Below are 57,914 nucleotides of genomic sequence, written 5' to 3' on the forward strand. Positions count from 1 at the left end.
ATGTAGCAGCCAAGTAGTCTTTTATCTCACTTAATTTTCGTGCCCTTTAGTGTAGAATTAGGAGTTAAGATCAGCTTTTAGAAGTCAAGTTCTTTGTCCATTAGTTGTAGGCTTTTATCCAATGGTTTTACACCTTGGGTAATAGAGTTTAGGAGACAACAAGTACATGCTTTCCTTTCACTTTTGGCAGCCATTTAGATTAGATAATTTGTGCACTCCACATGCTTTTCATTTAAGCTTTAAGTCACATTAGTTAGGGCTTTAAAGTTCACCTTTTGAACATGTCACAATCCTAGTTTCTAGATTTCTTTAGTAGCTAACACTTAGTTTATCTTCCTTAGCTTTTAACTTAGTTCCTTTTGCTTCTGAACTTAGTAAAATTCGTGCTAGATGCTGCTTTGTTTTCATTTCCGAAATGTTCTTATTTTCGCCACTGCTAAGTTGCCCAGTTTACCAACTTGCCCAGTCTACTTTCCAGTTTAAATGCTTTATTTTAATTGCATGTTATTTGCATGTTTAGTTCCCAATCTTAGCTTAAGTGTTGTTTATATTTTGTAGTTCAGTTCCCACCCCTAATTTAGAGCGTGGCGGCATCGCCAAAACCTTTCTAAGTGTGGAAATGCATAACGGATGCTACCGTTCCTCGTGGGTTCGACACCCTAACTTATCATATACTAATTAATAGTATTTTGGAAAGTGGGAACTTATAAATCTTGTTGAATAGGAAGGGACACGCGCCTACGACACGCGTGCGAAATCCCGACCTCTCAAGCATATTGAAGAGCTCCCACTGTGCTCCTATACAATTTCTCATCAGAAACAGGAACACCAACTGTCTTGCTTAATTCACTGTTGGAAATCATGGGGGTAGGACACCCTTTTGCTCCTGTCATTTTCACTTTCTGAAGAAGATCCTTAATATAAGAAGCTTGACAAAGGTGCAAACCAGTAGAAGATTTGCAGATTTCAACTCCAAGAAACAGATTGGCCTCTCCCAAATCTTTTAGAGAAAAATGAGTATTCAGCTGAGAGATAACCTGAGATATGGAAGCCGATGAGTTCCCTGTAATCAACATATCATCAACATATATAAGAATATAGACCACCTCAGAATCCTTATGCCTAAAGAACAATGAAGCATCTGATTTGGATTGATGAAAGCCAAGATCAAGAAGGACAGAAAAGATAGTAAGGAACCAAGCTCGAGATGCTTGTTTTAATCCATAGATAGCTTTGTTGAGCTTGCAAACTAAATTTGGTGAACCTTGCTCAAAGCCTACTGGTTGCTTCATGTAGATGTCCTCTTTAAGATGTCCATGAAGAAAAGCATTATTAACATCTAAATGAGTAATTGACCAGCCTTGAGATACAGCCAAGCTTAATATAAGTCTGACTGTAGTGGGTTTAACAACTGGGCTGAATGTCTCATTGAAGTCAAAACCTGCTAACTGAGAAAAGCCTTGCGCCACAAGCCTGGCTTTATACCTTGCTATGCTTCCATCAATAAACTTCTTGAGTTTGAACACCCAAGTACATCCAATTAGATTTTTACCAGGTGGTAAAGTAGTAAGAATCCATGTTTTGTTTTTAAGAAGAGCCAAAAATTCAGCCAGCATAGCTGCCTTCCAGATAGGTATCAAAAGGGCTTCAAGGGCAGATCTTGGTAGAGTGTAAGGAGTGAGTTCAAGAGTGAGGGCCTTAGGTTTAAAAATGCCAGCTTTGGCCCTGGTTACCATGTGATGAGAATGAACAACAACTGAGTTAGGTGTGGGAATTGAAGCAATAGAGCCAGCATGTGTAGCAGTAGATTCAGGAGTTGGAATTGAAGATATGGGAGCAGAAGTGCAAGGCACTGGATCAGATGATGAAGGTGGGAAAGAAGAGGTAGAATTAGAATCATCATGGTTATGGGTGGAGAGACTTTGTGAAATAGAATGTGTTGGAGTAACACTAGAGAGAGTAGGAATTGGAGTAGTAACAGAGGGAACGATGGGAGAACAAGAGGGAAAGGATGGGGTGATAGTGGAAACAACTTGCTTATTTGTTTCTTTATAAGGAAAAACACACTCATCAAAAATGATGTCTCTTGTAACAATGACTTTTCCACTAGGTAGCAATGCTTTATAGCCCTTGTGTGAAGGACTATACCCAAGGAAAATGGAGGAAGAAGATCTAAATTCCAGTTTGTTTTTATTGTAAGGTCTGGTATATGGATAACAAAGACATCCAAAGGTTTTCAAAAATGTGTAGTCAGGCTTGGAGTTATGAAGTTTTTCATGAGGAGAAAGATTTTGGAGGGTTTTAGTAGGAAGAAGATTAATCAGAAAAACTGATGTGAGGAAAGCATCATCCCAGAATTTGGTTGGAAGACCAGATTGAGACAACAAAGTGAGACCTGTTTCAACTATGTGTCTGTGTTTTCTTTCAGCTAGCCCGTTCTGCTGTGGTGTATAAGGACAACTAAGTCTATGATGAATACCACTCTCCTTAAGAAAACCAGATAAAGCTTGATACTCACCCCCCCAATCAGTTTGCAAAACTTTAATCTTAGAAGATAGCATGTTTTCAACTAGGGACTTGAAGTTTTGAAAGACAGAACAAACATCACTCTTTCTCTTTAGGACATATATCCAGGTGTATCTGCTAAACTGGTCTATGAAGGATACATAGTAAGTGTATCCATTTCTTGAAGTAACTGGAGAAGGACCCCAGAGGTCACTATGGATGAGCTCAAGTGGAGCAGAAGAGACAGTATTCGAGTGAACATAAGGTAATCGATGTGCTTTTGACACACAACAAGAATGACATAAAGACTTGGTTTTCATTGATTGAAAAGGAATATTACAACTATGAAGAGCTTCTTTAACTACATCAAAAGTTGGATGCCTAAGTCTTTGATGCCATAAGGCAAGACTAGAAGTGGAATGTGAAGGCTGAACTGATGTTGAGTTCACAGAGGGTGGACTTCGAGCTTGATTGAATGAGAAGGTGGATGGAGACTTTGGCTTGACAACAGACTGCTTGGCATTGAATTGATAGAGACCATTTTCAAGATTGCCCTGGAGCACGACCTGCTTGGTTGCCTGATCTTTCACAAGGCAGAAAGTGGGGTGAAACTCAAAAAAGACATGATTGTCAGAGGCAAATTGAGATACACTAAGCAAGTTCTTAGTAATATCAGGAACGTGAAGCAAATTTTTAAGTATGAGTTTTCTGGAAGACAAAGAAGTATTAGCATATTGAATATGACTATGACCAATATGAGCAATTTGAACCCCAGAACCATCTCCTAAAAGAAGTCTTTTACCTCCTGTATATTCTGATGAAATTGCAAAATTGTTGAGGTCATTGGAAATGTGGTTCGTTGCACCAGAATCAGGGAACCATGATGTGGAACTGCTGCTGTCAAAGTTGTATTCTGAGGTAGGTGGAGGTGTAGGAATTTGAGCATATGAGTGAGGTCTAGCCTGAACCAGATGAGCTGAAGGACTTGGAGAGAGATTTTGGTGTTGCTTTCTTGGCTGCAAACTTTGTGGAGCAAAAGTATGCTCAAAACGATACCAACATTTACTGGCTGTGTGTCCTGGTTTCTCACATAACTGACAAATTAGTTTTCCAGAACTTCTACCACCTCTACTACTTCTACCTCCTCTGAATGATCCTCTAGCAGAAGAACCACCTCCGTTGTACTGAGAAGAATACTCCTTTCTTTGACCAGATTGTTGAACAAAATTAAGAGATGGTTGAGATCCCTCTGAACTTCCACCAGATCCATCTATACCCTCAAGCCTTGATTCAAAACTGAGTAAAAGTGCGCAGACTTCTTTCACTGTCCAAGGCTCTATCCTGGATGAGATTGATACCATTATTGGATTATAATCTGATCCAAGACCACCCAAAATATGGAGAATCTGATCATCTTCAGCAATAACACATCCTGCTGATCCCAATAAGTCACAAAACTTTTTCACCTTATTCAAGTATTCCATCATCGGCAGAGACTCCTTTCTCAAAGCTTGAAATTGCATCTTGTATTGCATAATCTTTGCCTTAGATTGGCTAGCAAAATTCGTTTCCAAGGCATCCCAAATATCTTTAGTTGTTTTCAAACCAACAACAATAACCATTGCACTCTCTGAGAGTGATGATAGAATCAAGGCCGATAGCCTCTGATCTTGTCTTTTCCAGGCTATATATTCTGGGTTATTCACCAGAACTTCACCAACCTTTACTTTCATTGGAGGTGCAGGTTCATCACCTGTAATATAGGACTCAAGTCCATGGCCCCAAATGGTAGCTTCCATTTGTTGCCGTCACATTAAATAATTTGCCTCCAATAGCTTAACAGAGACTTGAAAATTTTGTGGCAAAGATGGTATTCTGGCGGAAGAAGTGGCATTTGACTCACTTGAATTGCCATTGAAAGTACGAAGAGATAGCAACAAGTCAACAAGCAGAGAAAAAAAAAACAGAATCAGGATCCTGCTCTAATACCATAAAAGAAAAGCTTGGGAACCATTGGAAGAGAAATATGAATATGTAAACTGCTGAATACAGTGTATTGATTCAATTTTGTCAAGAAGCTGATATAGCTTAAATACACATCTGCTGATCGATCTAGGATCACAAAAGACACAAGTAACTATATCAAATTAACAACAAAAGGAATTGCAAAAGACACCATAATTATTTCTTTCACTTCTCATCTTCTTGTGCAGGCAACTTATAATCTTCTTCACACGACTCATTAACATCATGCACTGCTTTGATTTGAAGGGTAGCATTTACAACATCTTGAACATGTTCTCTAATACTTTTCACCACTTCCTCTGACGTCGTCATTTTCATCATCTCAACTGAAGTAATCAATCTATGAATGTCAATGATGTTGTAATCTCTCCTTTTCCTACTCAAATGCGAAGTTGAAATACGTGGTTTAGAAATCGGTCCTATCAGAAAAATATTTTGGCTATTCAAGACTCCACCAATTTATTGCTGTAGGTGTGTTACTTGACAAAAATCATCACTGCACTTTGCAATGTGTCCAAATTATTTTTGCACGAATTAATAAATAAATAATGGTCATTATTAGCATATTTGACAGGTCATTCTGAAACTAAACTTAGATATAAGTTGGTAATTTTTAAACAATTAGCCACTTGTATAGTTATTAAGTACTTAAAAAATAATCTTTTGTAAAATAAATACTCTGTGTGTCAGCGAGAAAGTTTTAAATCTTCAAAAGTGGATCTTGCGTGTAGATTCTACTGATATTGTGGGCTGGGCTTTGTAGGGTTTTTTAGGGCCGTACAATTTCATAAAACTGGGCTCCACTTCGAAAGCCCGTCACTGCAATAACTATTCTCCACGATATAAAAGAAATAGTAGTACTCCATAAAAAAAAAGTTTAATTAAGGCATTGCTTTATTTTTTATTTGTGCATAGTTAGTAGCTAAAAGACCTATTCATTTGAAAACAAGTTTGTAATTTTGTCTAATCATTCGTGATTTGGAATAATTACATGAAATTTTGGCTTTAAAATTAAGGTATACCTCAAATCTATTACTCCCCCGTCCGCAAAATGTTGTCCATGTTTGACTCGGCACGAGTTTTAAGAAATGTGAAGAAAAGTGAGTGGAAAAAGTTAGTAGCATGTAGGCCATACATTTATGCATTAGTTAATGTGAGTATGAGTTAATGGAAAGTGAGGTCAATTTACTAAAAAAGGTAAAAAAACAAAATGGACAATATTTTATGGACGGACCGAAATGACAAAACTGGACAACATTTTATGGACGGAGCAACTACTGCAATTTATATCACTCGATTTGGAGATACAAGTATCATTCATTCTTTTATTAGTTATAGGATTGGTAAATCCAACGTTATGGTATATATACTCCTACATTTCTTTAACTTCATTTTTTTTAAGAAATAGCAAAGTATGATTCATAATAGGCTGATAAATTTATTTGTAAGAAAATAATACTAAAATGATAAACAGTGCCATATATATTCCATCCTATAGTAGCTATTTAAGGGTATGCCTATTGCTTTTTATTACTAGAACTAGAATAAAAAAGATTTGTAATCTCGACTTAATTTATTATTCTATTTTCTTCTCCTCTTCATATTTTATTCTTTTATTTTTTCCAACTTGATGTTGAATTGATTAGAGAATAGAAGAATCAATAATCTCTAAAGGTACATCTCGAAGCTATAGCTTTAACCTGAAAACATTGAAATTTAGTCTTGGTTTATATATTGGCTTAATTAATGGAAAACCAGTCAAATTTACTACCTAGATTGAAAGGGAAAGAACAACTAACCTAGTGTGGACGGCACTAACCTTAATTACCCTTCAAATTTTAGCCTCAGAGGCAGTCTCCCTCCACCTAAAATAAGCATTATTCAGATTGACTTTGTCTTTGTGCACTTAATAATTAATAAAATTTTGTGTATGAAATTCTATGAGGTCGGTCGTCAATGATTGATGTCTATCACAATTCACTACATTGGGCGGCTTCACGTAAAAGTAGTAGTCACAACAACTCCATTATTTGCTTTACCATTTTGCAGTTAAATTTACAAACCTATGTCAATAAATATTGATAAGTTGAATTATAATCAAATACTAATCCAATGAGATTACTAACATAATAATAATAATAATAATAATAATAATAATAATAATAATAATAATCCAATAAGATTACATACATACATATGATAATAATAATAATAATAATAATAGTGGTAGTAGTAATAATAATAATAGGAATAATAATAATGTTCGCTATATATTTCTTGTTTATTAATTTAATCAATACGCATTGAAATAAATACAATTAAGAAGTAGGAGTATTAATTGTTACAATTACATAAATCTCGTTAGTTTGCATGCCTAATTACCTCGTCCTAGATTATCTTTCATTCAAATTATTGGGCCCACTCCTTTCATTTTAAATATAGGTACTAGTAATATTCTCCACAAACTGAGGGAAAATAAAAAAGAAGAGCCCTACCCCAATGATATCAATGTTGGGCGTGATTGGTTAAAGAGAAGACCAAAAATTAGATATTTATAGATAATAAAATAGTATATTTATTTTTAATCATATCATTATCTTTAAGCATCCAATTGAATTCAGATTTCTTGACGTCGCAATTAAGAAATTAAGATGATCTCATGGGCCGGTTATTTGGCCCCACCCTCAGCACACCCATGACATTTTTAACACTAATTGATTGATTAATAAATAGATTAAATTTGGAACGCATGCCCATTATGTTTTGTATTTTTTGTAATTTACAATATTTATAAGTGATAGATGTGGCTATGTGGTTGTTAATTATGTTAGAACTAAGAAGTCTCGAACTCTCGATTATAATATAAAATCTGTACTGATTGAAGGTATGATTATGAGATTATCTGATAAAAAATACAATCTTTCGGACATTTTTCATTTAAGAGTTTATAACTATTTTAATTGTACTTGTTTTTAAATAAGCTGAAAAATTATGTGGGGGCAAGTGGTAAATTGGTGTAGTGTGTCTGTGTGTGGAAGTTGTGCTATTTGCGAGCATGATATTATACCGAGGAAACTAATAAAATATTTTGTATATAGTTGTAAATATTAAAAATAATCATTTAAATTCTAAAGTAGTTAAAAATAGCTATTTTTTTATATTTTCTCTTTTCATTTTTGTAATAATCAACATTCACAAAACTCTTTCGTTGTGACCATATTTTGCATAGAATTTGAGTATTTTAAAATCATAAGGGTTCTTAGCGTTCCATACTTTATTTGCTTAGTAGTAGTATAAATAAACAATCAAAATATCTTTTAGACGTGAACTGACCAAATTTTACCACAATTCACAAATCACAATCATTAACCTTCTTAATTACTAATAGTGAATCAACCATGCAACCACTATACTTACATTTTTTGTCGTGGTCTACATTTTGCTTACAGTATTATATTGCAACAGCGTGTTTTTAATCTTTTATGGACTATATTTTTTTTTATCTTCATAGCAAAATAGAAATTTTGGTTATTAAATATTTGTGTATTTCATAGAATCATGGTAAAAATGTAATTACATAATCATGTTTCACGTGAAAATGGATATAATCAGAACAGAACAAAATATGATTAACGTGATCCTATTTGTTGGGAAATGCGAAAAGACCAATAATGATTTTGTATTACTACTACGTGAAAGCAAAAAACAAGAAATCTTGAAATGCAACCATTACCATATTAAGTACTACTCCACTAAGTAGAATCTAGAATTAGCAACCAACAATCAAGCAACATTCTAAGCAAAAGTGGCATGCCATGAATTTTAAAACAATTAACTACTGATTAATTTCCACCTTCCTTAGATCATGGCAAAAACAGATCTAATGAAACAATGATGGATAAAACCACTAATAGTAATAGAGGAGATCACAAAAAATGTCTCCTGATTTTACAAACTTCAAATAAAACTAAAGCTAAAACTAAAACTAAAACTAAAACTAAATCACACACACTCACACATTCCCATGCAAATTGGCCTCTAATACACAGCCCTCTGCATCTGATGAGAGTTAGAATTGAAGAGGAGATGACTAAAAAGATGTTTCTCCTTTTCTAGAGAGAGAGAGAGTTATTTCCAGAAGAAGGGTCTGACAGCAGAAGAAGTAGAAGAAGATGATGAATCTCTGTTGTCTTGTTTGTGTGCATCACAATGATTTTCAGAGTCTTGTTTCTCAAATGGAACAAGATTTGGAGGAAGCATCAAATTATTATTCGAATCCAAATTGTCCCACACCGCGCTTCCCGGGCCCCACCCCGCCGGAATCGACTCGAACCACTCCTCTTCCTCCATGCCACCCCACACCAGCTCCGACGACTGCGATGCGCTGCCGGCATTGTCTCCGTCTTCCACTTCCTCAGCGGAAGGCGGGGGCTCCTCCTCCTCTTCATTTGTCAGTGTCAGTGCCAGTGCTGCAGCCGCTGGCACCGGCACTGACGGAGGAGCAGCGGAGGAAGAGGAATTCTCCTCTTCGTCCGCTGCTATCGGCTGAGGTACCGCCGTTTTCCCGATAAAAAGGTCGGGAAAGTTGAGCCTCGCGTTCTCGCCGCGGAGCTTGAACGCTTCGCGGTCGTAGGCGAGGGCGGCGTCCTCGGCCGTGTCGAACGTGCCGAGCCAGAGGCGCGTGCGGTTGCGGGGGAGGCGGATCTCGGCCACCCACTTCCCCCAGTGGCGCTGCCGCACGCCCCGGTAGAGCTTCGTCGCCGACAGGGGCATACCGGGAGGGCGGAACAGAGGCTGCCCGAGGCGGCTCATCATCATCATGCGCCCCCTCGGGCTCAAATTGAGGGAGTCGCTCCAGTACTGCAGCAGCATCTGCTGCTGCTGCATAGACGCCGCCTCCCCGGCAAAATATGGCGGGAACGCCGTATTTTGCTGGTGGTGCGGCGTGAATGAGATCATCTGCTGCTGCGGCCGGAACAATGGGGTCGGATTAGACCCCGAGTTCTCTGGCGGCAGCGAGAAGGGGAAATACGGAGGCGGAGACGTCATTGCCGGTAGAAGCGGCGGCGAAGTAGATGACGAGGAGTTGTGGCGGCGGTCGGGGCTACGGACTTTCTTGAAAGGGCGGTTTGAAAAGGAAGCAGGGCAATATTTTTGTCCTTCGTCTCTCTCCCAATCCATTCCAATCATCTTCTTTGATTTTCCTTTACTCTTAGATGAACATGAATCCATATATGGATGATTGCTCTGTTTTTGTTTGGCCGCTCGCTCTTGATTAAATCTCAAATCCCAGATGCTAAAACTCACTGGGAAATTGAATCAGTAAATAAACTGTTACAAGAACAAGGTGGAAAATGTGATGAGGAGGCTGTGTAATAACTAATAAGAGAGCGAGCGGCTTCACAGAAAAAAACAATGAATGACAAATCAGGGTGTTTTATATAGAGAGATGTGAATTGGGAGAGAGAGAAGAGAGATGATTGTATTTGTGGCTCTGTCTAATGTGAGGAAGAGAAGGATATGAGATTGCTGGGTTTATAAGCATACAGAAATACAGATATTTTATGGCGTGTGAGACGTATCGTGCTTGGTGCTGGGCCCACGCGGCTTTCATTTTTTTTTTCCCTATTGATTTACTACCACTTTGCTTTTACTCCACTCTTGGGATATATTTACTGTTGTAGAAAAAATAGTACTAGTACTTGTTATCATACTTTCCATATAGTATTTGTTAAATTGCACATAACAACGACTAAACCCAAATTGGAGGTCGAAAAAATAAAATTATTGGTCGGAAAAGTGTGTTAATGTAGCGGGTTGGATCAAAGGAAGAAAATCTTGAAGCTATATTCTATAATACTGGCCTTGTGACTCTCAACTTCTTTATGAGTCTGACTCTGTTCTTTTTATTTGTTGTGGTAGGGGATCCTTGCGTTGATTGATTTTAGTTTTGGGCTGTCTTTGATAAATTTGTTTTTCGACGTGATAGATTCGTTGATAGTTGTTTTTTTAATGTTTGTTTTGCTTGTTTTCAAGACTTTTTTTTATTCTCAATGTGTCTTTGTAGCTCAATTTGTCCTTTTAAGACGTGAGCATTTTGATTTATACAGAAAAAAAAGTTATGTATTTACAGTTGCAAATTTTTCTTATCATAAAAACAAAAGAGCTAGGATCATAGAAAGAAAAATATCTCATCTTTTTCGCTTATTTTTAATCTAACACAGGATAATTAAGAAACAAATTTTATGATGATAGATTTCATCTTCTATACTACTACTACTACTAGTTAATCAATTTGTAAGTGTTCAACTTGTAAACAATATTATCTCCAAAACTAAAGTATTTCAATCAGGACAAAATTGTAGACTAAAAAACGATCGTGGGTGGCATGACATATAAGTGTTAAGCGATAGAGACGAGTTTAAATTAGACATAAGCATCTAAGTCAAAACAATAAATTAAGCATAAACATGGTGGAATTTGTTGAGCTGAAATTGGAATCCAACTAGCTTTGAAACAGTGGCCAATCGGATCCCACCACCTCAGCCTTGCGGGCGGCGGCCGTGCCCATTACCGGCGATATTTTGTTCCGTACGAGACGGTGGCTAATTCTCATTGATCCTTTCTTTCTTTGTTTTTATATGCGTGTGTGCATATGATTTAAAAAATTCATTCCATTTAGATGAAGTCAAACACTAGCAAACCGAGTTTGGGAGAATAGATGTCCTCCATTATCATGTTTGAGAGTTACAGTTTATTTTCTTATTATAAATTGTTTTAGTACAAATAGAATAAGGATAGATACGTACAACCGAAGAGATGATCATTTCATTATTATTTTAATGAGAATTTTGAAAATGATCAGTTGGTACTATTAAATATTTTGTGCGTCCTATAATAGTTGTCACTCTTGCGGTCTTTTCCACAATAATTGTCACACTTTACTTTTATTATAAATGGTAAGTAGATCTCATATTCTACTAACTCACTTAACTTACATTTTATTATAAAACCAATATAAAAAAGTGGATCTCACATTCCACTAACTTTTCCAACCAACTTTTCTTTACATTTCTTAAAATCCATGACCACAATAAGAGTGACAATTATTGTAAGACAGAGGGCAATGACGGACGCAGGTGGGGTCGGGTGGAGTCGACCGACCCCACCGCCGTCAGATGAGGCTGTCGAGAAACTTCATTTTTTTGACCTCCGACCCAACGCAGCAGCATCTCCGACCCCATACAGCAGATCTCCGACCCATGGTTTGGCCTTCATCAGAGTCACGAGAGGACTAATCAGTTGGATTAATAAGGAGATATTGGGGATGGAGGAGAGAGACAGTAAAAAAATAGGAGTAGAATCGATATACATCAGTAATACTCCGTAGATTAAACGATTCCCCACTTATTTTATTTAAGGGATATTGGCATCTAATATCACGAAACTTTCAAAAAGTTGGGTTTTTCCCACGAACTTTAAATTGACAAATAGTATCACGAACTTTACCCCGTGTTTGTTTTTTCCTACGAATGAAAAAATTCATGTTATTTTAATAGATTGAAGAATAATTTTGGAGGGTGCGCTTCAAGAAAAACTATCTTCAAAAATTGAAAAACTTGAAACTTTCAAAATTGTTGTCGAGAAATTATGAAAAAAAATCGATATCATAATATTATTTGTGGGAATTTTTTCATTCGTGGGAAAAAAAAACACGGGGTAAAGTTCATGGTATTATTTGCCAATTTTAAAGTTCGTGAGAAAAATCTAACTTTTTTAAAGTTTCATGATATTAGATGTCAATATCCCTTTATTTAACAATAAATTAGATGAAAGGGCATCACGGCATATTAAAATATAAAATCAGTCGGTTTGTTTTTACATACATATTGATGGCTTAATTAGTTAAATTAGTTAGGTTATCACCATAATTATTACATAATATATATGTTATTAATCATAATTTCACTCTGTTTTTATTTCATTTATTAAGTTTTTAAAATTAGTTATAAATTACCAAGTGATTATTATTTTTATAATATTTTCTTAATTTTTTTTATATAAGCTGCAAAAATATGATGGTGGTGTATGATTGAAAAAAATCTTAATACATATATAAAGGGAAACATTTAATTACTAGTATTATAAATGAAAGAAATTTGTTAGTAGATTTTGTTGAATATAGATATTCCTAGGAAAAATATCATTCAGAAGATATGACTATATAATTTGAATTATTTTTAAATAATTATTTTTTTATATTTTTTATTAATTAAATTATGTTTTTAAAACAATTATTCAATAATATTATTATTATTATTATTATTAATTATGTATTATATCCGACCCCACGAGTAAGGTCCGTGATTGACAGAGGGAGTAGATGATAATACAATTGATATATTTTATATTGACAACTGTCAAGTGAAATGATTTGTCTGATCGTGTCGTCAACTTATTTTGTTGTGCTTTCAATTAATAAGTTTTAAAATTTTTATATAAAGATAGATTCCAATTGAATCACTCTTATAACTTAGTATACTACCATGTACATAATATCTCTATTTTTGAAATTGAACCAGGCTGATTTTATTTAAATCGCTTTTATTATTAATAATATTATTGTGTACGTGGTGATGAAAATGGACGATATGAATGATAAATTCATAGTACATGTATTTCCATTTTGATTTAGATATAATTGTTTTATATCCAATGGAAAAGTTAGCCTCTATTTTTTATTAAATTATTGCAAACAGATAAATCTGTAAAATGTGAATTCATATATAAATTCATTAATATTCATGAACAGGTTTTAAAGGTGAATTATGCAAAAGAGTCTAATTATATACTCCTAGTATGCACAAATTATGTAGTACTAGTATATTGTATACTTGTAAATAAGCTGAATTGAATACTAATATAACATATTGAAATTTGAACCTAAATAATAATGTTTTCGTCCCGCTGATATTCAAATACTGCTCAACATTTTTAGATCGAGTTAGACTTCTAAGTTATTATCTTGTTGTAAATAGTGAGATTCTAAACGAAACAACATGAATATATATCTTTCAATGTTATAGTAACTTTTACGGTTGACTTGAGGATCTTCATTTAATCAGGCCCCCACTAAGTTACGAGTTACAAACTGCTGCCTAAACAGATCTTGTATATCTAATTGTCCGTAGCGGAGAAATTTATGAGCTCATATTGGCATTGATTGCATCACATAATTGCTGGGAGGTTTAATGCTGTAGGTAAGAAAAAGTGAGAAATTTATGTCATTATATTGACTTTTTAATTGAACAGTCTTTCATTTTAAAATTTTGGCAAAATAGTATGGGTCTTATTTTTATCATTTCATATTTGAAGAAATCGTTAACCTTTATAAAAACATAAATTAAAAAAATAGTGGAATATGAATCCTACCTTCACATATTAATACTTCCGCGGTATTAAAAATGTGTATTAGGGCCTTTTGTATTCCCCTTAGGATACCGTCAAATTTTGAGGTGAGATTTCTTACTTTTATTAACGGTTTCATGCTTGCTGTGGAGTTTTCTACAACATGGTATTTCGGATGTGAGACACTCCATCAATAAGGTTCGCATTCGCAGTATGCTCTCACAGCGGCAGGTTCGCTTCTATGCATTCACATAAAAGAAATCGGGGCAATTGACTTTCTTACTATTAATGGCTATTATTCTACGCCTTGTTAACTTTTATTTTCGTCGCAGAGTTGGGTGAGGTTCTGAGAGTGATTTTATTGGTGATTTTTGTCATTGTTTTTATATCTCTTTAGATTTTGATTACTTGGTTGCACCTGACTTGTGGCTTCCTCTTTCATTCTCGTTTGGTTATTGGGTTCAAATAATTTTTGGACTTAAGCTTTGTTTGGAACTATTTCGGTTATATTTACATGTAGATGGTCCATTTAACCCTCACCTTCGAGTGTTTTGATTTAAAAAAGAGATGGAAAGTGGTAAGTAAGGCCATCAGTCTTTTCTTCCAAAAAAAAAAGGACCATCAGTCTTAGCTAATTCCAATGGTACTTCAGAATTAATCCCATTTTGTGTTTTAGAGCATAACTCATCCCATTTATTTTTAGGTTTACACTAACACAAATTTAAATTACTCTCTCTTTCTCGCAATAAGAATAACATTTTACAATTTCAGTTCGTTCCACAATAAGAGTCACATTTCACTTTTACTATAAATAGTAAGTAGGTTCACGTTTCACCAACTCACTTCACTCACATTTTATTATAAAACCAATATAAAAAATAGACTCTATATTCCACTAACTTTTACGGTCACTCTTTACATTTCTTAAAACGCATGCTCACACCAAATGTGGCTCTTATTGTGAAATGGAGAGAGTACTCTACTTTTTAAGTACATAACCGTATGACATTTGACGTTAATGTAAGTTGAAGTGACTCTAATCGAGTTTTAATTGTTAATTAATTACTTTATCCAATCTAACAAGAGCGCGGATCGAATAGATTTAGGGATGTCAATCGGGTTGGCCTATTGGGTTTCGGGTCAATCGAGTGCGGGCTAATCGAATTGTGATTTCTTTTGGGTTGTAAGTTTAACCCTAACCCTAGAAGCTCGGGTTTCGGGCTAGCACAACGGGTTAATCGGGTTGCTACTGATAAGAGTAACATGCGATCAATCCAATAAATAATGATGAAAATTAGTTATATTTATAAAATGTAAAAATATTTAATTATGATAAATTTGAGATATATGCTTAAACTCAATCATAAACACGATCAGATACTACTATTTGAGATATTTCATAAAATTTTAATGCATGTTTTAGAAATTTAAACATATTTTAGTGAATTTGAAGTTTTTAATTTATTTATTAATTACTATATTAATAAAAATTCAATATATAATTTGTACTATATTTAATATAAAATTGAAAGTTAAGTATTTTTTAGGTATTTATATTTTAAAATTAATCAATGAAGTGTCGTATTAGGAATAAAAAAAATTGAATAATAGAAATTTTATCGGATTTTCAGGCCATCCCATCGCGTTTTTGGATCTGTCCTAAAAGGTTGCGATTAATCCGGGCTAATTGAGTTTTAATTTTTATGAGGATAGAAAATTTCAGTTTAACCCTATCAATGTGGCGGGCTATTGGCTAGCCTAAATGTTGCTGGCTAAATTGATATCGCTAGACCCTAGGCGAAGTCATTCCGACCCGGTCCAACCCGTCTCAGAGTTTCTGAAACAAAAACCCCTGCTAAACCCTAATCCGCGTCGACACCTTTCTCTCCAATACTCCCAGCTTCAATGGTGAAAAGAAATCGCCAACCACAGAGCGCAAATGATCAAGAAATTGCAGAAGATAAACCGGTTGTTGCAGGAGAAGTAGTAGAAGAAGAACATGTTGCTGCAGGAGAAGTAATAGAAGAAGAACAGGATGACGACGAGCGGAGCTTCGAAGAATTAGGGCTCGAAGCCCGACTAGTTCGTGCCTTATCGAAGAAATCAATCGAGAAGCCCACTCCAATCCAGCGCGTTGCTATCCCTCTCATCCTCGTATGTATTCTTCATAAATTTGCCATTACTTATTTCAATTGTTTGTTTATTAAGCTTAGTTTGTATTTTCTGTAACCGCAGGAGGGTAAAGATGTGGTGGCTCGGGCAAAAACCGGCTCCGGTAAAACATTAGCTTATCTTCTCCCGGTGCTTCACAATCTGTTCGCTGATTCGCCATCCAAATCGAATCTTGCTCCCGCCGTGTTTATTCTTGTTCCAACTCGAGAGCTGTGCCAACAAGTATGTGTCTTTGAATCTAGTTTCTGAAATATGCATTTATCCTGGTGGTTATTCATTTACTCGTGAATTATCAAGGTTTATTCGGAAGTGACGTCACTGATTGAGCTATGCAGAGTGCAACTAAAAGTTGTTCAGCTAAGGAGCACGATGTCTGCTTCTGACTTGGTCGGTAAATTTAGTTCGTCACAATAATCAGTTTGGGATCTTCTATGCTGTTATAATCAGTTCTTATTTTAAATGTGATCGTGCGAAGAATGAAACTTCTTGTTCCCTTTTTCTCATAGAAAACGTCTTTGGCTGGGCTTCCTGATATTGTTGTATCAACTCCTGCTTGTGTACAAACATGCTTGAAAAATGGTACTCTTCAAGCTAAAGCTCTTCAAGAATCACTTTCAGTTCTTGTCCTTGATGAGGTATGCCGACCCCTTTTGTCCTATTCACAACTTCACTTAATAATTTGAATTTTGAACACAACTAGAATTTGATTGATGTGTAGACAGTAGAACACAGGTATTATCGAATTTGTTTGTAGAACCAATGCAGTGCTTAGTGGTTCGTTCAGAAAGTTTGTAGACAAAACTTATAGGCAAAGAGAGTGGACTCTATGAAAGAGTATAGACCTGCTCGTCTGCTTATATATATCTTGTATAAGCTGTAGATACTAGATACTATCTGCGTAAATAATGTATTGATATATCCACTGACTTTTTTATAATCTATTGATATTCAAGATCTGTCATCACTTAACTGTGTTAATAATAATAACAATAATAACAATAATAACTAGTGGCCTACCACAATAAGTATTATAAACTTATCAGCCAAGATCTCCAATGAATCATTAGATTTACAGTGTCTTCACTGAACTATAGCAAGTTACAAGGGCGTAGTTTTTATGGATGCTCATCAATCCACTTAATGTTGATACAATTGTACTATGTGATTCATTCTGAATATTATCTCTCAGGCAGATCTTCTGTTGTCATATGGATACGAGGACGATATAAAAGCACTTACAGCTTATGTTCCTAAGCGCTGCCAGTGCCTTCTCATGTCTGCTACTTCAAGGTTCATTTCATTTATAATACTGCTGCACTAATTAGTTGATAGTTGGATTTTTTACCTTGACCATTAGTACTGAAGTTAGTTGGCTCCATGGCATACTGTGGCTAGAATCCCTTATATGTGTCATTTGTCAATGTGAGTGTTGACATACTTGGGTGTGTTATCCCTTCAAACATACAAACTTCCACACCTTAACATAGTATACAATACTGTGTATACTGTAAACTGTAAATCATTAAGTTGGCATTTTATTCCTGAAAACAATTTCTTGATTTCCAGATCAGTGGGAGTCTGCTGCTATTTCTTTTTTGAAGTTATGAATTGTTATGATCTGGGTACTGGGAATATTTTTATAAACTCAGTGAGATACATGCTGCTTATTTTCAGATGACTATGACCACCTTCTGTTTCTTCTGCGTAATTACTGCACGAAATGTTTAAGATAGAATCATACACATCACATATGACATTCTTTCATCATGACATCCATCAATGTATTTTATTGCTCTTACTCATCAATCCATGCATATTTGCTTTGATGTTGTTCTCACTTTGTGAACTGAGAAACATGGCTATCTCTAATGCCTCCTTTGACCTGCATGTTATTCAGTGCTGATGTTGAAAAGCTGAAAAAGCTTATATTACATAACCCATACATTCTAACACTACCAGAGGTGGGAGACGTAAAGGATGACATCGTCCCCAGAAATGTTCAGCAGTTTTATGTAAGTTATCCTTATATTTTTCAACACAGTTGTTGAAGTAAATTTTCTATTCTAGGCATGCTACTTTTGTATATTATGGGCACTGAATAACTGTTTAGTTTACTCAATTTTTGGTGACGTATGTGTAAACTCATGACCCTTTTGAGTCTGTCTCAGTGGATTTTGATTTCAATCTGTTGCCTAATAATGAACTTTTTGTGTTTGATCTTTTTACTTGTGTAGATTTCGTGTAGTGCACGTGACAAGCTTATCCATATCCTTGCTCTGTTGAAACTGGAGCTGATTCAAAAGAAAGTGCTGATTTTTGTTAATTCCATTGACACGAGTTTTAGATTGAAGCTATTCTTTGAACAGGTAAATGGTTCACCACTCAACCATATGGAGTGATGTTATATTGATGCCTAATGAGAATGAAGTTAACTAATTTTATGTATACTGACCATAAAACATATTACCACAGCCCAGCCTCAAATATTTCTTGGTAAAACATTGAGAAAGAGTCGAAATGTTTCCAAATGTATCCCCTTAAACCATTAGCATTAAGAAAAGCGCATTCTGTTAGTGATATTTTCTGTCTGTTGTGAATCTTGTGATTTACAATCAGAATAATTGAACAGAAACATTCCAATCACTTACAAGTTATGGGGAAGCAACTAATTAAAAGAGAATTGAAAACAGAAATACTTGCAGATACAAATGAGAAATAAAAACTGCCTACTCTTGTATGTAATTTGGAATTCGCCTACATAAATATGCATATATAGTTGCATACATATCACTGTAAATAAGGAATAACGATTGTGTTTAGACCTGTTATCTTTAGAACTAGCTGCTGAAACTAAGCATCATTGGCAAGTGATTGTGGCTTTGTGTCGTCTAATATAATAGCTCCCACTGTTGTTTGCCCAATGCTATGTTCCAATAATGTAGTATCATAGTTTAACTTGAAGCTTAATTCTTCATAATATTAGGTTATTGGGGATCAAAAGTCTGACCACTGTTTCAATCTTGCAGTTTGGAATAAAATCTGCAGTTTTAAATGCTGAGCTGCCTCAGAATTCTCGCCTACATATTCTTGAGGTACTAGTTGAACTTGAAATATTCTCTTTGCTAGTTCCGATTGAATGTTATGCTGTTCGTTCTTTAGTCAAATTGAGAGAACTTATGTTTGGCACCAATTCTAAACCTTTTATTTATTTTTATTTCAGGAGTTCAATGCTGGTCTGTTTGATTACCTTATTGCAACTGACGACAGTCAATCAGCAGAAGAGCAGAATGATAAGGAAACTCATTCTTCTAAAAAAAAATCTAAAAAGCATTCCAAGAAGTTGGATGCAGAATTCGGGGTAGTAAGAGGAATAGACTTTAAAAACGTATACACGGTGAGCTGATGATTGGTCGTCAACTTGTAGTTACTACTTAGCTGAGTATTCTCTGATTGTTTATGTATGCCATTCTGGATGGGCTTGTGGAGATAGTTTCCTTCTAATCTGTATTACCTACTCCTTTTATGTGTGAAATGAACTGAAGATTATTGTATGACTAATCTTATACATTTGCAATTATGCCACTTCATCTGTTTGAAACTTGTATGCTGCCCATTCTGACTTAGTTGTCAATTTCTGCAACCCTGTTTATATGTGAAATTTGTGATTTGGAATTGTTTCATCAACAGGATTTGTGTACTACCTTGCTTGTTTATTTGATAATTATTTCAGATAAATTGATGCTGCATGCCTGCGCTTTCTTACTTTTTTATAGGTGGTTAACTATGACATGCCTCAAACTGCACCTGGATATGTGCATCGGATTGGACGTACTGGAAGAGCATATAATACTGGTGCTTCTGTTTCTCTAGTAAGATTATTCATGGGATCTCCATTGCACCTTCAAAAGGACTTATTACTTACTATTTGTTTCACCTTAATTGAGCGAATTCTTTAGTAGCAGCATTTATTGAATATGCTGGAATTTTCTTATACCTTTCTTTAATTATGGAATCTGATTCAATCATCTGATTAATCTTTGAATAGGTTTCTCCCGAGGAGATGGAAATTTTCGAAGAGATCAAATCTATTTTGGGCAAAAATGATGCGGATGACTCCAAATACATTGCTCCATTCCCTTTGCTTAGTAAAAATGCCGTGGAGTCCTTGCGCTACAGAACCGAGGTAGATTGAATTCATTATTCATTTCAGGAAAAGCTCATGTTACAAGTGGCAGAATTCCTTGAATACTAGTATTATGTTATATTTCACACCCATATTATTTGCAACTTGTAAGATTATGCAGTTCACATTGTGACTCTTCTTCTGATGTCTTGATTCTCTTTTCCTTTTCTCCATGAAGCTATGTGGTGTAAATTAGGTTATGTAGAATATCTGAGGCTATACTTCTCCACACAATCTATCTGACAATTTTCTTTTAAATACTGCAGAAGCTTGACTCACATTCTTTTAAAATGTGGGAATTATTTATTTTTAATCCAAAATTCCAAATACTTTAGGAACACCTATATAGTTATCCGTCAATGAGAAGGGCAATTGTTGGAAAAATTGATTTCTGAAGCTTGGAAAATCTATACATTGAAACTAGTATATGATAACTTCTGTACATTCTAAATTTCCCCATTGAAGTCTTTAATTCACCGGTAACAATTGTTTCAACAATCATGAACTCTACCCTTCTCTAGCTTCCAATCCCCCATGCGCCGGATAAGGCATGGTTTAAATATTATTCCCACATTAGGTCATTTGTGACCTGTATCCTGTCAGTGATAGTTACTCTTTGTTGCTCCCAAGGCATATGCTCTTAATTTTGCTGAAAGTGAAACCTTGTTCAGAAGTGCAGAAAGTACCAGCATTGTTTCTGTAGGCCATGAAAAGTAAAAAATGCCCTTTAAGCACAACCTACAACTTATTTGAGCTGTCTAATTAACAATTACAGTTGCTGTATTCAGTACTTGAATTAATCACATAACCATATTTTCGAATGTTTGTATTGAGTTCTCAGCATAAAACATGCATGGTTTTTTACTTTATTTATAATGATTGGTTCTTAATGCATAACCTTAATTTTTTCATTTCAGGATGTTTCGAGGAGTATAACAAAACTTGCAGTGAGAGAATCACGAGCACAGGATCTAAGAAATGAAATTCTCAATTCTGAGAAGTGAGTTATCTTCTGACAAGAGAGCTCTTCTGGGAAAAGCAAATTGTTTCTTCCCTTTTTTTGTTTCTAGTGCTATATGTTTGAGACTTTACTTAAGAGTTACTTTACCCTTTAGTTATGAACCCAGATCTTTTAACTGCAGTTACATGTTACTAGTATTGATTTTATCTTGATTACTCAAAGAATGCTGCTTGTCTTAATTCTGAAAATGTGTAGGTTGAAGGCTCATTTTCAAGATAACCCAAAGGACTTAGGTAAACTGAAATCCTACTGGGTTAAAAAAATTGATCAATTTTTTTGATAGTTGATACTTGTTATAACTGTTGCTTTCTTTGGATAGATCTGTTGAAACATGACAAAGTTCTGAGCAAAAAGGAACCTGCTGCGCACCTTCGTGATGTGCCGGAGTACTTACTTGACGCAACAACAAAAGAAGCTAGCAAGATTGTAAAGCTTGCTAGAGCTGCCATGGGAAATACTGGTTCTACTAATCGCAGAGGTTTCAAAGGAAAATCCAAAAAAAGTAGAGATCCCTTGAAAACATTCTCCGCTGAGGTAAAATACTTTCCTGCTCTTGTCGTCCACTTTATTCTCTTCTTTGCTAGTTGCCTCACCTGATAACGAACACAGACCTTATCCAATTATTCGTTCCTGGTTGAGATGTATTGAATGGCTTTCTCCAATTTTCCATTCTTCTCCCAAACGATTGCATGGCTCCAACGTTGTTGCATTTGAATTACCTCTTCATGTAGGATTCTAGTATAATTCTGTGATGATAATTGATATTGTCAACTGGGTGCATTCGCTGCCAATAGCTACTGTCAAATGCGGTTATTTGCTGTATGATTTTGTCATTTTACACAAAGTCATGGTTTCAGGCATCAAAGCGGGGCCGTAAAGGCGGAATGAAGAGGAAAGGTAAGAACCAGGATGAGTGACACTCACTAACACCAGAAAACATTATCGTCTTATTGAAATTATATTGAGGTACGAATCTCCATATACACCAGCTGTGAAAGTCCATAATTCGTATGTGTGCCTTGTATCTGCATTGCCTTAATATAAACAAAAAAAAATTAATTTTGCAGGATAGGAGGTGAGACTTAAACCTTCATTACAAGGACATAATAGCAGTGTGGAACACTCCTTAAAAGAGACATTGTTATGGAGCTCTACTCATACATGAAAATGATACAGGCACTCGGTTCTTAAAAGAGATGTGTTGGAGATTTATTATAGGTTCACTGGAAATTTTGATTATATGCAAGCTAATTGTTTATATATTCAAGAATTATAATGTTACTTGGCTAAAAATTTTGGGCATCCCTTTATTGGGTTTCAACTTTCAAGTGTCACGTTCCTTCGGATATCTGGACTTCCTTGATAATTTTTGTTGAAGACGTAATATAAAGAATGTTACTCCAGTTTATTGTTGCGTCTGGTAATTGAAATGATCGCCAAGCACTCTGGATGTCGGGGTATGATTTTTTTAATAAATTGAGAATTTATTTATTAATAGATAATTAAAGATAAAAAGATTAATACTGTAGTACATAGTAAGATATTTAAAACAAAATAAAAAATCAAATTACGCTAACTTTTTAGTTTTGGATTTATAATAACAGTGGTTTAGCTCCTATGCTAATGATTTGAAGACATTAATGGACTGTTTGGTTGCTTCTACAAAGTCCTGTCGTCTTCTCTGTTCTACGATAGTCATGGTCATCGGCCTGTGTCTCTTTGTGGTGGCCCTTCTCCACGACATATGTTTCATCCATCCCACGACTTGCCAATCTATTTTGAAAAGAGTGGAGATTCATGGATGATCGACATCCACTTTGGAAGTCTCATCATGGTATATACTGCATTTTGGTGTCGGATACAACCTATAGCAGCATTTGGCCCCAGCTTACATCATTCAAAAGCTTTAAAAGAAAGATTCAGGAAGTGGCTCCAAAAGGTATTTCGTGTGTAATTGGAAATGGGTCCCACATAAGATTTTGGCACTACTATTGGTTGGAAAGAAAAATTAAAAGAGACTTTTCCTTGATTGTTCGTGTTGTCTACCCAAAAAGAACGTTATTCAGAAAAGAAAACGGGGAGTGATGTGAGGGTGTCTTGTAACGCCCGCGGCAAGAGTAATAGGAGTACTCCATCCCATCCCTTTCCTAAAAATAGGACCTTAGTAGTAAAAAATAAGAAGCAAAAGAAATAGGTAAAGTAAGAGAGAGGAAAGAAAAAAGTGTGAAATTAGTGTTAGTGGACTGTGAGATCTATTTTCTAAAATGGAGAGTTTCTATGTTTAGAAAACGGACTAAAAGGGGGAAAAATTATTTTTAGGAAACAGACGGAGTATACAATTGATGAAAAAATAATTTCGACTTGAATTATAATTTGTACTGAAATTCAATTTATTTATATACATTTTCTATTAACATTATTATTAATTACATATTTTTAAAATTATATTTGAAAGACTTATTTTTTCTTTGTCGTTATTCATTTGCTTTTGGCATTAACGATAATTATATGATATTATTATTTATTGAAATTATTTTTTATTAAATTAAAATATGATATATGATTTAAATTAATTTTTTTTTTGTATTATTTTCGTTCAGTATTTTAAAATATTAATTTTTGGAGTATAACTAATAATTTTAAGAGAAATAAATGAGAAAGAAGGAAAATAGAAAAAAGATAAAGAGGAATAGAAATCATAACTAAATTAAAAGAGTGGAGAGATGAGTGATTTATAAATAAATTAGAAAAGATAGACACAAATAATTTCGATGTACTAAAATACCCCTTAATACAAAAAAGTAAAAAAAGTAAAAAAGTAAAGAAATGGAAATAAAGTCAAAAAGAAATAACAGTTTCTCAAATAAATTAAAATTTTATCCATATACCTTAAATGCAATTTATTTTCACAAAATATCTCAAATATATATCTTATATTGTGTAGATACCATTTTTGCAGTTCACTCAATTATATACTAGTAATAGTTAAATAATTGCAGGATGTTTATGCACTAAAAAAGGAGGATAATGATAAACAAGTTAAGTGGATTGAACAAAGAGGAAAATAAAAATATAGGCATTGAAAGGAAAAAAAGATTAAAGAGATATATAAAAGAGACTACTATTGCACAAACAGAGCCTATTTATTTGTTTTTAAATTAAATAATACCAGTAGTACTATATTGTAATCATATTAGATGCAGGGCAAGAACGTCTCAATATAAAATACTACCTTCTCGTCTCAGCCTAAAGGAGGAAAATTTCTTTAAGATATTTTGACCTAAACATTTCCTTTTTAATGATAATTAGTTCAGTTCAATTTTCCGTACATCTTTTTATTCTTTTATGTTTTATTTTTTTCTTAATTTATTCTCTCTTTTTAATTTTGATTTCCTTTCTAATAAGTACAATTTGATTTACTAAACACTACTATCTAAATTTCTTATGTGAAAATAAATAACATCTCACTTAGGTTGGATCATAGAGTGTACAAATTTTATAATTAGTATAAAATAATAAAAATTACATAATAATCGCTATTATGGGTATGGCAAAGACACTATATTTCTAAATTATTGCATTAATGATTAATAGCTGTTGCACGTAAACTGATGACTCTGTTTAGAAGTTAGACATTTATTCATAATGCTATAAAACAAAACCGAAAGGTGAAGATATAATGATTGGAACGTAGAGGCCCATTAATTTGAGATTGGTAAAGTCAATGCTTCTGCGACCAAAGTAATAAAAGAGCCCGGAAAATAATGGAGGATTATTAAATATTTCAATTGTTGTTTTTAGGGTTTCATAACTTTGGAAACACAAATAGAAAATTAATTTTTATTTTATTATTTTTGCAAAATATTGTGTTACTGTATTTATTTGCTTTCTAATACTTTTTCTATACAAATAACTTTTTTAAAAAGTGGATTAATCTCTTGTAGCAATATGAGTTAATTATATATTACCCTGATATCTGTCACGGGTTCAATTTGCGACTAGATAAATGTAAGTATCTTTTCATGTAAAAAATATTTATGAATTTAATTAATAAACCGAGTTCACACGATACTTTACTAAAACTAATTTAATTGAGCAAAATAAAGGTGATGATAAGAACATTATTTTCAATTCATATCCTAAAATTCATTTTCCCCCTTTCCACGAGTGCCATTAGTCCTATTTAATGTAATTGAAGAATCTCTAAACCAAATCTACCTAGTTTTTGTATGTATATGTATTTATCTTTCCTTTTCACTTTTGAATCGCTGTCTCTCTCTCATATAGTGATACTCCATTCTCATCTCTCTATCTGCAGATATTCTTCTTCTAACGACTTATAAAAGCCATGGAAAGTTTATTACACTCCAAACAATTTTTTCTTAAATTGCTCCAAACGGTTTAGGCGTTCACACTGAAAAATATGTGCATGAGTTGCTACATCTGTCTAATTATATATAATGCTATATTCCTTTCATTTTTTTGAAGTGGGGAGGTGAGAAAAGCTTTGTAAGGAAAAATGAGCGAGAGAGAAGCTTCGGAGCAACGAAAGATGAGCGATGAGAGCGAAGCTTCGAATCAACGAGGCAACAGAAAACGCTACCACCGTCACTCTCCACATCAGATCCAACAAATGGAAGCGTATGTTCATTTTCTTGTCTTCGATTCTCTTCTCTTTACTTAGTAGTACCAATTTTTGTTTCATGATTTGAAATTTTCAATTAGATTATTAATTATATCATCAATTCACCACCGTTTTAGCATATATATATCATGCATATGATCGATGTAAATGAGAAATAATTTTGTATGTAGGTTTTATAAAAACTGTCCTCACCCAGATGAGAAGCAAAGAAATGAGCTCAGTCGACAACTTGGGATTGAACCGATTCAAGTCAAATTTTGGTTCCAAAATAAAAGAACGCAGATGAAGGTATGGCATATACGATTTCATGATTGAGGGTTTTCATTTTATGTGCTTAATCAATTGTGAATCTCTTGCTCTCAACTAAATTTCTTGATTTGGGGGTTTTATCAAGGCCTAATTGGTACATAAATTTAAGACTAATAGGCCTAATTTGAATAGTAATAAGTGAAAGTGTCCAATTTTACTCAAGTTGTAAGAAACATGAATTCAATTTAACAAATAAATTGTATACTCCCTCTATGTCAATTTTATAGGCTTGTTTTGTTTATTATGTCCCAAAAATGTAGGCTTGTTTCTATAAACAATCTTGTTTATTTAACTCAGGTACTAATTTACCCCACTTCAATTATTTGATTAGCTATTTTACATTAATTCATTATCAAAAGAAATAAGAGAAGGTTTATCCTATGATTTTCTTTTCCAATGAGTGTCTTAATCCCTGTTAAATAGTCAACTGGTCTATATAATTGGGATATGGATGGATGGATTATAAGATATCCAATTGAAAAATACTATAATTGTTTTCAGTATTAATTATTGAGTAGAAATGCAAGTTGTCAGGATATTTTGTGAGCAATGTTTAATTAGAAATAGCATTGATATGTGTCTGAAATGAATGTGATTGATTTATGCACAGACACGACACGAGCACGAAGAGAACGCCCATCTCCGAATTGAAAACGAACGACTCCGGGTCGAGAATCTAAGGTTTAGAGAAGCTCTGTTGAATATTTGTTGCCCTAATTGTGGTGTTCCAAAATGTGAAGATAACCAAATTGTAATGGAATGTTCTTCTTCAAGACAGGTCAATTTTCCTTCACATGAATTAAATTGATTAATTATATGCATGCATGTTGATGTTGGTGATCATTTTTGGGGGTAATTAATTAGCAGGTGAGCAAGGCTGTTACAAGCTCTAATAGTTGTTGGGCCCCACATATAGCTAGTGGGAGTAACGAATATCGGGCCGCGGTGATGGAGACCGTGATCTCCGCGATGGACGAGCTGATCAGAGTAGCTCAATTGGGCGAACCGTTGTGGGTGTCGAGCGTGGATCGCCACAACTTTGTGTTGAATGAGGAGGAATATTTCCGGGTCTTCACCGGCCCCAGAAAGGAAGGGTTCCAAGCCGAGGCGACGCGTGAGTCTGCTATGATTTATTCCGCTGCTTCCGATCTCGTCGCCATTCTCATGGATGTGGTACGCAATCATAAAAGAAATTTAGAATGTTTAGCGCCTACTAAAACAAATTTAGAATATTATTTTCTTTTGAAATTTAGAATGTTCAACGTCTACTAAAACAAATTTAGAATATTATTTTCTTTCGAAATTTAGAATATTTAGCGCCTACTATAACAAATTTTTGTGTCCGCTTCTTCATAAATATATTAATGTACCTTATTTAATGGACAGGAGCAATGGGCAAATGTGTTTTCAGGAGTAGTTTCAAAAGCAACCAACTTGCAAGTGTTTTCATCTGGACAAGAGGGAACATACAATGAAGTTGTGCAAGTGGTATGTACAAATCAATTAAGTAAGTAGTACTAGTAAAATATTGATGAAATAAATAAATGTAACTATATGTATTCAATTGTGGTGGAATTTTGGATATGGTGAAGATGAATGTGGAGTTTCACGTTGCATCGCCGGTGGTTCCAACGCGCCAAAGCTACTTTGCGCGATATTGTCGACAACACATGGATTCAACGTGGGCTGTAGTTGATGTCTCTTTGGATCACTTACATCCTACTCTCTTCAATATGTGTCGGAGAAGACCTTCAGGTTGTCTCATTAAAGACATGCCTAGTGGTTATTCCAAGGTAATATATATTTTTTAACATATGATACATAAAAATGTAAACAACCTTATGAGTTTATATGAAATGAATGTTATACTATATATAGGTGATATGGGTGGAACATGTAGAAGTTGAAGGGAGTGGGGTCCACAGCATATACAAGCCGCTAATCAGAGCCGGTCTGGCTTTTGGGGCACAACGATGGCTTGCGATTCTCGACGGATACTGCCAACGGGTTGCCAACGGATCTGTTCCTTTGGACGTTATCGGTTTTTTAGGTATATTTGATTATTATACACTATCATATAGTATATGTATAGACACCCGTGCATAGCACGGGTAGTAAAAGCCCTTATCAAAATAATACTTTGTTAAGTTTTAGTTTTATCATCCAATTGAATTTTTATATTTTATGTGGATTATTGTGCAAAAACTCTATCAACTTAGAAAAAAATATATAGTAGTACAAATTATTCTTTCAAAATTTCAACCCAACATGTAGAATATATAGCCTCTACTAAAGTAAATTTATGTGTTTGTCTATATATGTATATATGTTGGATGTGTGAAACTAATTGTAAAACATGGCAGTGGGGAGTGGCAGGGAAAGTTTGTTGAAGGTGGCACAAAGGATGGTGAGGGGATTTTGTCGCGGAGTAAATGCCTCCGTTGCAAATACATGGATAACACTATCTGGGTTGGATAACTTGAGTGACAGTGTCAAGATGATGACCCGCAAAAATGTGGATGACCCGACCACTCCTTTAGGCTTCCAACTCACCATGGCCACTTCATTTTGGCTCCCCACCCCGCCAAAAAGGGTCTTTGATTTTCTTCGTGATCATAACACCAGAAAAGAGGTACTACTGTTCACTAACACTACATTATCTATATATATGTTCAATTTCTAAGTTTGTCAACTTAAATCAATTTTGAACTCTAGTGGGACATGCTCTTATTTGGAGAAGATATAGAAGAAATGGCTCATATTGTAACGGGCAATGAAGATGGAAACCTTGTTACAATGTATCAAGTCAAGGTTATTCACTTTCATTCAATCCCTAATGTTGCATTGCAAGTAAGTATAGTAGTACTAAAATGATGGGGTGTGTGTTTGGCAGGACACGAATCAAAACTCGAACAAAACTATAATGTTGCAAGAAAGTCGCAAAGACTTGACCGCAGCTTACGTGATCTACGCCCCAATCGACATGGTTAGTGCGGACACGATTCTGTGCGGGGGTGATTCAAGTAGCATACCCATACTCCCGTCGGGATTCACCATTCTTCCCGATGGGCCCATTCGCGGCGGCCGCCCCACGCCACATGGGGAAACGGGGGGATCTCTTTTGACATTAGCCCTTCAGGTATTAATTTTTTCTGACCGATCAGTTTTGGTTATATAACTACAAAATAAATGAGTTATCTACTTTATCAAATTGTATATACTGCACTTCCTAAATCTCATAAGCATGATATAAATTTCTAACAAGAAATTTACATATGTATAGGTTATGGTGGATCCTGGTCCAGATGCAAATATTTCTCCTGCCTCAGTTTCAGTGGCTAACCAAGTCATATGTGACATGGTGGATAAAATTAAAGAAACTTTGATTTCCTGATCTTCATAAGCTCAATTGTAATGAGTCTTTATGAATAATTTCTCCAATCATGTCACTCTTTGTTGAGTGGGGAACTCGAATTGGCTAGCATTTGATTAATGCTACTTTATTGAATGCTTTTTCTGTATTCAGAATTTTTTAGGACCCAACATGTAATGAAATGGCAAGTGTATATTAATAGACCCAAACAGTATATTATATGGGGTATTGAGGCCTACTTATGAGTCTAAAGTATGGAGCTCATTCTAGCATACTGTACCTGATTTAGGCTTAAAATATTAATTCAAGTTATAAAATAAAAGGATTAATATTCAAATATTAGTCCGTTTCATGAATTTTGAAACTGAAATATTGAATTACGAAGTTTCCACTTTTTCAATTGTTCCATTCATGAACAAAATTGTTTTCTAAACGAAATTCAAGACAATGTGTTTATATTCCCTTATTTTATTATTTCTCTTCTTATTTTATTGAAATATTGTTGTTTTTAACATGACGCAGATTTGTGCATGAATAAGACATTTGCAAAAAAATTGAAATTTTATACTTAATACTCCCTCCGTCCCCGAATACTTGACACAGTTTGCCATTTCGGTCCGTCCCCGAATACTTGACACAGTTCACTTTTTCCATTTTTGGTAGTGGACCTCATATTCCACTAACTCATTTCTACTCACTTTATTATAAAACTAATACTTTAAAAGTATGACCCACATCTCACCAACTTTTTCAACACACTTTCCATTACATTTCTTAAAACATGTGCCGGATCAAACCGTGTCAAGTATTCAGGGACGGAGGGAGTATATTTCAATTTCAAAATTCATTATCAGAATTTAAATAAACTTCATAATTTAAATAATTACTTTCCACAAATAAAACTTAAATTATTTTCATATCTCTACTTTAGATAGAACAAAATATAATATTTCCATCAACAAAACGTAGACGCTCGTGCAGGCGACACCGCCGGAATAGCTGCTCTGGAATTGCACGATCTCAACGCGCCGCCGCGGAAGAATTGGAGCGCCGATTTGACCTTGATCGCCATCTTCTTAAGCTTCCGGCTCCTCATCAGCTTCCCGTCGTCGGAGCTAACATATCCTAATTTGTAGGTCTGCAGAAATAATTGCCTCTTTCTGGCCCTATCTCGTCGATAGCTCCACGAACTCATCAGATTCTGCCCGCTCCGCCGCGTCGAAAATATTCTCCAGCCTCCGCTTCTCGCGCCGAATTCCTCATTTATTCTGCTGAATCCAACTGTGGGGTTTCTCGAGACTGCAGAATTCATGGCTGCTGCCATCTAGTTTTACATCAAATGTGGAATTCAATGCAAAAAATGTTTTGGAATTTATATAAATTGGGGGATTTTGCTGACTTGTTTTTATTTTTTTTCTAAGTTGGTGGGCGGAATGATAAAGAGTATTAAACTCGATTATGTCACTATAATTTGGTTTTACAAAAATTGGTCAACAAATGAACATTCCGAGAAGAAACATTTGGCTTTTCTTGTAGATTAATTGTATTCATACTGTGTTGGTCTGAATCAGTTGATTTTAATCATGTGTGTAATGATTGTATGTATATAATCTGTGTGATATTTTAAAAATTAAAATACAGGATGATTCTATTTTATACCCTTAATATTAGTAGTGTTTTTTTGCATTGGCATTAATATATACTAAATGCAAATAATAATTTTGTCACGTTTATATCCTTTTTCGGGAGACGAAGAAACATGTTGATAAGATAGTTTCGGATACGTTAAAACGCTTTGTCGTTTAATTTTAAAATAATAGTATGAAGTTAGATACAATTATATTAAGGCTCTGATTGGTATCATGAAATTGGGCATGTGAAATTGGAATTGGAGCCTATAATTCAAAATCCAATATTCGGTACCATAAATTATTTAGATTTGGAATTGAATTATAATCCTATCCCTCCCAATTCTACAATTTAAATTCCATATAAAAAAAATAGATAATTAGAATTTCAAATTTCTTAAAATTATAAAATTGCATATGCAACACACACACACACCCCCCTAAACACACCTACACACACACGCCTGCACACCTACGCACACATATACATAAGCCTGCACACCTACACACACGACTGCACAAAACACATATACACTAATACACACACATACACAAACATGCTGACCTACACACACACACGCACACACACATACACACCTGCACACACACATATACACCCAGGTGCACGGCTGCAGATACACACACACACATATTCACACAGCTGCACACACACACACACATATACACTCAGCTGTGCAGATACACACACATACACGTACGTGCACACACACATATACACACAAAGTGACAAAACACATCCTTGCACAACACAACACACACCTTCACACACACGCACATACACACATTGCGTGATTTCTTTGAATTCGACTTCATATCAATTATATCAATTTATCGAATAAAGGATTTCGAATTGAATTATAATTCAATTTTTTCAAATTTAATTCCATAGAATTATAGTTTCAATTCAATTTCAATTTTATATACTGAATGGATCCTAAGTTATTGAATACTCCCTCCGTCCCACATTTAGAGTCATTTATTGTTATGACTCGGATTTTAAGAAAGTGTTGAAGTGTGTAATAAATGAAGTGAGATGGTGTAGTGTGTAATAAATGAAGTGAGATGGTGTAGTGTGTAATAAATGAAGCGAGATGGTGGAATTGGTTGAAGGTGGGTCCCTTTTGACTTTTTATTTTTGTTTTGATTTATTTTAATATAGATAATGACATTTTTATGTAATTTTGATGAAAAATGAGGTAAAATTGTATTACCAAATATGGAAAATTCTAAAAGTGACTCTTAAACTGGGATGGACTTTTATGACAAAAAGTGACTTTTAATCTGGGACGTAGGGAGTAATTCTCTAAGTGACAAAGAGTAAAAGATAATAACTTGCAAATTACTTTTCCACGCGTGCAAGACTAATCTGGAGTTCTAATGGGCTTGGGCCGACCATTTGACTTTGGGTAGTAGTATTTTAAAGCCCGCTTCACAGCTAATTATGCCACGTGGAATTTTTATACATGGTGATATTCTTAAAATGGCTTCTATTAATATAAAAGAGATAACAAATTTTCGTTCTCCTAAATTTAATTAGACTTGAGTTTTATAAATACATTTTAAAAAATCAAATACTCTGTAGAAATTTGGAGTGATTGGTACAATAAAGCTAATTAAATGCATTTTATTATTAATAATATAGTAATTATTTTCTATAGAAATTGCTCCTATATTATTTTTAATAATATCATTAAAAGGGTTATGACTAATCCGAAAACCTTGAGAAAATCTTTACATAAATTGCATCCAAAATCAATTTAAACTCACATGGATATGGTACATCTATAGACTAATTAGTGACTCCCGAGTCTTATAGTGAAAATATCATCAAAACCAGCTTCGTATTTTATTACAAAATTCTCAATCTGTTCAAAATTTATTTGATACATTCAAGAAATTTTTTTGAGAAATTTTAATAAGGAATTTGCAATTTTTGTTCTTGTTTTTGTAAAGGAATTATATATTAATTGAATGTCACTTTGCTATTATTCCTAGCTTGTAACGTGTTCAATAAATCCAAACGAATATACAAGTATTTAAGTTTTCGTGTGATTCATTCCGGATATTTGGGGATAAATTGAAATGAAATTTGTAGTATCTCTTAGTTATGTGTTTACGTGATTTTAGATACTCCACTCATGCAAATATCCAATGAAAAAAAATTAATATTCCCTAAAATCTCAAGTATACGTATTTAACTGGAAAATTTGAATCTTCTGCCAATTATTGCAGAAAGAAAAAATGACTGTATGATATTATTAATTATGTGTGTCCGCGATTCAAAGTATTGTTTTGACTCAGAGTGTATATTAAGAAATTGATTGACTTTACGAAAAATTAAAGCGAGTGAAAAAAGTAGTGAAAAGTGAATCTCATTTATATATACAATATATATTTGTTCTATAGTAATATTATATGAATGTATGTATGATCTAATTAATTACCTAAAATAGAAAAATGTTAAGTGAGACTTTAAATAGCAAAGCATACTGAAATAAAAAATATGAGACATTATTTCTCCAATGAAGGGAGTATATTAATTAATTTTAAATTATTTAATGTCAAACAATTTTAAATTATTTAATATTAAACAATTTTAAATGTAAAGCATCTTAATTAACTGTGCAATTATGTATAAATACATATATATATATCACTTACTCATTTACAAAACTATGACGATAAGATGGATATGTACAATTACAATGCACAGGGGCGGAGCCAGGATTTGACGTAAGGAGGAGCAAAAATATATTTATAAACATATTTTGTAATGAGGAGGGACATTTAAAGGAGAATATCAAATAAATTTTCAAATTTTGAGAAAAATACCACTGGAATAAACTTTGAGGAGGAGCAAATGCCCCACCAACTATATATATAGATCCGCCCTTGACAATACAGACACTCGATAAAATCATGAAACATAGTAAAAAAATGCCAACATTTTATTGGCGTTATAATAAAATAATAATACTGGTAAAAAATAAGTTTGAACACGCGATTTATGATATTATGCGACAAGTACAGTAGTATTACTATTAATAGTGTGTGGCTTTGGGTTTCAAAGTTGTTCTCAAAATATAAACTCTCAATTACAAAATATTAAGTAATTTTTATTATCATACTTTCATGATATAATTAATTATGACAAAAACTATAACACTGTGTCACTGAACACTGATTCATTATTATCACACTTCCATGTTATATTGAAATTATATTACAAAACACCATTGTTTAAATTCGGTTCAAGCGTAAGTAATGCACGAGAACCATTAATGGCACTCACATTAAATCAATCACTATACCCACCACACAAAACTCCACATTAAATAAATACTAGGCTTTATGTCATCTTTAGCAATTAAAAATTAAGTTGCATTAATTGGCAACACTCAAATTCAGCCTCTCAATTAAATTACAGTCACGTAAAAGTGTCACTACGCCTTAGGCAGTAAATTCCACAGTATCTCAACACTCTTCACAAAAGTGTGATTATAAGATGCAACATTTGGTTAAAAAATGGTTGGGGCCTTGTGACCTCTCTAGTTCATTTCATGTGATCTTCTTCCATCTCACACTCATTTCTGTGACTTGCTTCAATACTACTTCCTCTCACCCCTTCTATTTATACACTTGATCCTACCTCCCTCTTTCCTTCATCTTCTTCAATCATCAAAAAATTGACCCTAGAAGTTAAGGAAGAAAGCACAGTCCAACAATGGATGAGATGAAAAAGGGATCGACACTTGTGCTCCTTGTCTTGATCGTGCTTCTAGTTACCATACATGCTCGCCCACGTATGATTCTTGTTTTGCTTTTTCAAATTTTTACTTATTGGATTTTGATGGTACTAGCGTACAATGTGAGATTGTGATGTGCCTAATATAATGTTCCAATTTGGGTGAATGATCATGCTCTTGATTAAGTATATATTTAAGAAATTCGTAATAGAAACTTTTTTTTTTCTATGATTTTTTTAATAGCAGATCATGGTCGTCAAACTCAATCACATTATAGGGTCGTACCAAACTTGTTGAAGCATAAACAAGCGGATACACTGCAAGTGGCTGGGTCGAGGTTACCGGATTGTACCCACGCTTGTGGATCTTGTACGCCATGCCGGCTAGTTATGGTGAGCTTTGTATGTTCATCCATTGAAGAGGCCGAGACTTGCCCTATGGCTTACAAATGCATGTGTCACAATAAGTCCTACCCCGTGCCATGAAATGTTTGATTAATTCAAATTTTGAATCAGTTGATGGTAGTTTATTTTACCTCTCGTCACGTAAATAAGTTTGTCTTTGTTTTCGATAGTTGTTTTCATGTGTGAATTTATTGTTTTAAAGGGTGCTTGCAAATGTAGTGGTGGTTGTTTTCCTTCTTCAGATGCAGCAAAGCTATTTTATCTAATCGAAATTTTTTATTTTTTTAAGTTTGATCCATCGACAGATAATGAGAATTTAATCAGGAACACATCGTTTATTTCATTATTTGAGGATTCAAGAAATCTTTTTCTTGTGCACATATATACGCTACACAAAAATAGTAGTACTACTCATAATGAGTTATGTTTAACTCCATATCATTATGCTTTGTAAGTAGGAGAAATATGGAATAGTGTTTTTTTTTCATTTATAATTTAATTATACATACTCACTCACGCTCATCAATAATTTGAATCTTAGACTTACAAATTGAACTAAAAGATCTTAATTAAAGAGCAACAATCCACCATTGCATGAGAAAAATTACAAAATACCACAAGTTCAAATGAAAGCTTCCTTCAAAAAATTAAGGCATTTGAATACCGATTACAAGTTTATGATTATATCATGAGTTTTACCCCAACAAATTCATTAGCAGAGTTTAGGGTTTAGTTCCTTCAACCTAAAATTATTTGAATTCAATATATCTTCTTTAAACATACAATAAACGAAATAAATAAATAATTACACTGATACGAATTAATTAAGCTATACAAAACATTTCGTTGCTGAATCTCTTTCTGTTTCCCCATATTTAGATATTCATACATTCAAACACAATCGAAAAAAAAAATACGAATCGAGCAAATGTCATTGCAAAATATCCTATTCGAAAATTCTCCGTCGCCACCATCATCATCATCAAACAACATCACCACCTTCTCCATTTTAGCAATTTTCACCCTTCATTTCTATGTAATTATTTCATTCCAATTTAGGAAACAGGGGATTCAACGAGCTGGGCTTTCCCTCTTCGACAGAAAAATTCAAAAATCAAGAATCTTTGATTTGTATTTTCACATTAGGTTAGTATGAGGTACTGCAGTTTCAACCCTGTGAAATTTTATAGCAGTTATCGTCTCTTTAGCGGTAATGATTTTGCTGTGCTTTTTCCTTTTTGTCATGCAAAGATGGTAACAAAATGTGCACGCCTTTCTTGAGAGCTTTTTCATTTCATATAATATATGTCAATTGATGAAAACCCTCATTTGTTTTTTCATAATAACTTGAACCCACCAAAAAGTTCCTTTGATTACGCTATTAATCTCCCCTGATTATGTAAAACTCCATCAAAATCCAATCTTTAGGGTTCCTGTAGTTCTTGGAACTGTTTTGAGGGAGTGCGGATTTTTAAATTGTTGTATTTGAGAGAGAGAGAGGGTTATGGAATGATTAAGGTTGAATTAGAGAAGCCAAGCATGGGCTGGAGTAATTATTGGATTGACTTTGCATTGTTAAATTACTTTTCGTATTATTCCTACCTTTTTGTGGAAAAGGGTGTGGGAATCTACTCTCCTACGTTTCTGATGAAATTTAGGAGAAGAAAATGTATACCTTCTTGTGCCTCTCATCAAGGAGTAAGCTGTTGTATCTGTATTTTTTTGTGCTTGTTTTTCATTCTTGTGTAAAATGTGTTTATTTGGCTAGGGAGGCAAAAGTGGAGAAGCTTTATGCTGAAAATTGAAGTAGATTGTGGTTTATTGCCTCTGATTATGTGATACACAATCTTAAGTCAATGAATAGTAGTTGATGGTATGTTTTCCATGAATGAGCAAAGTAGCAAACAATCTCAGAAGCCTTTTTTTCCTATGTTTTGTTGTTCGTGTAGTTTGTAGTAGGTTTCTTAATATCTTTATATCCATTGATAGTGTTTGTATCCTGCCATATGGTCTTTTGCTTCTTTTTTCAACACTTTCGGATTTGTTTTATTAGTGATATTTTCAAACTTAAATATCAAACCTATGTTTCAAGCTTCTCTGTTTTCATATTTGAGGCCAGAACTTATCGATCACCATTCATAGTGTTCAGTAGTTTTGTTTTCTTGATCTTGGATGATGTAATTTCGTGTTCAGTTCTCTCTCTCTCTCGTAATATATTTGTCTATATTGTATTTTCATTCTAGTTTTGCATATAGAACTGTGTATTGGAATTGGTAAGTATGTAGATTCGTGTTAGATTCTGCAAATCCAGGTGAACTTCGATTTAGATTTTATGAATCAGTTAAGTCTTTTCTTTTGTTCTTAAGGGTGTCTGTCTTCAGGTTGATGAAGATGAAGTGTACTGGGACCGGAAGAAACAAGACAAAGAATCAGCATGGTCACATAATTCTGCTCATGTAATATCACAGTTAGCTCAGTGCTTTAGTGAGTAGAGATTGTTTTCACTTCACTTCAAGTTTCCCCATCTCTCAATCTCCATCACGAGTTTAGCTTGCTGTATGAATAATGGGTGATTCAACCCAGTTAAAGAATGCTGCTGTCAGTTATATATTCTGTTTATTTTATTGCTGATCCACTTCTTTTGTTTGCAGCTAATGCTATGTTTGGACCAAGATCGTGGATAGGAGGATTGTTTAGCCGCGCCAACCATAGAAGATCTGGAAGCACACAATTTCTTGACTACACTTTGACCCCTATTCAGGTGATTAGGTTCTCTTCAGTTAGTTTGTATGTATACAGGGTCTATGTGTGTGTTATAGTAGAATTACAATAGCTTCATTGTGGATGGTGGCGTTCTGATTTTTGTCAGGAAGAAAGACTGCAAAGGCTTAAAGAACGTCTAGGAGTACCTTATGATGAGACGCGTAATGAACATCAAGTATGCTTTCTGCACATTTTTCTTTCTCTCGATAATCAACCTAGACAGTAGACACAGAAGGGGGAAGATAAAACAAATAAGGAAAATGCCTAATCCCCCACAAACTCATGGAATATAAGCTGTCTCATTGAGTAGAGATTTCAACTGCGTAACATTTCTCTCAAATTACTGTCTCATCAAGTATGCTTTCTGCATGTTTTCCTTTCTCTCAATAATCAACCTAGACACAGAAGGGGAAGATAAAATAAATAAATAAAATGCTTAATTTCCCACAAACTCGTGGAATATAAGCTGTCTCATTGAGGAGAGAGTATTCAACTGCGTAATATTTTTCCAATCTTTAACGACGTCATAGTTCAACTCCATTGCCAGGAAGCTCTTCAAGCCTTGTGGGATGCTACCTTCCCCGGCGTTAAGCTTAAAGGTATGATATCCGAGCAGTGGAAAGATATGGGATGGCAGGGAGCAAATCCAGCGACTGATTTTAGGTGCCCCTTCCATCTTAGCTTCTTCTTCATGTATGCATAGGTTGAAAGCCCATATAATTTTAATCTCGTTTGGATAACTCCATGTACCTATGTATTTGGTTTGATTTTCTCACCCCATCTACTTAACCAGTTATGCGCATTGTAGCTTGAAAGTGAATTCATTCCCGATATTTCAATTCTTCACATTATGATTCGTATTGGCTTCAGGGGCTGTGGCTTCCTCTCACTTGAAAACTTGCTTTATTTCGCCCGAAATTACCCGGTATGTGTTGTTTTCTACTCTAGTGATGAACTTTTGGAGTTTGGTGATTACACTTGTAACATGGTTTTCGACTAATACGAAAAATTTGAAGGTTGCTTTTAGTAGGGTACGTCTAAAGCAATCTGGAGAGCGTTCAGAATGGGAGTACCCGTTTGCTGTCGCTGGCATTAACGTTTCGTTCATGCTGACTCAGATGCTCGACTTACATTCAGGTGTGCCGAATAATTGGATAAACATCATTTTCTAACTCAATATTTGCCGATTTTCTCAAGAACGGGCCCACCTTTTTGTCAGTACAATTTCCATGCAGATTAGAAGTGGGCCCGTCCTTAGATTAAGAGCAAAGTCGACTCATCGGGTATTCATACATCGTTGAAAGTGTGAGACATTTCTAAAAGGAAAAAGGGCGTGCATACTTCGGTCTAGAAAGTGATATCTGCCTGAAATAACTTGTTTATGTATATGCTTAGCATGCACCAATACGTTTAAAATGGTATCGAAAACTACATGGTATTTGATTCTCATCTGTTTAAAGTCTTGTTTGATTAAGTTTTCTTGATTTTGTCTATGCAGAAATGCCCAAATGCCTTCCCGGATTTAACTTTGTAAGATTATTAGGAAGTAAGTGAGTTTTTTACTTTGTTTTGTTTGTGTTCGTGCGTGATTCTACTAAACAAGAAATGTTCATTTGTGTCATTGCAGAAGACAAAGATGCATTCGACGTCCTCTATTGTATAGCTTTCTCGATGATGGACGCTCAATGGCTTGCAATGCAGGCTTCCTACATGCAGTTCAATGTACTCTCTCTTTCGTCTCTCTCTCTCTCTCTCTCTCTCTCTCTCTCTCTCTCTCTCTAACAAGATAGTAACGTAGCTAAGATCCGTTTGATTTGATCTCAGGAAGTGTTGCAAGTAACAAGAATACAATTGGAAAGAGAATTGTCTTTAGAAGATGTTCATAGAATACGTGATTTGCCAGCTTATAACTTTTTGTTCCATGAGTAGTTATATGTATACTTAGTTCCAAGATTTAGAAGCGTTGGGGGGTTTTTTGTGAAACTAAAATTCTTCGTCATTTTATGGTGTGTTTAGAGATGCACTGTGCAGATTAGCGGACCCTGCCCGGTGTAGCATCTACTGTCTGTCTCGTGCTTAAGCCCGATACAAGACTAGTCGGATCATGTGATGAGAATTTCATCAGTTGTAGCATCTTTGAAATTGAGGCAACGATATGGTGTAACACTTATCTTTGTATGATAGTAGTCTTTTTTTCAGAGTAACTGTTATATTTAAGATAAAATGTTTTTCCCTGGCAATTGTCTTTTTAGAATAACTAGTATTAACCTTCGCGCTATGCGCGACATAAATATTTTCATTTTATTATTTTGATATTGTAAATAAACTAAATAAACTAAGAAATAATATCATTATATAAAATTAAAAATTAAAATGTATATATGTTTCACTTTTATGACCGATGTAGTATTGCTATGTTGTAGACCATATAAGGAATATGAATTCTATATTGAAAAAAAACAACTTATGGAAGAAAATCCAATAATGGAAAGAGATAGTAAACGAAAAAAGTGGATAAGAAGCTGCCAATGATCCGACTTGTTAAAATCGCAGCATGAGTCTTTGTTTAAAATCTATTTTCTCAACTCTTACATAGATCCGATGGAGTTAAGGTAGGCGTACAACTCTACAAATATGATAGCATGTGTCATACTGTCCAGGAGGTCTTTAAATCAACTTAAAAGAGAAGTACCTCTCTTTCCCATTTCTTTCTTCTTTTGCAAATAAATTCCAATTCTGGAGACTGCATTCTCACGATCATGAATGTCGGTATTTATAGACCAAAATTCATGTATTTTAATTTAAATTTTTTAAATAAAATTTGAGTTTAAATTAATGCACTTTTAAAAGCTCTTTGAATAAGATTAAAAAGCATCGGTATTAAAACTTGATTTTATTTCAAATTCTAACTTAAAACATCAATAGAAAAAAAAGCACAACTACCACATTTATAATCCAATAAATTTATATTTTATGAATATAACTGACAATCAATTTAATAAACCGTTATAATCATATTTACGACACAAAGAACCTTCTTCTCATGAAAATACCAATCCATTTATATATTACTAATGATTAATAATCATGATAAATGACCCGTTACAAATTATATTCATTATGATTTCAGTTTTGTATAAGAAAACAAATTTAAAATGTAACCATGATTCATAAATATTTACATTTTGCCCCAAAATTCGGCTTTTATATACGTATAGATATAGAATGAATTTTGAAAGAATAACATGAATTCCATTATAATAATTTTAAAATTATGACATAACTTTTGTTTCGATTTTTTATGCATAAAGTTAAATGTTTCTTTTCGATTTTTCTCATCTTAATTATGAATTAAATGTACATAACAAATTATAAACTGACATTAATCTCACCAATCCCATAAATTAAGAATGAATTGATATTCATTAATTATCAATCAATCAACGTTAGGTATAACAATATGCATAACTTATAAATTGCTATTTTTTCACTTATGATTGAAAATCAGTCATTTTAGAATTATGCTAAATGTGAGGTTATTTGTTAAAATAAATTAAATTCTCATCTTAATTAGGAGTACGAGTTAAATGCACATTTATTAATATTATCATTATATAATCAAATTAGTCTATCTCAAACTTTTCACATAAATTATACTAAATTCATAATTTTGTACATCAAACCTATGGTTTAATAAAATTAACGACTTTTATCAAATACTAGTATCACACCCGTGCGATGCACGATTCATTTTATTTTCTTCGTACTTATTTCATTTTGTGAAATGATTTTATGAAATGAAAAACAATATCATATGAAACCTAAAATCGTAATGTTAGACCATATTCCTTTTTTCAACATTTTTCTCTTTTTCTTTTACTTTTACATTATGGGTAAATATAATAAAATTTGATTATTAATATACTTATATATTAAACGTATAATAATTTATTATTCACTGTTCAACAAAATTACACAATTTTTGTTAATTATATTAAAGTAAATTAATTTACATTTTATTCGAATTGGAATCAACATGAAAATCGCAACTCCATTTTCATTTCATCATCACTTACCAAGAATCATTTCATAGTAATCATTTGCCACACTTTATTTGCAATTATCATTTGCAAGTAATCAATTTTTCAACTATATTTATAATTTTTATTTGCACGATAGCGTTACCACAATGTTACACATGTATTTAGATTTTAATCGCAATTACTTTACATTTATACTTTGCGTCAATTAGTCGGGATCTTATTGCCACTTTAACATATTGAGGTAATTTTCGATTAACTAATTTTGAATTTTTTTTCTCATAATTTCAACGCCCCCTATTTTAGGGCGTATCATTATTTTCCCATTTAAATTCTCCGTTTGGTTATTTGACTTGCAACATAATTAATCTTATTAAGCAATTAATAACATTTCTATTACAATTATATTATTAATTATTTTTCGGAATGTAAAAAATTCAAAATACTATATTTATGTATTGGACATACTTAAATTGCTCATAATCTCATCAATCCAATAAATTAAGAATGGATTTGCATTCATTAATTGTCAACCAATCAACATTTCACCCACATTTAATTAGTCTTATTTCAAAAAATAATTGCTCATAATCTCATCAATCCCATTAAATCGCATAAATTAAGAATGAATTTGCATTCATGGACCATTGTCGATCAATCAACATTTCACCCATTTAATTAGTCTTTTTTTTTTTTAAATGAAATCTCAAATTTCAATACTAAATAAATAAAACCTTCTCATTATCGGCATCTCTTCTTTGTCTCAAAGCCCTCTCTCCACCGCTAATCCAATCTGCCACCCTTTTTTTTGCCGACAGGTAAAGCTCGTTGCCACCGGCAAGCAGCCCTCTTCCCTTTCTCTTTCTCCACTTCTAGGCGACTCCATCCGCACGACTTCTACATTGCCTCGATTATTTTCCTCAATTCCTCGTTTCTACATGTTTGAGACTCTTCCTCGTTTTTGCATGTCACCATTCTGGAGTTGACAGTGAGCCTCATGTGGCTTTGAGTTCCTCACCTCTAATGATTTAGTGATTCAAGTTTTTGAGCTTATATTTATAGAGCTTAATTCATGTACTAAACATGAGTCATAATGAATTTTACAACGTCAACTGCCATTATTTTTATAATTTTATAATAAAGTCAAAAAATAAATTTAGTGCAACAATTTTAATTTTGTGGCAGTTACTATTTTTTTAATGAATGCCTAAATTAAACAATTTTAATTATTGTATAGCAGTTACATTTTTTAATGGTTGTCTGAATTAAATAATTTCAATTTTTGTATAACGGTTCAAAAATGTTGATTTTCCATGGTATCTTTCAAAATATTCACGTAAACTACGATGTGTCATAATGGAAAATTTATTACATTATTGTCCAATACTTATCAATTTTTAAATGTATATCCAAAACTTATAAAAATTCTAAAACATGTCAAAACTCGCGTTTTATATTAGTATAGATATAGATGTGTAAAAAGGTTAATTAAATCATAATATCCCTAACAAATTTGTTGACTCATTATGACATCACATTATTCCATCACTGCATTATGTCAGGCCGGAAATAACTTAAATATTTGCAAAATATTTCAAGTTTGGTTACAAACATAGACTAATCTTATAAAAAGATTTCAAAATTATCATTTTAATGCAGATTTTTTTAATTGTTCGATTACACATAGCAATCAGGCAATTTACCTATTATTTACAGGTTTTTTCAGATATGAGTGCTTATTCCAAATTACTGACAGATTCTATATTGGATTAAGCGCACTAGATGATTATAATGAAGGATATATTTTTAAACTATCAACAACTTTGATATGTCAACTTTGTAGCATGACATGCGAGAGTTATTGCACTAGTGAGGCCAAATAAATTATGATTATACATACATCCAATACCAATCTTCTACACAAAAAATGAGTGGTTTGATACAATCATAACGCAATTTAGGTATAGAATTTTGTAGTGGAAAATAAAGAAAGCACAGATTCCCTCGTGGGATGTTCTCACCTTTTTTATTCATTACGAAAATTCACCGACGATTCAACTCTTTAATGTCAAATTCTCAATTGTAAATCAGAATTAAAACTTTATTCGAATGTTCTAAAATAAAATAAAATAATTATTTATTTGTTAAATATATCTCATCTAATAAAAGCTTACTAGATTAATAGTTCGAAACATGTTTATAATTATAAATACTGTATATAAGAAGTATTACGATTGATGACTTGATGTAATTTTTTGGGGTGGACCAAATATTCTTCCAAATGACTGAATCGATTCAAATCAAACTAGGAGTATTAAATTGGTAAGGAATTTTCAGATTTTTAGAACACATCACTTTTTCCAAAATTCGAATATTCATTTCAGATGAGATTGTTTTTAAAATCACAAAAATTCTGTTTAGTCCCACTTAGAATATATATGTACTATATAATATATATTTTAATTTTACAATATAGTATATAGAATAATTAACAAAATTTGGTTTCATCTTTTACAAATAATTTAGCTTTTTAAGTTCGGTTAGGATTTACATTTAAATTCTTTGAATTTTGGAATTATATTTTTTTAATATATTTAGATTAGACAAAATTCTTGATCCGAAATATATTTAGAGTTCACTTTCTTTTTATTGGTAAATGAACATAACTTTAAAGGTCGCGTCATGGAGAATTTATACCCAAGACCTTTGGCCTCAATTTAGTACCCACTTAATAATTTTTATGTATGTTGTCGTCTATTTCAATGTATATATTAATTTAGTAATTTACATATAATTGTAGTATACCATTCTGACGATTAAAGTCATTAAAACTGATTACTATTTTTTAAAATGGAAAGAAACAGGAAATCTTAGAATACAAGTGGAAATCTTATGATACTGAGATATGTAAAAAAAATCTTAAACTGTATTAGAATATTTTTTCGACACAGGAAATCTACTGCAGCATTGTAGCTAGCTAGTATCAAGCAAATTGCTTGTCAATTCCATAAAATTAGTGTGTGGAAGTTGATTGTTGGTTGTTGCACTTGCATTTGTGAATTAATGTGACATCGTTCATTTCAAAGATAATAAATGTTTTACTTAGGTGGACCATTTTTCATTTATTTTCTATCTCAAGTGGGTCAATTGGAAAAAAAAAAGAGTCAAATTGAAACCAGATTTCATAGTCATGAGAAAATTTCAATTTCTATTTCCAACAACCAACCATAACCAGTGTGCAATAGGGATAGATCATAGATGAGATGCACTTCAATAAATATACATTACTTTTAGTTATCCTTATCCTTTATATTTTATGGAGAGAAATGTAAGAGTATTTTTTATTAAATGTTGGTGGACTTATAATAATTTTTCGATTTAGAAATCGGCAGTAATCAGCCACACCAATCTAATTTAAAATATTCCTTGGGATTTCACATGATTTTTTTTCACAAATCTTTGCTAAAAGTGCGATGAACTTCATTCAATAAATCCAATCTAAAAAGATTATTTAATTTTCACCTATTTATGTTACATGTTTGATATAAATATCTCAAGCAGTGAGTATCGAATTAATGGACGCTTTCCTGCGCGATATTAGAAGTTGTGTATATTATGCAGGTAATATTCAACTTTAATAAATGGACCATTTCCTTCAAGAACTAGCTTTAAAAACATGCTACGCGCCTACAAATAATAATTTTTTATCATAATTTGAAAAGCTATAAATTTAAATAAAGAAAACCTAGTATATGTAAATATACTAGATTATTTTTAAGATAAAACTACATAAAGACATTTTAGTCATATTAAAATTTGTAATGATAGTGAAACTTTATCTAGTGTAATTTTTCTCTTTTATGTGGTTTGTAAATTATGTTATAAATGCATTGGTAAATAGTATCCACATTATTTCTTGTTGAAAATAAAATTGAAGATATGAAATCACATGTGCAGGCAGCAAACACCATTAATCATTGATGAACATTTATTCAAAGTTTCACACCTAGATTTGGTACTTCTGTCTCAACAGAGTCAACACTAAGATTGTCTCCTATCAATTTTTTTCTTTTTTTTTTTTTTTAATTTCATTTTAGATATTTCCGTTTTATGCCCTTTTTAAAGAAAATAATGCTGGAAAAAAGATAATATGTGTCATTGAAGGAAAATATCAAAAATTACAACTAAAGTCGAATTGAAAAGGGAAGAAATCAATTTAGATCTTCAAACATGTCATGAATAGATTATTTAACTACTAGTAGTACTTCATCAATCGTATTTTCCTTTTGAAGTAATATTAACAATCGTGTCTTAAAAATAACTGAATGTACTTATGTGGCAAGATAATCTTTAACATTGGCATTCTTCATGTCCTTCTCAATCTTTTCCTTTAATTTAAAACTCTCTTTTGACTAAATTTGGTAAATATATTGAGTGCACTGTATGTTACTATATTGCTCAATACATGAGTTAAACCATACATATCACAAAACACGTCTATCATGTGTTGGATGATATATATCGATAAAACCCTCACTCAATTATTATTAGAAATATAGTTTTAATTTTCCGTTGTATGTCTGGTAACTTAAAATTACAAAAGGATAAGTAAAAGGAAAGGATGAAAAAAAAAAACTTTGCCATTGTAATTGGATGAACATGGTAGCAATGGCAGTCACTACATTTTTATTTACAAAAATAACTCAAGCAATTGTGAATACAAATCTTGAAAAGAAATGAGGCATGATAATGACAAAATTAACCCTCGTCCCAGACAAATCTGCATTTTGGTGTGAACACGAATGCATCAACATTAGAAAAATGTGGCAACCTGTCCATGCATTGACCCCACCTCTCTTATGGTGTGACAGACTTATCCACAATACTTATTTTTTTCTATTTAAAATTTTCCTATAATTACATTTATAGATTAGTAGTAGCACTATTTATTCAATTTATTAATGTGCATTAATGCTATGACTCATCACGATATGAGTTCATTATTCCACTTCAATAAAGTTAATATGTGCCATTAAATCTTATACCCTACTATTTATCCTTGTATTGAGGTTATTACCCCTAATAGAACGTCCCACATACCCTTGTTTCCAATGCAATACTTTATACCCTACTGTTTAATTTGTCCACTTCCATTTCTTACAAAATAAGACACAAACCGACAAAATATGTCTAAAAATGCAAAAGAGCTGCAGACTTCATCGCCATCACAAAAACACAAGATCTATACATTTACATGTACAAAAACGTGTTTTATGTAACTTCCCTAACCAAAGGAAAATTTACAAGAAAAAAGAAAAAGAAAAAAAAAAAAAACATCGTTCCATCGAGTAAGTTAAACACAATTACAAACTGGTTTCACCTCTCTCTCTCAAGTCTCGACTACATTTGCTTCATCACAAGCCATCTTTTGCAAAAACTTTTAAAAAAGCCTTCAACGTTAATCTCACTTGTCCTAAAATATCAACAAAAACACCATCCCTATCAAAGCTCAACGGCCACGGATGCGCGACGGCCTATCTCATGGTGGGCTTCATAGACGACGACGTAAGAGTGCGTGTCTGTGAGTGTGTTTGTGCTAGCCATGCCGCATTCCCATGAAGTAGTTGAAGTCATGATGTTGGACCCTCAATTGCTTTAGCCAAGAATCGGCCACGCTCAAGAGCGACGCCATCCTCTCCCGGTCAAGGTCGTTCTTGTCCGAGAGCCACACGTCTCCTTGCATCTTGTAACTTGCCAAACCAAATGGAGGGAGAGGGATGCTTTCCCCTTCCTTTCCTTTCCTCTTCAAATTCTCAACATCGTCCCCCATGTCCATGTCTATCATCATAATCCCGCCATTTTAAGAACGTGATTAATCAAGAAAAAGGAAAAACGAGACGATGATGGAGTTCCTTGTTCATACCTTGAAACGAGGAGGAAAGGGTGTGGTACGTGAGGAAGCACGTTTGCAAGTCTCTAATCGTTCTACCAGTGGGAATGTGATAGATAGGGTACCTAGATTCACACGAGTGATCCATGAATTCTTGATTCCTTATTAGCTCAAATACGCGTAAAATCAATAGATATGATAGTACTAATAAGTTTAGAATGCTAACCAGGCGACAGCCATCCAACTAGCCGGTGAAAGATCTACACTTCTTAACGACAGTAATCCCGGGTGTCTTTGAGCTAAGCTACTAATCTGAGAAGCAAAGAATCAAGAAACTCAATCCACAAAATCTAAAACTATTCCTCAACAAGAACATGAAGGTAGAATAAAGAAGCAATGGCCTATATTACAGACATAGACATGAATCAAGAATAGAAAACCAGCCACATACGTTGCTTCGATTTTTCAAGTCAAAAAGGCTTGCCACTTATTACAATATTCCCCAATTACAGTATTTGATTCTTTCATATCACATCCAAATATTCTACCTCTCCTTTAGCAATTTGATCAAGAGTCAGTGATGTCAAACACGAACTCAAGCCAGTTAAACGGGGTTACCTTGTCCGTGAGAGGGACCCTTCCGTAGGGGGACGATCTCTCAAAGTACTGAAGGTAAAGATTACCCAATCTCTCATTCTGGTTCCACAAATCCTGCTCGCATATCCCCTCCTCGGACGAGCACCCATCCCACCTCGACAACTTCTCACTCTCGCTCTCATCGCTAAACGAATCACTAAACGAGTCCCTTGTCTCGCTCACAGAATCAGTTTCCTCCCTGCACCAAATGCAGTCTAATCAAATCAATATATACACATCTTCAGCTTAGCAACACAAATTAACTAAAACAAGAACTCAATCAAATCCAATCCCAAATCAAGAATGGCGATCAGCTGGCAAATGTGGTTTCTTTACCTCAAGCAGTTTGCAGATGAACTGCTGGTGAAAATCTGGATTGCAGAGAGATAGGGCACGAAGTATTGAATTAGATTTTGGCCGTTGTCGGAGACGATCGGAACTCCGGCACCGTAAGCACTCCATTCATCAAAAGTATTCCAAAGATCAGCAAGAACAAAATAGTCAACTTTTTCCCTTTCCCATGGATGCCATAGCCTATTAAGCTTCCTTGTCTCACTCTATCCATAAAAAAAGGGGGGAATCAAACAAACCCCTCACCAATCAATATACCAAAATTGAATTCAACACTTTAAACAATTCTACAAATTGGAATTTTGGGAATGAAGAACAAATAAAAACCAAACCTTTGAGAGGAACTGAGATGGGGCAAGCGGCGTTGTGCAATCCAAGAAGCTTTCGAGGTTTGTTGTCTGCATTGAAACCTTGTCCATGATAAACATGATTTCTTCCCTTAAGAGAGAGAAAGAGAGAATTTGGTGTGATTCTCTCTCCTAACTCTTTTTTGAAACTTGGCACAGAGGAAGGAAAAAACCAAGAGGATTTTACGAGGAGAGGAAGAGAGAAATTTGACGGGATTTTCCTTTCCTTCTCTCTTTCTAATGTAAAAATGTAAGAAAAGCGAGAGAAAATTGTTCTTAAGAAACAAAGATTACTACCCTTTGACGTTTAGACAAACCATTTGCATAAACCGCAAGTCTTTATCAATATTTCCCTTTCTTCTTTTTTATTTGTGCAAAAAATTCAATCTTTTAACAAGATTTCTGATCACCGGAAAAGCCGGGCTCCGATCAGATTTCAACAAAATCCAATCTTTTTCTCTCACCAAACCCCTGATTTTTTTTCTTCAAATAGAAAAATTAAAATCTCACCCATCAAAATATAAGGGAAAAAAGACTAATTGAAAATCCTTACCTAATCAAAGATAAAAAAAAAACAATTCACATTTTATTCTGGGAAAATGACATGCACCCAATTTGCGTATTGCGAAGATGAATTACGCGTTGTAGTGCGTGTGCTGTGTGTGAAAGCGAGCGAGGGGAATACTTGGAAGAGATGGGCAACGTTTTTTTCACGCGAAGAGAGGAAAAGGGCAGGCGTTTTGTGAGGCTGAAATTGTGAAAAATTGGATCTTTTTCCCTCTTAATATACAAGAAATCAACACACTTTATTCTTCTTTAATTTTTAGGTGATAAAAAGGGAATCAACTTTTCTTTATAAAGAGAAACCGAACTGAATGAATGCGCTGTGTTTATGTATCGATTTTCAAAACCTGAATTTTGGTTTATCATTTGTAAGCAAGTGCTGGAATGCGTGTGCTGTGGAAGAGAGAGAATTATGAGAGTTGATTTCAACAGAAGTGAGACAATTCTCTTTTCTTCTATTATGGCATTATCCGATTAACTTTTCTCCACTATATCTACTTCATTCCTTGAATTTTTGTGTCTTATATTGATTTGGATTATTTTATTGGGGTCCGAATCAATCATATTTATTTTTCAATAAATTTATAAAATTGTTTCCTTATTATAGTTATATATACATATTAATATAGAAAATGTTTTAAATGTAAATCTTTAAACAATTATGAGAAAATTTCCATCTCTTTTTACTGCAATTAATTTTAGATGGTGCGTTAACTCATTCCTTTTAAGTTTATGTGTGCATATTTAAAGAATATCACATACAAAAAATGCATAATTTGTAATTGCTTGTACTATACTACTATACAATACATATTGATTAAGTTATTCCACATAGTATATGTTTTACTAATGAATACACCATACTATGTGATAGTATATCTATACGTATAAATTATCCGGGGAGTAATCAAATGCTAACTAATTCCCAATCCAGAACCCAGAATTTAAACATTATGTTGGAAATTTCTCAACATATAGATATAACTTTATCAACATAATATGTAAATTTAAATCTCAACACAAAGATATAATTTTATCAACACAAATCTATTGAGAAAGTTTTGTCTTTGTGTTGATAATTTTAATACATAATATTGTGATAGTTCTGGGTTCTGGATTAGAAGGTTGGTTTTATTTTAACGCGACCCTAAGTTATTCCATGTTGTATATATCTATATATTGAAATTGCTAACTCAACGTGATATATATGTGAGTTACTACACATATTTGCTCTATATAAGTGTAGTATGGACAATATGCATATTTTACTTTTTAATTATAATAACTCCTTAAGTAAGGTCCTACTAGGTTTATTTAAATTGGTTTTAATAAAGTGAAATTGCAGACTCTTAAGTCAAGCGTGGCTTCCATTCAAGTATTCTCAAAGAAATGGTCCATTCTTTCAATAAAATATCCGCTATTTTCATGATAAGATTAAATTTAGTGAAAAGTAATTATTGGACTAGGCTAACTCCTCTTCTAAATCCTAATCGATGCGTAATTAATGGCTAAAGTAAACTAAAAGTATATTCCATATGTCCCATTTTGTTATTTTAATTATTTGCTATTAACATTTTCATTATGCATTATATTATATGTAGATCTCATATTTGATTAATTCAACCCACTCACATTTATTACAAAATTAATAGTAGTATATGAAAGTATGACTTTTATTCTCTTAATTTTCTTAACTCACATTTTCAAGTGGCAAATGGAGAATATGTTGTATTTTGACTTATATAAAACATACAGTATGAAATTTATTTTAGCATGCTTCACTTACAATCCAACGAGCAAAAAATTTAAAAATACTGGAGAGATATTATCATTTTATAAAAGAGGGAAAAACAAGTTAATATAGCGACAATATGAGGAGATGACAACCGGATCCCAAGGATCAAATCTCATTAAAATCACAAACATAAAATACAGAGAAAAAAGACAATGAGATGATAAAAAGACAATGAGATGAGGAAAAGAGTCATTAACATCCTCGTGCTGCTCCAGAGCAGAAAATACTATTAAAAGAGTGTATTTTATTCTTTAGATAAATATTATATTTCCTTAGTTCCATAAAAATATGTGCATTTTTCATTTTTGTACAATCTTGTAAAAGTATAGGAATTTTTATATGTAGAAAGTTAATTCTTATTAATTACTCATGTTAACTACAAAAATTTCGCGATTTAGCAACGGAATTTAGCAGCGGACTCTGATCTGACACTACTAGTAGCGGACTTTGTAGCGGAACGTCCGTCGCCATCGTTAGTAGCGGATTTAGTAGCGGATTTTCATTAATATTTGGCGGCATAACAGCGCGCCACATTTAGTAACGGATACGGTGGCGGATCAGTGCCTGCTAGTAATTAGTAGCAGATAAATCCGTTACTAATAATTATTTATTTATTAATTAAAAGATTTAATGAATATAGCAACGGATTTGCATCCGCTAGAAAAGAGTAGCAGACATATCCGCTGCTATTATTATTTTGTATTGAAAAAATCAAAATTTTGAAATTAAATAAATTTAGCAACGGATTCCTATCCGTTAGTATGTTACAGCAGGGAAAATATCCGCTACTATTCTGCTGCTAGAATAATACCACTTAATTTAAAATTTAATTGAATTATTTATGAATTAGTTTTGTTACTCGCTCCGTCCATGAAATATTGTCAAAGTTTGAATCAGCACAAATTTTAAGAAATATGTAGAAAAGTGAGTTGAAATGGGTTAGCAGAATGTGGGTCTCGTACATATATATTAGTTTTATAATAGAATGTGGTGCAAAGAGTTAGTGGAAAGTGGAGTCCATGTACAAAAATGAAAAAAAAAAACAAAGCAAAATGGACAACTTTTCACGGACGGACCGAAATAGCAAAACTGGACAACATTTCACGGATGGAGGGATTATTAATTAAAAGCAATCCAAAAGTAGTTACTTCGGAAATTTATAATTAACAAAATTTCACGATTTCGAGTTTGATCCAAAATAAGTATACAATTTTTAGTCAGAATAATTATTTTTTCTTGAATTTGAAGATATTCAATTTAAAATTTAATACTTTCTTAAATTATTACGGAATGATTAGCATAATTTATTTAAAGTTAATTCGTATTTATAAATCTATTTTCAATGGAGAATGTTGAAAAAATTTGATTATGTATGTACAATTTGTGTAAGTTGATTGTTATCCAAATAAAGATAAATGTACATAAAATGTACACGTACATAATACCCCTAAGTTTTAAATTTATTGAATTATATATGAATTATTTTTGTTATTAGTTAATATTAGTAATACAAAAGAAGTGACATAGGAAATTCATAACAAATTTTCATATAATTTTGAGTTTGATCTTAAATAAATATTTTCCCTTCGTTCTGCGGTAGTAAAGTCATTTCATTTTGTCACCGATATTAAGAAAGAGATATCAAAATATATTAAATGAAGAGATAATAAAGTGGAGTAGTAAAGAGAGAAAAATAAAGAGAACATTAATAAAGTAAGAGAAAGAGGAAAAGATGTTGATTTTTATTAAAAAGGGAAACGATTTTACTATGGTGGAACATATTAGCTATTAAAATAGAAAGATGACTCAACTATTATGGAGCATGGAGCGGAGGGAGTACAATTTTTAAATAAAATAATCTTAAATTTGTAGATATTTAAGATAAAATTTACTAATATTTTCCATAAACTTTGTATGCGAATAATACCCTTAAATTATCAATTTAATTGAATTATTTATAATATTAGTTTTGTTAATAGAATAGCAATAGAAAGAAGTGATATAAGGAAATTTATAACAAATTTTCCCACGATCAAATCCAAAACAAATATACAATTCTTAATTAAAATAATATTTTAATTAGTTTTATGTCATTTAATTGTCTGACGTGTTTTGCTTAAGCTACAAATAAAATTATATCTCCAACGTGATATATAAGATTGATATAAATCAATTATTTTAATGGAAAGAGTATTAATTATTCTAATATAATTCACTCATCACACGTACACCACATAGAACAGACTGTAACCCTTCCTCCTACGCCGTCGACTCCACTGCTTCTCACGACGCAACTGCAGCGTCCTCAAAGCCGCCGCCGCCGCCGCCTCCTCCTCCTCGTCGTATTCCGCCCATCCCTGCTTCTCCTCTCACGGTTTTTTTCTCCCCCACTCTCTATCTCTATCTCTATCTACCCACAGTGCTCATCTAAATTTTGCATATTCAATTACTTGCTTGTGATTGTGGTGTTCCCTCATGTTTTGAATAAGGCCAAAGAGAAGCACCAATTTTAGAATGTATGGCAAAAGGGTTATAAGTTATGTTCGATCAATACTATTATGGAATTTATGTTTAATTCGCACTTTTGCTTAATTAGGATTATTGTTTGTTACTGATTTCGGTTTTTGGTTACTAGAAAGATGTTTTTGGTAATATTTAGAAAGTCATCCGAAGAGTACATTATGGATTAAAACTTGAGTACATTATGAGATAGTTGAATTCTAAACTGCTGCAGTGTTGCAATCTGCCTCTTCAATCTTCTAAGTTGTTTTGGGACATTTTAGAACTGCACCAGATTGAGAGAAGAGTTTATCACAAAGGTTAGCATCTTTATCTTTTGTGTTTATGTTTTTTTGTACCATGATGAAAATAGTGGTAATGGTACTGAGTAAATTGTTTATAGAAACATGCTTTAGGGTGTAGATGGTGGTTAGGCTTGGGGTGAAGCCTTGTCGGCTTCACCGACCCAATTTGTTGTGAAGTGAGGTGATTTTGTGGCTTTGAAGTGAGGTGATTTCGTGGCCTTGATGTTACATTCTGATTTAATGTGTTTGACTGTTGATCGTTTCTATTTTAAGCTTGATAAATTATGTGTTTGAATGCTAATTAGTTAAGAGTTTGTACAACATGCCTACCTTATTGACTAGGAATTAATATGATGCTCTGAATTACTGATCAGGAAATATAATAATGACTTCAAATCGAGAGTGGATGTATAGGCGGTACCATCCCGACTTTGGTTTTAATCCTGATTTTTTAGAAGGGCTTGAAAGTTTCATTACATTTGCAAGGAGTAAACCAGCTTATATGGATAATGACAAAATTAAGTGCCCGTGTAGAAAGTGCGATAATAAGCTATATAGATCGACAGATGATGTTCGATTTCACATTTCTAAGTTTGGTTTTGTAAAGAATTACCACATATGGAGGTTCCAAGGTGAAACATCAAGCCAATCAACTAGAAATTCTTGTATGGAAATAAATGATGAAGCACCAAGCACATATCATACGATGGTTTTAGATGCTGCCGGTCCTCAGTTTAACAATGAGAACATGGATGAGCCACCGCATCCTGATGCGCAGAAACTTTATGATATGCTAAATGCTGCTGATAATGAGTTGTGGCCTGGTTGCAAGAAACATTCACAGTTGTCATATGTGGTTCGACTAATGAGTTTGAAAGCAGAGTTTCATTGGCCTGAGAAATGTTATGATCGAGTCACAGAACTGATCAAAGAAGGGTTTCCAAGTGATGATGACTTATTGCCAAATAGCTTTTATAGCACAAAAAAATTATTGCGTGGCATAGGATTACCGGTTGAAAAAATTGACTGTTGTCCAAATAATTGTATGATTTTTTGGCGAGACGACAGTTTGTTACACACATGCAGACATTGTGGCGAATCACGCTTTCAAGACCAAAATGTTGGTTCTATAGCGGATAAAAACAAACAGGTGGCTAAAGCAAAGATGTATTATTTTCCTCTGACTCCTCGATTGCAAAGACTATATGCATCCAAAGCCACAGCTGAAGAAATGCGTTGGCATTCTTCATCTACTGATGATGGAGTTATGCGACATCCAGCAGACTCTCCTGCGTGGAAGCACATTAACAATACATTCCCCGAATTTGCTTCAGATTGCCGTAATGTGCGATTAGGACTTTCAACGGATGGTTTTCAACCATTTGGCCAATCAGGGAAGCAGTACTCCTCGTGGCCAGTTATCTTAACACCTTACAATCTTCCTCCTTGGCTATGTATGAAGGAACATTTCATGTTCCTCACAGTGTTAGTTCCCGGGCCGCGTAATCCTAAAGATAAGTTGGATGTTTTTCTACAACCATTAATAGATGAACTGAAACAGTTGTGGGAAGTGGGTGTGCCTACCTATGATATTTCATTGAAGCAAAATTTTCAAATGCGAGCAATGTTGATGTGGACCATAAGCGATTTTCCAGCATATTCTATGTTGTCTGGATGGAGTACAGCTGGAAGATTAGCTTGTCCTCATTGCATGGAAAACACTGATGCGTTTACTTTAGAGAGAAGTGGTAAACAATCATGGTTTGACAATCATCGAAAATTCTTACCTACTAATCATCCATTTCGAAAGAATAAAAAAGCATTCCGTAAAAACACGATGATCCTAGATGGCCCACCAGAACCAAAGTCAGGAGAAGAAATCTTGAACGAGATAGATACATTAGGTTTGGTAAGAGTGATGGATGACTTCAATGACATGAACAAGATTGTCTCAAGTCGTGCTAGATCTGGATGGAAGAAAAGAAGCATCTTCTGGGATCTCCCTTTGAAGGGTCGGGTTTTTGCACGTGTGTCGTGTGCACGTGTCCCTCCTTTCAACAAGATTTATAATTTTCCCACTAATGCAACAAATATTACTAAGTATAAGCGGCAAGAGCGGGGTCGAACATCATCAACATGAAAATAAACACCAAAGCTTCATAAAACTGGAAATGAGTCGAGATCCAACGATGAAGTCGTCAATTCCTCCGATGAAACCATTGAACTCAGCTAAGAAAGCAACAAACTATCTAACTAAACTAAGAGAAGCGGTGGCGTTAAGCGCCTATGAGAGCTTCCTACCTAAACTACGATAGCGTTAAGCACTTACCTCTTCATTGTGGAAAGCTTCTATTTATAGAGTGGCTTTAACTTCAACCCTAGGAAACTTCTTGTCGGTATTTGACCATTTTACCCTTGCAATAATTGAGGATCTTCATGTCGCACGCCATTCGTCTCTTTGACCGGGTAGATGACTTTTTCGCACTTTTGCTCCATTTCTACTCTTGTCGTTAACTTCCGATTCTCCAGGTCCGAGCGACGACTTCGTATTTTACTTCAAAATCGCTATTTTGCATCCGCTAGTCAATTAGCACAAACTCTTGAATCCAGGTAGATTTACGCACACTTAAGCTCAAAATTTGTGCATTATCTCCCCCAAAAGTATATAATATCACCCAAAACCAATGCATGAAACGAGCCTTATCACCCTATTGGAAGAAACTATTGATTCGACATAATTTGGATGTAATGCGCGTTGAAAAAATGTCTTTGATAATGTATTTAATGCCGTGCTTAACGTCCAAGGGAAGACTAAGGACACATCAAAGTCGAAAGAAGAGCTCGATAAATATTGTGCCGACCTAAATTAAAGCGTAACGAGGAATCGGGAAGTTTCAAAAGCTTCATACACCCTTGACAATCGTGAAAAGAAAGTCTTGTGTGAATGGGTCGAGGTCTTCGATTTCCGGATGGATATGTGTCTAATATGGGTAGATGTGTTGATTTGAGGAAGCTAAAGATGTTTGGAATGAAAAGTCATAATTGTCATGTGTTCATGCAAGCATACTACTTGCGTTTCGTGAACTTCTACCAAAATGTTTGGAAGGCTATCAAAGAGTTATGTCTATTTTTCAAGGACTTGACGTCTAAAGCAATAAGAATTGAAGATATGGGTAGGCTAAGTGATAACATTCCAATAATTTTGTGCAATCTTGAACGTATTTTCCCACCTAGTTTCTTTGACTCAATGGAGCACTGCGTCATTTAGCCGATGAAGCTGTCTT

General features: G+C 33.7%; 7 protein-coding genes and 1 non-coding gene across 17 annotated transcripts; 5 read left to right on the top strand and 3 right to left on the bottom strand.

The window, feature by feature from the left end:
• Positions 1-3,793: 3,793 nt before the first annotated feature.
• LOC125197613 lies at positions 3,794-3,932 on the bottom strand. Its single transcript, XR_007172149.1, has one exon. It is a non-coding gene; the product is annotated as a small nucleolar RNA Z247 (small nucleolar RNA).
• A 4,479-nt stretch (positions 3,933-8,411) lies between these two features.
• Positions 8,412-10,023, bottom strand: LOC125193043 (ethylene-responsive transcription factor ERF054-like). Its single transcript, XM_048090748.1, has one exon. The coding sequence runs from the start codon at positions 9,760-9,762 to the stop codon at positions 8,659-8,661; it is 1,104 nt and encodes a 367-aa protein (XP_047946705.1). The 5' UTR covers positions 9,763-10,023; the 3' UTR covers positions 8,412-8,658.
• A 5,742-nt stretch (positions 10,024-15,765) lies between these two features.
• LOC125197501 (DEAD-box ATP-dependent RNA helicase 16-like) lies at positions 15,766-22,717 on the top strand. The gene is made up of 16 exons (XM_048096256.1): positions 15,766-16,092; positions 16,174-16,332; positions 16,408-16,497; positions 16,617-16,745; positions 17,300-17,400; positions 18,008-18,122; positions 18,345-18,476; positions 19,137-19,202; positions 19,331-19,504; positions 19,884-19,979; positions 20,156-20,293; positions 21,211-21,293; positions 21,510-21,547; positions 21,634-21,848; positions 22,172-22,280; positions 22,382-22,717. The coding sequence occupies exons 1-15, from the start codon at positions 15,844-15,846 to the stop codon at positions 22,229-22,231; spliced, it is 1,845 nt and encodes a 614-aa protein (XP_047952213.1). The 5' UTR covers positions 15,766-15,843; the 3' UTR covers positions 22,232-22,280; positions 22,382-22,717.
• Positions 22,718-25,833: 3,116 nt separating this feature from the next.
• Positions 25,834-29,789, top strand: LOC125195247 (homeobox-leucine zipper protein ROC2-like). Its single transcript, XM_048093424.1, has 11 exons — positions 25,834-25,955; positions 26,130-26,247; positions 26,879-27,046; positions 27,136-27,441; positions 27,655-27,756; positions 27,861-28,061; positions 28,147-28,354; positions 28,632-28,900; positions 28,984-29,079; positions 29,162-29,407; positions 29,552-29,789. Exons 1-11 carry the CDS (start codon positions 25,834-25,836, stop codon positions 29,660-29,662), a joined length of 1,947 nt encoding a protein of 648 aa, XP_047949381.1. The 3' UTR covers positions 29,663-29,789.
• Positions 29,790-34,901: 5,112 nt separating this feature from the next.
• Positions 34,902-35,786, top strand: LOC125191766 (protein EPIDERMAL PATTERNING FACTOR 1-like). Of its 2 annotated transcripts, none has more exons than XM_048089177.1 (2): positions 34,902-35,093; positions 35,280-35,786. In XM_048089177.1, the coding sequence occupies exons 1-2, from the start codon at positions 35,015-35,017 to the stop codon at positions 35,519-35,521; spliced, it is 321 nt and encodes a 106-aa protein (XP_047945134.1). In that variant the 5' UTR covers positions 34,902-35,014; the 3' UTR covers positions 35,522-35,786. The 2 variants fall into 2 exon arrangements, with proteins under 2 accessions (XP_047945134.1, XP_047945135.1); XM_048089178.1 differs by having other exon boundaries at positions 34,920-35,093; positions 35,283-35,786.
• A 563-nt stretch (positions 35,787-36,349) lies between these two features.
• LOC125193495 (ELMO domain-containing protein A-like) lies at positions 36,350-40,401 on the top strand. 9 transcript variants are annotated; one of them, XM_048091299.1, is made up of 10 exons: positions 36,350-36,597; positions 37,822-37,924; positions 38,092-38,201; positions 38,310-38,378; positions 38,751-38,866; positions 39,074-39,128; positions 39,220-39,340; positions 39,702-39,749; positions 39,831-39,925; positions 40,028-40,401. In XM_048091299.1, the coding sequence occupies exons 3-10, from the start codon at positions 38,100-38,102 to the stop codon at positions 40,130-40,132; spliced, it is 711 nt and encodes a 236-aa protein (XP_047947256.1). In that variant the 5' UTR covers positions 36,350-36,597; positions 37,822-37,924; positions 38,092-38,099; the 3' UTR covers positions 40,133-40,401. The 9 variants fall into 9 exon arrangements, 8 of the variants coding, with proteins under 8 accessions (XP_047947256.1, XP_047947253.1, XP_047947258.1 ...); XM_048091296.1 differs by having other exon boundaries at positions 37,822-37,896; XM_048091301.1 differs by having other exon boundaries at positions 36,350-36,586; positions 37,822-37,996.
• Positions 40,402-47,432: 7,031 nt separating this feature from the next.
• Positions 47,433-50,325, bottom strand: LOC125195993. The gene is made up of 6 exons (XM_048094326.1): positions 49,453-50,325; positions 49,106-49,326; positions 48,752-48,968; positions 48,360-48,445; positions 48,167-48,258; positions 47,433-48,081 (listed from the first exon to the last, which is right to left on the bottom strand). The coding sequence occupies exons 1-6, from the start codon at positions 49,546-49,548 to the stop codon at positions 47,840-47,842; spliced, it is 954 nt and encodes a 317-aa protein (XP_047950283.1). The 5' UTR covers positions 49,549-50,325; the 3' UTR covers positions 47,433-47,839.
• A 5,011-nt stretch (positions 50,326-55,336) lies between these two features.
• Positions 55,337-56,770, top strand: LOC125195248. The gene has a single exon (XM_048093425.1). The coding sequence runs from the start codon at positions 55,337-55,339 to the stop codon at positions 56,768-56,770; it is 1,434 nt and encodes a 477-aa protein (XP_047949382.1).
• Positions 56,771-57,914: the final 1,144 nt, after the last annotated feature.

The sequence above is a fragment of the Salvia hispanica genome, chromosome 6 (assembly GCF_023119035.1).
Source record: "Salvia hispanica cultivar TCC Black 2014 chromosome 6, UniMelb_Shisp_WGS_1.0, whole genome shotgun sequence".
Taxonomy (NCBI): Eukaryota; Viridiplantae; Streptophyta; class Magnoliopsida; order Lamiales; family Lamiaceae; genus Salvia; species Salvia hispanica.

Excerpts from the sequence above, each read along its gene's own strand:
- LOC125195247 (XM_048093424.1), top strand. The coding sequence starts at position 25,834 with ATGAGCGAGAGAGAAGCTTCGGAGCAACGAAAGATGAGCGATGAGAGC. Across the intron at positions 25,956-26,129 it reads CAGATCCAACAAATGGAAGC|GTTTTATAAAAACTGTCCTC; the intron begins GTATGTTCATTT and ends TTTTGTATGTAG. Across the intron at positions 28,901-28,983 it reads ATCATAACACCAGAAAAGAG|TGGGACATGCTCTTATTTGG; the intron begins GTACTACTGTTC and ends TTTGAACTCTAG.
- LOC125195993 (XM_048094326.1), bottom strand. The coding sequence starts at position 49,548 with ATGTTTATCATGGACAAGGTTTCAATGCAGACAACAAACCTCGAAAGC. Across the intron at positions 48,969-49,105 it reads TCATCTGCAAACTGCTTGAG|GGAGGAAACTGATTCTGTGA; the intron begins GTAAAGAAACCA and ends CATTTGGTGCAG. Across the intron at positions 48,082-48,166 it reads CCTTTCCTCCTCGTTTCAAG|ACATGGACATGGGGGACGAT; the intron begins GTATGAACAAGG and ends TTATGATGATAG.
- LOC125197501 (XM_048096256.1), top strand. The coding sequence starts at position 15,844 with ATGGTGAAAAGAAATCGCCAACCACAGAGCGCAAATGATCAAGAAATT. Across the intron at positions 16,093-16,173 it reads TTGCTATCCCTCTCATCCTC|GAGGGTAAAGATGTGGTGGC; the intron begins GTATGTATTCTT and ends CTGTAACCGCAG. Across the intron at positions 18,123-18,344 it reads GAAATGTTCAGCAGTTTTAT|ATTTCGTGTAGTGCACGTGA; the intron begins GTAAGTTATCCT and ends TTACTTGTGTAG.
- LOC125193495 (XM_048091293.1), top strand. The coding sequence starts at position 36,980 with ATGGGCTGGAGTAATTATTGGATTGACTTTGCATTGTTAAATTACTTT. Across the intron at positions 38,202-38,309 it reads ACACTTTGACCCCTATTCAG|GAAGAAAGACTGCAAAGGCT; the intron begins GTGATTAGGTTC and ends GATTTTTGTCAG. Across the intron at positions 39,750-39,830 it reads CTTTGTAAGATTATTAGGAA|AAGACAAAGATGCATTCGAC; the intron begins GTAAGTGAGTTT and ends GTGTCATTGCAG.
- LOC125193043 (XM_048090748.1), bottom strand. The coding sequence starts at position 9,762 with ATGGATTCATGTTCATCTAAGAGTAAAGGAAAATCAAAGAAGATGATT.
- LOC125191766 (XM_048089177.1), top strand. The coding sequence starts at position 35,015 with ATGGATGAGATGAAAAAGGGATCGACACTTGTGCTCCTTGTCTTGATC. Across the intron at positions 35,094-35,279 it reads TACCATACATGCTCGCCCAC|CAGATCATGGTCGTCAAACT; the intron begins GTATGATTCTTG and ends TTTTTTTAATAG.
- LOC125195248 (XM_048093425.1), top strand. The coding sequence starts at position 55,337 with ATGGTTTTAGATGCTGCCGGTCCTCAGTTTAACAATGAGAACATGGAT.